The 60,948-nt window shown below is 26.2% G+C and overlaps 2 protein-coding genes across 4 annotated transcripts; one reads left to right on the forward strand and one right to left on the reverse strand.

Annotated features, from left to right (window-relative positions):
- Positions 1 to 11,451: 11,451 nt before the first annotated feature.
- Positions 11,452 to 37,162, reverse strand: LOC129968903 (uncharacterized). Of its 3 annotated transcripts, none has more exons than XM_056083241.1 (7): positions 37,075 to 37,162; positions 30,790 to 32,435; positions 30,409 to 30,475; positions 29,980 to 30,042; positions 29,355 to 29,509; positions 19,516 to 20,617; positions 11,452 to 16,545 (listed from the first exon to the last, which is right to left on the reverse strand). In XM_056083241.1, exons 2-7 carry the CDS (start codon positions 32,407 to 32,409, stop codon positions 14,417 to 14,419), a joined length of 5,136 nt encoding a protein of 1,711 aa, XP_055939216.1. In that variant the 5' UTR covers positions 32,410 to 32,435; positions 37,075 to 37,162; the 3' UTR covers positions 11,452 to 14,416. The 3 variants fall into 3 exon arrangements, with proteins under 3 accessions (XP_055939216.1, XP_055939215.1, XP_055939214.1); XM_056083240.1 differs by lacking the exon at positions 37,075 to 37,162 and adding an exon at positions 36,623 to 36,761 and having other exon boundaries at positions 30,790 to 32,432; XM_056083239.1 differs by lacking the exon at positions 37,075 to 37,162 and adding an exon at positions 36,623 to 36,761.
- On the forward strand, positions 36,993 to 60,059 carry LOC129968904 (integrin beta-PS-like). Its single transcript, XM_056083242.1, has 22 exons — positions 36,993 to 37,386; positions 37,554 to 37,623; positions 38,214 to 38,305; positions 38,969 to 39,076; positions 39,559 to 39,643; positions 39,767 to 39,898; positions 41,559 to 41,655; positions 42,142 to 42,232; positions 42,924 to 43,010; positions 43,204 to 43,287; positions 45,422 to 45,499; positions 46,479 to 46,664; positions 47,528 to 47,604; positions 48,782 to 48,833; positions 48,938 to 49,093; positions 51,752 to 51,891; positions 51,977 to 52,049; positions 52,745 to 53,050; positions 54,089 to 54,221; positions 55,271 to 55,387; positions 56,346 to 56,515; positions 56,671 to 60,059. The coding sequence occupies exons 2-22, from the start codon at positions 37,584 to 37,586 to the stop codon at positions 56,737 to 56,739; spliced, it is 2,373 nt and encodes a 790-aa protein (XP_055939217.1). The 5' UTR covers positions 36,993 to 37,386; positions 37,554 to 37,583; the 3' UTR covers positions 56,740 to 60,059.
- Positions 60,060 to 60,948: the final 889 nt, after the last annotated feature.

A 60,948-nucleotide genomic window follows, 5' to 3' on the forward strand; every position in this document is an offset into this window, starting at 1 on the left:
ATTAATTCTTAACTCTTTTTAACATTTTCTTTAATTCAGAATACCAAGATATTTTAGTAATTTTACATAAAAGACAGAAATGCAATTAAAAAAATGCATTACTGCTAACACAACGCAATGAAAATTGAAACGTTATCCTTAAATTTTTTTAATCAATATTTTCTTAAGGTACCAGCTGTAGAGAGAAATAAATATTAACCCTTATGTTCATTTTGTATAGTATACCATACATACAACTTTATAAAAATATACTACCACTATAAAATAATTTTTAACTTAGTTTTATTAAACGATTTTTATTACACAATTTTTTAATTTATTTTTTGGTGTTTTTTATAGCGTAAAGAAGCTACCTATATACATTTTTTTTTTTTTTGCTTTTCTTTAAAAAAGCAATCTTGCTACGATAAGGGTTAAGATAGCACATATATGATAAATCAATTCCAAATTCCTATTTTGACCATTCATGAATTAACTTTATATTTAAAACCATAATTTTTTTAAATTCATTTAAACAACAGTGTTTTCAAGCACTGATTAATTCTACCAAGACAATAAATAAATCATGAATCTATTGTTCATTCTATACTTTACTGAAGAATTTATATAAATCTGCATGAGTGAAGTAAATTCTAAAAAAAGTTATTTAATCAGGGGGGAAAAAAACACAAAAAAAAAAAACTAAATTTACTACAATTTAAAAAAATTCCTGTAGGCTAGATAAATGGAAAAAGCAAATTTGAACTGTTTGGCAAGACAATAAAAATCTCATGAATGCAGGCATTTCCTCCTATATCAACTACAACTAAAAATTAATATATGTACATGCATTGGTGTGCAACATGCCAAAACATTTTATTTAAAGCTCTCAAATTTAACACATATATAAATTATAGGTTGAGAATATGAGCAATTTCATTCTCTCTCTCTTTTTCTCTTTGAAATTGTAACAAAAAAATTAAAAATTATAATTTCACAATCTGAAAGAATGGTTTTTTTAACAGGACAGCCATCAACATAAATAATGGAACAACTCTATTACTTAGCTATTTATTATTGTATATTCACAAAACTAGTGTCAATGGAAATGATTCAAGAGGACAGGTTTATTTAGATATGTTGATTAACTGGGGTAATTAAAATAGTTAATTAATCAGTATCTTTAAATTTTTATATTATGTCTATCATTCCCCCCCCATTTAAAAAATAGCTATCCGTGAAAATATCTACCAAATTTTTTATCAGCTTCTTAAAAAAATCTTAAGAGTTATGAAGTTTTGAAAACAAAATTATGCATCTAATATTAAATGAATCAAAGAATTTTGGTGATATCTTAGAAACACATTTCTCAACTTTTTTTGAATCATTTAAAAAAATACAATTTTACTTCAGAATTTTATAAACTTTAAAATACAAAAATTAATATTTTTTACATATTTTTGACATGGCTGTGAAAAAAAAATTTAATTGTTAAATAATAAAATGTTTATATGGCTACAAAGGTAGGATATTAAAATGTCAGAATCCGAAAAATTACTAGCATATCTATAACTGTTTCTGAAATATTAAAAAACAAATTTAAAAAAAAAAAACTGCAAAATTTTCAAAGCTGATTAGAAATGCCTTGACACGCTTACTTGTTGAAAGATTGCATATTATATTAAAATGTTTCTGTAAGTCTACTCATCAAGATACATGAATTTTAACTATTGTTTTGAAGTCACTGTTCAATAAATTAAAGATTTTATTTTTATACATAAAGTGGAATTTCCTTTCTTATCAAAAATAAATATATTTAATCAGTTGTTACAAAAGATGTAGAATATTAAGTAGAATTTCCCATTAGAAGAATACTGATGCTACTGGACTGCGATTTTTAATGAATCAATGACTGGATGTGTAAATAATGCATGATTACAAATTTTTAAGTAAAATTTAAGCATTATTTATATAATACAAATACTATGGATTTCGTTGGAAATGAGAGTTTCAAATAACAGCAATAAAAATTGCTCTATTTATAAATGACAAATGAAGTTAAAAATTTCTGTTTTTCAAACTGAAGAGCATTTTTTATGGGATTCTGCATTTAAAGAATGCTATCTTATATTAATTTTTTAAAATATCCCATTGGTTGGAATTATTATTTTATATGTGCTTTAAATATGATTTTATATTTTTCCTGGAATACGTAAATAAAAATGGTGTAGTTCAAAGAAATTAAATTATTGAATCTATGTTAAATAGGCGCCAACAAATTACCACATAGATTGAAGTAAATAACATTTATCTTCATTTTTTTTCTGTCACAGCACTAAGAACCCGAACCTTTGAACTGAATCACATTTGTAGGTAATCTCATTTTAGAAATTTGTATAAAGATATTAGAAATAGAATCCATCAAAGCCAATACTGAATAATTGGTTTTATGGTAATTTCTTATCTTGTGAAGTAAATGTAGATTCTTTTTTTTTTTTTAATGCATTCACTTATATACCTTCCTTGTAGCCAATTCAGCCTCTATTCCAGTTTGATCTCTTTTACATTGCTAAATAGCTATCCTTTATTGTTTTGTGTTAATTTTATATGTATGATTAGCAATAAAAGTGTTAATATCATTCACATTCAAATTAAATAATAAATCACTTGTTCTCATTATATAACCTTATTGCATGAAGATAACTAAACAGAAATTTTAAAAGGTTGAAAGTTACATAATTTTAGCACAAAAGCATATTTACATACATAAACATAAAACAATTCATATTTGATACAATCCTGCAATTACATTCTCATGCTTCTTTGTATGATTTCTAGTGTTTGCAATAGAATTAGAGTGAAAAACTACCATGTTGCATAATTCATATGCAAATTGATGATTGATTCTTCTATTTAATGCTGTTTTTATTGCAACTGCCCTCACGGTTGCATACATATTGTGTTGGTACTGTATATGAATATTATTACTGAAAATATTCAAAGTAACAATTGATGTTTTAGTTACTTAACAGTAATAAAAACATGTCTTTTAGACATTAATTGATTACATCAAATTGTGTTGGTACTGTATATGAATATTATTACTGAAAATATTCAAAGTAACAATTGATGTTTTAGTTACTTAACAGTAATAAAAACATGTCTTTTAGACATTAATTGATTACATCAAATTGTGTTGGTACTGTATATGAATATTATTACTGAAAATATTCAAAGTAACAATTGATGTTTTAGTTACTTAACAGTAATAAAAACATGTCTTTTAGACATTAATTGATTACATCAAATTGTGTTGGTACTGTATATGAATATTATTACTGAAAATATTCAAAGTAACAATTGATGTTTTAGTTACTTAACAGTAATAAAAACATGTCTTTTAGACATTAACTGATTACATCAAAAATTCAACAAACAACAGTTTTAGTGCCTAACTACACACATTTTATATATCTAGCCTGTTGCAACTTTGAAAAATCTTGTTTGATCAGTCAGAAATTGACAGACTGAGAGGAAGGTCTTGTATACTTCACATATCAGAAAATAATATATATACATATATATTCAAGTGTAATAAAGAAAAAGAAACTGTTGATTTGGATGATGAATTATTTAATATTAATAATGAATATTTAATATTAATGATGAATTATTTAATATTTAATTATACTAGCAAGCAGTTATTTTAATCATGACTCCAATTGATTTTTTTTTACTCAGTCACTCTTTATTTCTGTAATTTAAAATCCTAAACTTATTTTTACTCAATTGATCTGATTAAAATATTCTTGAAATCTGGTTTATTATCACAAAAAAAAAAAAAAAGTACTTCTGAAATTAAAGAATTCCTATCTGATTAACAATAACTTTGATGAAAAAGTTTTATTTCCTCCTTTATATAAAGGTTAATTGATTCATCTGCTTAAAATGCCATTTGCCAAAGTTTTTTTTTTTTTTTTTTCCATTGAGATAATATTTAATTTAAAAATATTGGAACCAATGCATTTCATTCACAATAAAAATTTCTGGGTGGTACTGAAATTTTTAAATTCCCAATAAAATATCATATATTAGAATATGAAAATGAATTTTCATGCTAAAGAACAATTGGAGTCATGTTCAGTTAATCTTTTGGAATCTCAGTGAAATAAAATTTTTAAAAAATGCACTTTTACTCTCAGGAATCTGAAATTTACTTAATATATGGCATTTAACATGATGTCTCTTTTCAGAGGGAGTTTTAAGCAAACAAAATTAATTATAATCCGAGAACTATAGTGAATTTCAGAATTAAATTTGATGCACTGATATGAAAAGACATACCTGGTATTGAATTATTGAAAAATATCGTTTTTAAAATGGGAAAGGTCTTAGATATTAATTAATTAACTATATTAATTTACTTGGTTATTCAATATATCTATCGAAACAAAGTTGTCTTCTTGAGCCATTTCCATCAACACCAATTTTGTGAACATGTGATAACAAATAACAGTTATAGAAGCATCCCATTATATTTATCAATGACAATACTTATAATGAGATTTTTTATTTTATAGTCAAGCAAATTTTTCCTGAATTTTGACAATTTTTTTAAAATATGTTTTTACTTAATTTCCAATCAAAGATTATATTGTTGTCCTGAATTTCAAACCACTTTCATTGTTTCAACCAATGTTTAATAGCATGATTTTATTATTGTTGATAGTTAAAGAAAAAGTGTTCTATTTAATATCTACATAGTCCTTAAAATGAATACAAAAGTTAAATTACAATATTGCAAAATTTAAAATATAGTTGAACTACATATTTACGTTTTTAATAGCATTATGATGTCATGGGACTGGTTTCAATTAGAAAGGTACATGTACACAACGAACAGAATATAAAGCAATCTTAAATAACACGGTTTTAATGCTTGATAATTTGATGGAATTCTGGCCTTAAAATTATATCTATATAATTTAACTGAAATTAAATACAATCAATATTTGCAGCAAGCCATTTGCTCACCTAAGAAAATAGATAAATTCATAGAGATTAGAGCTATGATGATGAAAAAGGAATGACAACGAATGTAAAGATTAACTTTTCAATTCAATAAAGGTTTGAGAACTGCTTTGAAACTGTATCTTTTAAAAAAACTTTTTATACAAACGGTAAAAAGTCATCTAATTTGGATTATTCCTATCTTTTTAATAGTAAAGGAATAACGAGAAATAAAACCCAATGAAGTTTCCATCATCCCTACAGCCTATCTCTTGCTGATATAAATAATTATTCTAGTTTCTATGTTCATATATATATATATATATAATATACAGGGTGCGACACAAAAACTCGGACAATGTTATTACATCATAGAATAAAAGTTAATTCATTTCTTTTTTATTTTTGTTCATTTCCTTTTGTCTACCACTTCATTTATATCATATTTTATAATGCATCTTTTAGTTTATGTACTGATTTTTGGCCTTTTTAACAATGCCAGGCAAAAGATATGCCGTTTTAAAGTTGGAAGAAAAACAGCATGAAGTCGTTCGTTTGCTTAATGTGCCTCGGCAAATAGTGTCTGAAGCAATCTATCGTTTAAAAGAGTTTGGCAATGAAGGTCAAAGCATGTATGAAACGTATGATGAACTCTTTCAGTATCCGTAAGGTTATCAAAAGACGAGTTGAATGAAATTCGAAGGTTTTCATGAGAAAGATCGCTGGTGACTGGAAATAAGGGATCGATCAGTGCAAAGAATGGCAAAATCAGACTTCGATTGAAGCCTTCAGAGTTCGATTGAAATTTCAGCTTCTCACTGAAGAAAACAAACTCGTACGGCTCCAAAGACGTCAGAAACTTCTGAAACGGCCGCATGTCAGAATTGAGAGAGATTCCTTTTCACTAATGAGAAGCTCTTTACCGTCCAAAAGCTGGTAACTCCTAGAATTAAGGTTCTGGTCTGTAGACGCACTAAGCACGTCAGCAATTGTTTAACATTGCAAAAATCCAAAGTCGGTCAGTGTCTGAGGCGGAATTTGCGAAACATGTCTGGTTTTTGTGGATGAGGGAGCTAAAATAATTCAAAAAATGTACCAGTGGGAGATTTTAGAAGCTTTTATATTTCCGGGCCAAAACGCACTTCGGCAATGTAAAGTGGGAGTGGGACTCTGCATCAGTTCACAAGGCTAATAAGACAGAAGAGTGATGGAAGAAAAATTTTCTGGATGTGGTATCATCTGGAGAATGGGCACAATACTCGCCGAATCTCAATCCTATGATTAAAGTGCATGGTCCATTTTGGAGTCTAGGGTTTGCACTAAACGGCATAAAAATGTGGACTGTCTAAAGCAATGGCTTCTGCGGGACTGAAATAGATTAAAGGAAGAAGACTTGCGGCCATTGCCGAAACTTTCAATAAGCTTTTGCGCTTCTACATCACTGTAAAAGCCGGCCTCTTTGAAACCAATTAAATTTATTTATCAGTAAATGACTAATCTTATTGTTATATTTTGTTAATTTATTTATCTTTAATCAAGTTATATTAAAATTTATTTGTCCGAGTTTTTCTGCCGCACCCTGTATATAATGATATTTTAAAATTTAATTTAAACTTAATTAACTTTCTAATTTTTTAACTTAATGCAGCCCATATCAAAATCATTCTAAAACATTCTCTTATTTCCTGATCCCATTCCACTTTTTCTACTTAATTAATTGAACGGACGCTTTGTAAAATTGCTGAATCGGCTAAAAGCCAAGTTCCTACACTCCGAGTGAAGGGATAAAATATTGCTGACTTACACAAATTCTTCTAAAAGATCCCTATGATTCCCTTACTTGTGATTGACACGTGTTAAAAATCCCAATTAAAATCTCACAGTATATATTCACAGGGTTAAAATTTTCAACAGTTTTCCCTCATTTCGTTTTGTATTGTGCTTGTCACTTCCACTTGTACATAATCCGTGCCTCCCGGGATGCAATAATACGAACTTAATAATTCAAAGTCTTCGTCTCTGTCTTCGGCTACGACTCTACTTCAAAAATTATGCTTACACATACACACACACATATATCATAAAACAAGAGTTACCTGGGATTTGAGAATAATGATCCCTATTAGTTTTCAGAAAAATTATGTCATGAGAACTATTTAAATAGACATAAGAAATGTATCAAAAAGCATGAAGAAAATTTCTGAAGCATATTTTGGGGAAAATTTATTACAATATAAAATATAATAATTAGTTATTGAAGCAATTTATTTTATAGATATAATTCAGTACTTGTTTCTTTTAACGACATTTATTACAAGGAAAGCATTTAACAGAATAATTACTTTTTACACATGTATTCTAATAAAAATAATTTCTTTAGTATTTTTTTTCTTATTGTTTCTGAAATTTTATTATTATAAAATGCTTCCTTATTTTTATTTAATACTATTCAACTTTGGTGACTAGTTGGTTCACTAGGGGTGCTGGTGGTATTTTATTTCAGTTAAATACTTTAGATATAATTGTATGTTTGCAATTTCCTCAAATTATTAGCTATTAAAGCCGTGTTATTTTAGTTGTCTTTCATATGTTCTGTTCATTCTATACATGGATTTTTCCAAAGGAGGCCAGTCGTATGACATCATAGCAATATTAAAAAAGTAAATGAGTAGTTTATCTATCTACTAAATTTGGCAGCATTCTAACATTATTTTTTTAATTCTTCGTAAATTTTACAGATATTAAACAGAATCCAAAACTTCCAAAAAAGATTGAAAATAGAAAATTGATGAAATAATAGAAATCGCCTTGAATTTCAAAGCAACAATATAATCTATATTAAAAATGAGGCAAAAAAATAATGAATAAAACAAAATAAAATAAAAAATTTAAAATATTCCTGAAACTCAAAATTTTTTGTTATCATTAAAAAGACACTTTTTTTTAAAATTTTGAAACAGTGTGAAATTTATTCTTTGCAATAATGTTTTTGGAAATTATTGCAATAAAATGTCAAAAAATTCGTTTAATTTTTAATTAATTAATTTTTAAAAAAAATCGTTTCAAGGTGCACAATTTCCCATACATACAGAAACAGTAACAAAGAATTTTTAAAGTTGCAATAAAAATTGTTACAATTACATTGGACGAGAAATCACCACAAAATAATTCAATTTTTCCATACATTAATATTTAATCTTGACTAATGATAATTTAGCATGCAATATAAGTTTTAAGACAAATTGCATATAAATCAAAATGGAAACTGAACCTAATAAGACATACATAACTGTTTCTGAGAAGCAGAGGTTATTTACTTACATAATTCATTGGTAGAATGCCATGTTTCACAGCTCCTTTTGTGAGAGAAAAATATTCTTTAATGACAAAGATACCAATAAGGAGATCACTAGTACAACCAAAATATCTTTTACGTTACATCCTGTAATAGATTAATATTAAAAAAACACAATATAACCATTAATAATTAAAGCAATTTAAAGCAGATAGAAAACTACATTAATCAGAAATATATATACATTATTTAATTGGATACTTCACATAGACCAATTTTATTAAATAGCAGTGATTAATAATTACATTACAATTTTTAAATCATTGAATGTCACAATATGGATTCTAAAAGATAGTATGGTAAAGATACAAGTCTGCGTAATTTGAAAAACCCTTTAACCTACACAATTATTCAGAACAACAAGTGGAAAACACATGTAATAACGTAAAACAAACATTATTTTCAATAATGTTACAGTATATCAGTGGGGAAAAAAAAAAAAAAGATACCAATATACTGCTCTCAATTTCCATTTTAAAATTACTGTAACAAATTACACTACATAGGTTGCAATTATATTTTATGTGGAAAAGCAAAATTTTATAATCTCTATAATCAACAGGTTTACTTTCCTTTTTTTCCTCCAAAATCAGTTCTACTAAGAATTTAATTGATACCAATATATTAAACCGAAATAACATATTGATCACATATATATAAAAATATCTGTATACAACATTCATATGCATTAGTATTAAGCAGATAATTAATGTTTATTAGATGGCAGTTAATATAAATTTTCTAACTGCAGTTGGATATAAATTCTATTTTGTATATAAAATTTTATGTAAAGTTTTCAATATAAATTCTTTGTTAAAATATTTAGAGTTTATGTAACACCTAACAATTTTCATATTTGGCATGATCCGATGCTCTTCATAACTGCCTCCTGACTTTCTTCTTCTTTTTATAAACTATGCATCAATCACAGTTAGTCTACCAACATGATATATTTGTCAACTTCTAAACACAAAGTATCCTTCTTTATATAAGCGATTATCTTTTTAACAATTCAATTAAAAATGATAATTTGCAAGTAAGAATAAGTTTTTCTTCTTTAAACATACACACTTTTAACTATATTAAGAATTATATAAAAGTGTTTATTTAAGAAATAAATAAAATGATTTTAAAAGTATGAAACCATTTCAAAATACAAAGTTCATTTCAATTTACAAGAGAACAAAGCAAGAATTTTGATCATTTCTAATAAAATCGTTTAACAATTGACCAATGTATCCTGCAATCAACAGTTTTTATTCTCTCTAAATTGAATTTGATTGAAACTCCTACGTGAATTGTTTGCAGTAGCATGAAACTGATGCATTTACTGAAACATACGTGCTACAACAATGAGCAATTGAAAATCAGGTTTTGTTTTTATTATATCCGAGTATGATTTAGAACTATAGATTTGTGGCTAAAATTATTGTAGAGCTTCAAAACTGGATGTTAATCTAACTAATCACTAGATCATAAAACTTAATACTATACAAGAAATATTTTAAACCTAAAACTTTGACATTCTGAAGGTTTTAGTGTTTTTTAAAACCATTTCTTACAGTCATAGTTTTGGCTTTTGAATTTCCCCAGTGCAATTTTTCAGCAGTTTTCAAATATTTCATATAAATTTCAATTCAGCATTAATCAGATTCTTCTTGACATCCAAGTCTTCAAGTTTTTATTCTCTGTTACATTTCCCTTTTTTTTTAAAGATATACCTGAAAATAATGATGATGAAATTTTATTTCATATTTTTGGCTTATTATATTCTCAATGATCTTGCTCCATAACTATCTTAGGTATGTATATGACCAAAGCATTATTAAAATTACATGACTTTCTAACAATTTTTAATTTGTCCTTCACAAAATAAGTTTTTCACTCTAAACTATATCAACTTGCATAATTTAAGATTATTATTCTTGCATCTTCAATCTCTATCCAATATAAATTTTGGATTATATTCAAGGCTTACAAAGATAAATCATATTAAGATTATTTTTCCTTTACTCATGTAATTTTATAGGTATAATCTTACATCCAACTACTTTAATGAAAAAAGTTTAGTAATTGATTCAAATAGCTAACCAGAAATTTATTTTTTGAAACCTTCTATAATTACTGTAAAAGAAATTATTATGAGATTTGGCTTAATTTTACATTCGCTAACAGATTGTACCACTTTCTAATAAAACTATCAACTCATCAAACTTTATCAACTCATCAAAACTTTATTAAGTTATTACTCATTTTGATGAAGTGAACAAGAAGTATAAGAATAATTTTTCATTCATGAGTCAAAGTACACTGAGCTTTTAAGATGATCCTTTACCAAATACAACACTTTGACAGTGGAAATTCCATTCTTATTGTCCCAAGCTAATTAATTCGGTCAAGTAATTGTTCTTATCTTAGAAATAAATTTCTATTTCAACTTAAAGGAAGTGATGGATAGATTTTAAAAGATTTGCGCTTATTACAGTTGTTTATTCAAATTCTTTAGCTATGAAACAAAGTATTTAATTTAATTTATCAACTGGACTAGATCATTTTCAGAGATTGAACAGGATGCTCCTTGTTTCAGATTCAAAAATGGCTTAACACATGCTATATAACTTCTATGTTCTTCTTCTTCTAACAATTCTACGTAACTTCTTTCAAATTTCTTATTTCTCACTTCCTTTTGTCACATGCTACAAATGCATCATCAATTTTTATGTAATTCACATACAATTTTTTATACAGAAAAATGTAATCATTGATAAATTTTATAAAAAGCAAATGGTTTTGATGATCAACACATTTCCCCCCCCCCTTCTAAAAGAAACTATTTTAATAGGTGGGGAAAAAACTTAATTTCAGGTTAATAAATTTCACAGAACAAAAATGCAAACATAAATTAAAGAATTTATAATTGTTTACAAATTCTAAAAAAAAATAAAAATAAAAAAGCACAATAGAACATTTAAATAATTATATAAAAAGGCTTAATATACTTAACAAAAGAGAAAATAAAAATGTAATAAATATAAAAATAAATTATATAGTTTACAAAATTATACATAATATTAGTAAAAGACACCAAGAGACTTGAGTATGCACAACTTTATTTTACCTATTCAAGCATACAGATACAATACACATTTATTTACAGAAAAATGAAAATAACAATAGAAGAAAGTAATTCAGGTTAAGAAGCTTAACATTAATAATAATCTAACATATAGGCTATATTTCTAGACTTTTGCTATTAACAATAATATGAAACCTAGTTTTTGAATACAACTCTCCATTACAATCAATACATATATATATATTAGAGAGCATAAAATGGCTTTGGTATATATGAAATGAAAGCCTTTTTCTCAATTATTAAAGGTTTAGAGAATAAATAATAAAAAATAACTGGATATATTATTAAAACAAAATCAATGTATACAAATTAGAAATCGCTTCAACTGCTAAAATGTTTATTCATTTTCTCATACATATGTTTTTAAATAATTCTCTTTCATTATAATTGGTCACATTGGAACAATATATGAAACAGTTACAACAAATAGTCCAGCTATCCTATTTCTACAGTTTCTACATAATTTAATTCAATCTTTTTTTTAAATGATCAAAATAAATGAAATTTAAATAAGCATTATTTTTTTAAAAAAAAAGATAGATAAATAAGCAAATATACTAAAACAGATGGATAACAAATAAAATATGAATCACTTAAAAAAATTAATTTTGAGGAATGTATTAATTTGGATACCTTTAATGCATATGACTCTTTAAATGAAGTAGAGTTAGTTAATTAGGTAAATCTATAAAGTAAAATAAATTTTTTAACTGTAAATAAACATTTAATTTTTTTGAAAGTAAGATTAATAAAAATCAGTTTTCATTTATATATCATCTAATTAAAAATCTATTCATCAAATTATAAACCTTGATACCCTAACAAGGACAACATTACAGCTTAGTTGCAGAGATCAAATTTATCTAATTTTATTTTGCCAAAAATTAAGAGGAAAAAAAAGGTTCTAATATTATTTTTTTTTTCCTCCGTTTTCAATCTTAATGAACTGAACAGCTCAGTTGTTCTATTGCGAATGATTACGATTTTGTTGAAGCATGGGAATTAGAACATACTAAAAATAATTTCATTCAAATAATTAATTTCAAACAAATGCCAAAAATACAGGAACAAAATCTTAAAGCTGCATCAATATTGCAAATTTGACTTTATCATTAGTTTCAGAATTAATATTAACTCGTTACAAATGTTTATTCTAGTTAAATCAATTTATTTCAAAAAAATGATCAAATTTAAGTTTGCAAGGTCATTGCAATCTTGCATTCAAATAATAATTGTGGTATGAAATAATCTATTAGCAATTAATGTTAATAAGCTTAAAACTTAGATTTCAAACAGGGATTCAGAGTAAATTGCAGAAATTTGTATCCGAAAATCAGAATATGTGTAACTTGTAAATAATCAAGAAAAATGTGCGCTCAAAGAAGTTAAATTCATTATTATGATAGGGTTTTCATACAATTAAAAAAAAAAAACATTTTAAAACATGAACACCATAGAAATATTCTATATTTGTAATATGAAATAAATTAATTTCATAGAACAAGATATCATGGAATATTTCATAAATAAAATAATTACAACTGCAGAAACATTGCAACAATTTTTTTAAATAAATTCACACTTTATTATTATAGGGCAGTTTTGCACTTCATTGTTCTCTTCTAAGTAAACTGGGAAATAAAAAGCACAAAAACTCATTCAAATAATTATTGAAATATTTAAACACTATTTTTCACCCATCTTCAAATTATGATAAAACATAATATACCTCAATTTTTTTATGAGAAAGTATTTCAAAATAGATAAGATAATACATTATAATGCAATTATTTACCTCATTATACAACATAAGAGAATTAATTTACCTAAGCACTTCTTCAGATTTTTCATTAAATTTACTTCATTAATATTATAAGTAAATTTTGAAAATCTGATTTTCATGTTAAAAGAACAGTTTACATAATATGTTTAAAGAAATCATACATAGCAAATCAACGTATTAAATTCCCCAATCATAATACTAATTAAAGATAATTTGTAGTATTTTATCAAATTATTACAAATTATGGTTGCTATTTTGGATATGAGAGATAGTGAAATAAAAGATTCTTAAAATTAGTACCAAGAATTTTGACATGCACAGAAGAGCAAACTACTTATGATAGCAGCTGAGTACTATTGAAGAGGAAAAACACTTTTAACCCATTAAAGTTGAAAGACATTTAGCATGAAGTTACAAGAAACATAAATTATTAATACTAGCTTTTATAAAGTACTTCTAACAAAGAACTAAACAAATAACAGTGCAAATACAGTTTTTGAACTTGGTGAAAAAGTTTCAAAGAGGAAATGTTTGCATTTACATATACATATATATACATACAAGAAAAAAAAATTATATTTCTCCCCCCACCCCCTCTAAATTTTATAAGTTGTTTTTTTTTCCCAGAATTTTTAAAAAAAACCAGGTCTTAGTATTTTTTAGTACTTGAAGTTAGCATATACAAAAGGATACAATGCTTACTTATAATAATTCCTGCAACAATTCCATACTACCAATAACAGATTCTGTAAATATTTTAAAAACAGGAATATGTTATTTGTAGCTGAGCATTAGCAATTTTGCTTATTGCAGCTCTCTTTACAGGAAAAATCAAAATAAATAATAAAAATCCCAAATTTATTAATCTAGTACTTAAAAGACATATTATAGATGTCAAATTGACCAATATGCAAATGATTCTTCAGTTTAACAATAAATGATGGGTTCTGCCAATAATTTCTCAAAATTCAACTTCAAAACAAACACTTTACATATTAAACAAGATTACTGAAAAAGAATTTGTTAAGTAAACAAACAAAGTCTTCAAGACTGAAATATTTATTTTACTATATATAAAAGAAAAGGTATCTATGATGTGCAGTTCCACAGAATAATCACTACAAAAACTTTGTAGAATACAATTATAATAAAGTCAATATCTATGAAGATATCCCAATCTTCTTAGAATGTCTAATATTCTTTCTTCACTTATATCTTGAGGTGGACATGGGCTAAAAACTCCAATTTTCATCATCATTTCTTGCAAAAGAGCACCTGGAACATCCATCATGCCAACTTTTACCAATACAGATGCAAGTCGTTGAGCTAGAGATACCTTTGCATTATCAGGAGCTCTGGGACTACTAACAACAGGAAACAGATTTTTCTTAATAGGATTACAAGGTGCATCACAAAATGCAACTTTTGCATCTGGAGGAGGTACATGTAACCTATGAAGATTTTGTTCTTCAGGAAAGTAAGGTCCGTGGTGTGGGTTCATATCCTCTCTCGAATGATCTCTAAAATCAGAATCATCCCTATTATCCTTGATTACATTTTTGGGACCATAAGATTCAAACTGATTAAATGAATTTCGAGGATCTTGTCCCCACTGGTTTTGGCTTTGCTCAGCCATTAATTCTTGAGATGGTGGATGTTGAATTTGTTCATTTGAATTGCCTTCATTAGCTCCAAAAAGTTTACTTACAGTATCCTTCAAGTCCTTGAACATACCTTCAGCACGTGGTTTAGGCTGGAAACTTGGAGGCTCATTTTGAGATGGAAAGCTATCATATTGTTGGGAATGAAATGGGGCATGTACCGACTGATTATTATCAAAGGTAGGGGGTTGAGCCTGAGATACAGATGGAGGTACTGAATGATGCACAGGGCCATGATGTTCAACATTTGAAAATACAGGTTGAGAAAATGAACTTGGAGGTAAATCTGGTCTTGGTGGTGAAAAAGGGACACCTGAAGAATAAGCAGGTGCAGCATGTGTTAGCGTATGATTTGGCGGCAAATTCTGATGACTTGAAGTTTCACCAAGATTAGATAATAAGAATTGTTGAAAAGCCAAACCTGAAGTTGGCTGAGTTACAACATCTTGAGTCACTGAAACATGAGGTTTTGACATTTCTGAATTATGTGAATTTACAAACTTCATTAGTTCATTAAATGAAGGATCTTTCGGTGATACTTTTAAAGCTGAAAATTTCTGCAATAGTTGCATAACCATGGTACGAGTAGGTTCAGGAAGTTTCTTAATTTCTTCCAAATGCCGCGGCCCTTCTAATGTGTTAAAATAAGCTGGTTCATCTTCATCACTTATGGGATCTAAATCACGTTCTGATTCATGTTGGAGATGGCGTGGATAATGAGAACGAGAAAAAGTTAGAAATTCTTTATGTGACCCTGATATACTATTAGAATCTCCATATAGTGAATTTCTTGATTCTGATCTATAAGAACCATCCTCCGATTCATATTTCTTCCTTAAAGGACTTGAATACCTACTCATTAGAATACGTGATTCATTGGCATATACTCGGCGAGATGGACTTATTGAAATTTTTCGAGAACCGCGACTACGAATAGGACTTCTAGATTTTCTTCTAATATAAATCCTTGGACTTCTTGAACGCCGCATAATAGGACTCCTTGATCGCCTTCGAATAGGACTTCGTGATCGCCGCCTTATTGGACTTCGTGATCTTCTTCTAAGTGGGCTTCTCGACCACCTTCTGACTGGACTTCGTGACAGTCTTCTAAGCAGGCTTCTTGATCGTCTCCTAATAGGACTTCTAGAACGTCTCCTAACAGGACTTCTAGAACGTCTTCTGATAGGACTCCTTGAACTGCGTCTTGCAGGACTTCGTGACCGTCTCTTAAGAGATCTAGAACGTCTTCTAAAAGGGCTTCTTGAATGTCGTCTAGGGCTTCTAGAATATCTTCTAGCAGGACTACGAGAACCTCTCTTAAGAGGACTTCGATACCTTCTGACAGGTGAACGAGACCTTCTCCTTGGAGGACTTCTTGATCGTCTTCTTACAGACATTCGAGAAAGGTCACTACTGAATACTGGACTGTAGCGAGTTCTTAATGGACTTGTTATTTTTCTAGAATTACCAGAAGCTTTGGAATCAGCTGGACTTAAATCTTTAAATTCTCTCTCCAGTTCAAAATCATTCGACTCATTATCCAATTGAACACTACCCAAACCACTTAACTCCTTTTTAACGGCAGGTTCTTTAGCTGATTTGGAGTTTCTACCTAAAATTCCTATAAAAAAAAGTAAAAAGTAGCTTGATTATTAGAGATTATAAAAAATAATTGAAAGTTTTCTAAAAGCATGAACATATTTAAAAATATTAATTGGTTTTATTTCACTTTAATAACAATATAAAAATGATGCATTGGTGTGGTTTCTTAATTTAGTTTTAATTAATATTCTGATATTCAAAAAATTATACAGCATAAAGCATGCTTCAAAATAAATCAAAGATAATGATTCCCTCCATTTATTAATTCAATGGTAAGCATATCAAATTTTGTAACATCACACACTGAGCATAACGACACCAGATTACATGATACAGTCATGAATTTTCTAAACATACAATCTTTCTAACAACTAACTATTTTCGGAAGTCATTACCCTTTCAATGTCATAAGGAAATATCCAAGGCCTTTCATTTAAGATTAAGAAATATATTACTACTAAATATAAATTTCTTGCAATTTTTATATGTTTCTTAAAGAACAGGAAGAAAATACAATAACATTTTGTCATTTATCCGTGAACTGCAGCCAAAAATATTGAAGGAGTAAACATCCAACTCAATAAAAGCAATCAAACATTGAGTCAAGTGATCTTCAGGTTAATTTTTTTTTCTTGGTTCCAAACAAATTATATATATATAAAATTATAAATGATGCTATCAAATATTTATTATCCACATTCCTTTTTCCTAATCTCAGGAATGAGACAATATTATCTTGAATTCAGGTGAATATTTTAATATCATATAAGAATCTTTCAAAAATAGTTGAGTAGTGATTATATCATCAATGATTTCTAAAAATATAGTCGAAATATCTCATTTTCATCAAAATATAGTCAATTTAATCAGATTTCATAAAAGTGTTAGAAATACTGGATTATATACTTCAAAATCAAATATCTCAGATCAAAGTTACCAAAAATCTGATAAAACTGGAATGATTACTTAAAACAAGAAAAATGCACATCTTCACTGTAGCTACATTTCTTATTTAAGATTTGCTATTTTTATATGTATTTATCAATGGCCCATCATTACCATACAAAGGTTAAATGAATTCTATACTATATATTTTTCACCAGAAATATCAGCTGATTATTTCCATTTTTCAAAAAGACTACAATTAGATTAGAGTTATGTAATATGATGTTAGTTACATGATCAAGACATTATAAGACATTTACTATTAAGTATATGAAACTTCATTGTATGATTTATCCACTTTTTTTCTCCACAGATGGTTACTAACACATGTCTTTAAAATATTAAACCCTTACAGGTAGTAAATATTACTTTATATAATATAATCTAAACATTTCTACAAATTGATTTTTTTTCAATGCATTGATTTTATTTCTTTTTTCTTTTTTTTTTTAATATTCATCCTTATTGTTTAACAACTTATTGTTTACAATAAATAATACTGAAAATTATCAATGTAGAAACAAATGATTTTCATACGAAGTGATAATACATATATATATATTAAGAATGAGCTTTTTCAAAATCCACTAGATCTGGCAATATTCTTTGAATATGAAAGCTTAAATTCAATTACAAATAAAACACCAATTTTGAACATATTCCGTCAAATTTCAGAATGAAAAGTATATAATAAGATAATCTTCATGACTTCTTTTTTCCTGTCTTCATAGTTATAATGTATTTTTTATGTTAACTGTAGCCTGAAGTTCCCATAAATAAAACTTTCATATAACTATTGTTATATATATTTATCATATTCTTGAGAATCTCAAAGAGCTTTTTAGATTATTTTGATACATGCATAATGAAGCACAAATAATATAATTTATATCTCTTATTTGGAAATGTGATTTTCCATTAGCATTTTATATAATTCAAAAACAATATTTTGAATTTATATGTTACTAAAAATAAAAAAAATAAAAAATGTTTTTACAAATTTTAGGAAATGAAATATTCATGTACTCCATCTCTCCTCATTTTATTTCTCTCCAATATTAGTTTTATTCATCATATATCTGCAACTTTACATGTAGAAAGATAAAAATTTTCCATGTAAATGAATCTTTCATCTAATGTGATATTAGTTTGATTATTCTTCATCACATAACAGCAATTTTATTAGTAGCAGATAAACATTTTCATAGTAAATGAATCTTCTTCTTCTGCAAATTTCATAATATTTATTATAATTGTTAAGTTTCTTTCATGACTTATTTTAAATAAGTGAATTTTTTGACAATGTTCACAGAAAATATTTCTTAACATAATATAATGCTAAAATCGAACAGCAAATCAATTTCAATTTTTATCTGCAATCAATATTTCTAATTTTTCCAATAAAATTAATAGAAATACTTTACTAAGTTATTATTCCCAGTCTAATAACTTTTTTTAAATATAAACAAAAGTATTATCAAGTTTCATAAATACCATTAGACACAATCCATAATATTTATAAAACAGAGTTCTTCACTAAATTAAAAAATACTTTATATCATGCTAATGTTACCATTGGAAAAAATTTAAATTAATGATATCCTATTCTGTTTATAGATGTATAGTGGAAGAAAATCTGTAAAAAAAATCAGCGACAATGCATAAAAAAAAATACAAAAAGTATATTACATAAACAAGGGAGTTTATTTTTAGAGAAAGACTAATTTAGTGTAAAATCTTCAAATGTTTTTTTTCTTTGTTCTAATAAAATAGTACATTAAATTGCGACCTAAGAAATCCAACTTTACAAATCATAATAATAAAAAAATCAGCTAGCAGCAAAATTAAAAAATATATGTCAAGCAGTAAAAGTTTTGTATTATATAACACAGGCAGCTTTTTTTTCTTTCTTTTTTTTTATCTTTATGGTAGCAACAAAGTGCAATGGTTCTTTACAAACAAATTTAATTTAATGTGTATTAAAATAATATTATATATATATAATGAGCAAAAAAAAAAAATAATAATAAGAATAAGTTCTTACTTTTAAGGCAATGCTTTGAATGCATTGTTGTCCTCTGATGACTACGATGCCTGGCTCTGCATTTGTTTTTAGAAACTTCAATTGTTCCACTATCATCATCCTGAGGAGAAATAACATTAGAAACACCTAAACTATCGGAAAAGTTGCTTTCGACAGTCGAATCTTCTAGCAATTGTATACTACTGTCATCACTTAAAGCAACAGCAACATCGGTAGTTAAGTCATTTTCATCTTCATCTTCTTCATAAGCACTCATATCAGCACTTTCATCAGCATTGTTTGATTCCAAGCAAACAGTGATCTCACTAGTATTTTTTGTTATTTTTCTCAGAACACGCATACTTGAAGTTTCTTTGTTTTCAGTTCCCTTTGGTCCTAGATCAGTTTTATCACTAACTTGCTTAGCTCTATATTTTCTGTAACTAGCAGCTTTTTTATTAATAGATTTAAAATTTAATACATCTCTTCTAATGGGACTGGATACAGCTTCTTCAGACACATCTTTGATGCTCTGATTAGATAACTCTAATGTTTGATTAAGCACTGTATTTGAATTGTTAATTGAAGAATCAGTTTGTTCATGTGTAATTACTTGCAACAAATTTGGCCTACTAAGATCATTAGAACATTTTGGAATAGGTCCATGTTGAGGTGTCAAAACTATCAGATTACGTCCACCTGTAACTGAATTATCCACTGATGGAGAATCATTTAAAAGTTGAATATCCAAAATAGAGTTTCTAGATTTTTTCCTGCGCAATTCTTGGGCATTTTCCTTTCGTGAACTTATAAATGTAGCGATTTCTTCACCAGGTGCTATTTTATTAATAATATCTTTCATAAGTTCAGAAACATCTTTATCAATACCTGAGTCAATATCATTTACATAAATATCAATATTTATATCAGTTTCATTCCAATGCGGTAGATTATTATTAAGTTCATTTATTTCTTTTTCGTTTTTCTGAAAATAATCATCTGTCGTAACGCACAAAAAATAATAGGAAAGTTTGTGGTTAATTTCTTTGCAACACCTTTGAAGCACATTAGAACTGCTTTCATCCTTCGAGAATTTATAACCACAAGAAGGAAAATGTTTTGCCTAAAAAAATAAGAATCTAGATTAATGAAATATCTTAGAGATGAATGGAAAAGCTGAAGTACATACCTACCTTTTCATTGCGTTGAAGGGGAAATAAATAAAAAAAATATTAGGAGGAAAACTTCTTGCAAATATTCATGTCACTCCAGTTTACTGTTATTTTTCATATTTGATGTGTTCTTTTTTTTTTTTCTTTTTTCTTTTTTTTAAGCAATAGTATTGAATATGGTAAGAATTTGAAGTTCATCTTATGTCATGAAAAATTTATTAAAGCTTTTGTTTTGATACAAATTAGAGACAAGCTTAGAAATTTTGAACAAATTTGACAACTCATCCTCACCAACTTTTTCTGTTTTCTTAGATGTGAAGTCTTGTAAGATTACTTTGATGTAAGTTAGACATGAATATTACATATCCCTGCATTAAGTAGTCATAATATTTTTTTTTTTTTTACATATACATGAATAAATAATTTGAGTAGAAGTATACATATGGGATCAAAATAAAACAAATACCTGTGAAAAACAAAGTCTTTATTAACATGTTAAGTGGTTCATATTCTTTCATGGTATATGATATAGAATGGAAGCACAGAAATCAAAAACAATATTTAAAAAATATAAATACATTCATCCTGTATGGCAATCCCTAATTTTAAATGTAACTAAAAGTAAAATTTGATCACTATGTTTCTAATTCATATATCCTCATAAACGTTAAACAATATTCACTCCTCAAGATTGGAAGAACTAATGAAGGCCTACTTCATGATCATAAAGAAAATATTTAGAAGTATGGTTAAAAGTATTATCTTGAAAAAACAACTGTTCTTCCAGAGATAAAAACCAAAGCTAATAACATTTTGCTTTAAATTCAGAGTAAATAAATAGACAAAGATTATACCAATACAATGCATCTTACATTAAGAGAGACAAACATCTCCATTCATCAGAGTCCTCTATAGACATTCAAGAATAAATGTTTCTATGGACATTTTTCAGATCTAGTTGAATCTGAAAGTTTAAAATGATGGAAATTCTAAGAGTAAAATAAATTGTTGTCACTGATGTGGAGTTTAGCTCTGCAAGTTCAGCAATGTTGGTGTCTTGACAACATTATGAGATGCTACTAGTATTTTGTGAATTGCCATTTTATCAAGATGCTATAACAAATTCACCACTGATAATCTTCATTGAAAGAGGGCTTCAGATGCAATCTTTATTTCTGTAACAATTTAAGCAGCATTTGCTTCACCTCTTTTTGTAAAATACAATTTATAAAATTTAATCTCAATATCTATTTATCCTCATCCGCCAGTTTTCTTTTATGTGCCCTGTTTTGCTTTGAACAAGCAATATTATTGTTTTTCATGTACAGGGTACATTATAGACAAAGTTATGATATTAAAATTCAATAATTTATAAAACTGCTGGTCAAAATGACTTGATATTTTAGCAGAACAATCTTGAGGCAATGGAATTTTGTTTGGCAAGGGAGGGGGGGGGGAGAAAAATAGTCCCAAAATGTGCCGATAGATGGTGCTGTCAGGGGAAAGACCAAAAATGGATTCGTTAAATAAAGGAATATTATTAGCCAAAAAAAACAATGTTCACAGGTTTACTAAAAATTTATTAGCGATAAAACAACAATACATGTTTATAGCAACAACAGTAATAATGATAAAAAGATTCATGGAACCCTTACTGATGGGTGGTTAAGACATAAGTTGTTCGATATACTCTCTGCCTTGTTCTGTCACTAAATGGAAGCGCAAAACTGCATGCTCCACAATAGATCGGATGGTATCTGTACTGATACAATGGATGTGGTGTGTGATGGTTGCCTTCAAGGCTGCTAGATTTTCAATCTGCTCGCTGCAAATAACATTCTTCAGGTATCCCCAAAGCCAGAAATCATAGGGGAACGTGGCGGCTTATGATCCTATCATTTCCAAAATGAGCACTCAGTAGCTCCTTCACAGGAGTAGCAATATGCAGAGGAGAGCTTGAATATTGTGCAATCCAAATCTGAATGCTGCATAAGTGCCAGAAGGACATGGTTACGCAAAAGTGCTTCATACCGCTTGCCAGTAACGGGACCTGCTGATGCGATTTCTCCGAAGAGAAACGGACCGACGATAAACACTGCCGTTTATTTCGCACCACACAGTCACCTTTTCAGATAGAATAGATAATGGCTGTAGCTGGAACAGATTCTCAGTTGGTCATATCCTGCAATTTTCCGTGTGGTCTGACGAAGTGGGCACTTCGTCAGACCACAGAATGTTCCATGGCCGTCCGTTATCCACTCCCATCCCGGCAAGAAATCGTTGTGTAAAAGATTAATGTTCTTCCAGGCCTGCAAATAGCAACTGCTACACATGAGTTATCTTGTAAGATAACAGCGCAAGATGTTCCATAGGACTTTACATACCATGCTGATCTGCATATACAGCCTTTGACCAACTGATGCTGATTCCAGCATCACTGTTAGTCTGTTCTGTAATGCTGTAGCAACATTGTCCACTGCTGCAGCCCAAACTGGTTTCCCTCCACCATTTCATGTCCAATGAACTGGTCTCTTCGAATTTAGCAATCATTTTTTGCAGACCATCCGTGGTTATTGGACCCAATTTTATGGATTTTAATATCTGAAACTTCCTGATAGTTGTAAGTGCACAGTCACTGCTCTTATAAAAAAGCTGAAGAGCAGAGCACGATCCTTCATAGTCAGAGTCATGATGAAGCATCCAGGTAAAGAGCTGGTGCTCTGCATTTTTATAGCATCTATGTGTGCGGTGGGCATGTCACGTATGAGTAATTCACATATCTACAAAGTGAACCCTGACAATGCCATTTATCAATTTATTAGAACATTTTGGAACTTTTTTTCTTTCACTAAACAAAATTCCATTGCCTCATGATTGTTCTGCTAAAATATCAAGTCATTCTGGCCAGTAATTTTATAATTATCGATTTTTAAAATCATAGCTTTAATTATAATCACCCTGTATAATGCCATGGAAAATGATACCATGTTCCCTGCATAGTTCCAAAGATATTTGTTCCCAGCAAAGACTACAGAGAAATGTTCAATAACTAGCATGTAAATTTGGATGTATCTAAGATATGCTATAGTAGTAACTCTGAAAGATATATAGGGTAAAAGATATATATAAAAGATGAGCATATATAATCCCTATAATAATTGTTAAAAAATTAATATCTTCTTTTTCTCCTCTTCCAAGTCTTAGACTACTGTGTCAAATGACTCAGCTGTAGTGTAACTTTGAAATACGCCAAATTTTATTACCAGTGATAGTTTTGATGTAACGAATGTATGGTTTTTCCCTTTAATATACAGTTTGTACTAATTTCCCATATTATATATATATAAAGTTATATTGACATGAATTATAAAATTTTTAGAATCACCTCAAATATTATTAGAAGCTAGAAAATCTTCAGGATAAAATTAAAAAAGTGGGAAATCATTTACAAAGGTAAAATTACTCTAAAAATTTAAAGGGGCAATAAAAAGCATTATAAACAATAGGAAAAAATGCAAGATAGTAAACAATGTAAGACAATTAAAGACTGAAATGTAAATGTGCAATAAAATTGAAAATATTATTAATAATTACCTATAATAATAAATATAAAGGAAATAAACTTAAGGGGGGAAAAGCAAATTATATATATATATATATATATATACATACAAGTATTAAATCAATATCAATATTACATCTAAAAAAACAATCAAATTTAGTGATATTTCAACAGATGATGTAAACTGTATCTTTCTATTTATATGAAGTCACTTAAAATATTCTATAAGAAATTTAGAGCAGAACAATTGTAAACTTGAAGGGAAAATGAAAAATAAAACTGTATTTGGAAAATACAAATTTAAAAAAAAATTCAAATAAAATAAAATTATATTAAGAATTTGAAAGTTTTTTAAAAATGTAAACAAGTAAATTCATTCAAGAGCTTAGTGAAATGATTCACACTTTGTTTTATTTATCTTCCTTTGCAAATTATTTTATACATTTTAAGGAATTCATACACATAGAAAATTTATGAATATACAAAATAACAAATTCACTCATTTTTGTAACAATTTACATTTTTAATGCAGCCACTTCCTGCATAATGACCATTTTGAATTATTTATTAACAAATGAGGAAGTAATTAATTATATGTTTATAAATAAGTAAAATTAATTTGAATAAAATATAACCTTATTGAAAGGTAATATTTTTAGTAGTTTTGCTTGTTTACTTTAAAAAAATTTAGCTAATTTAACAAGAGCTATAATAAGAGACATTCAGCAGCAAGACAGTTCGGAAAAAGAGGGAGAGAGTGTATGATTTTTTTTTTTTTTTTTTTTTTTGTTAGAACTGCACTAAAAATAATTTTAATCTTGAATCTGAATATTTTTAGAGAAGTTGTGAATACTAATATTCAATGTCCATTACTAATTTTACCACTCTATTTATGAAAACTGCATGAAATGCAAATGCCCCATTCTTTATTCTTTTAAAAATTCCATTAATAGCTTATTAAACTTCTACAGGTAATCAAGCAATTTGTTTCAATATTATATATATATTCTCCTTCAAGAAGATGAAACAACAGTCGTAACATTCAATTTGAACAAAGTTCCAATTTCTTCTATATAAGATGTAGTTTAAATTTTAATTTATCTTTCTAATTTCAGTTTAAAAAAAATTCAAAGTAGCAAAACATTTTAATAAAATATACCATTTCATCAACACAATATCTTATATTTAATAAAATAAAAACTCTACTTGAAATATTTTTGGCTATAAAGATGAAATACATATGTCTAAAAAAATCAATTATTACTGATAGCTTAAATATAATTTTCAAAATCCTCACAAGGGTAGAAAATGATTAGATAACAGCTAGCACAGTTTGTAAAAGTTTGAAGAATTCAAAACTTGATTTTCAAAAACTTATAAACTGGTATTTTGTTTCCTAATAAAAGTATACCCTTGTATGGTGAAGATAGTCAATGCAGCTAACTTTAAATAATTTTAATCAATGATTTTAATTACTTAATAGCAAAACAAAATGCAATATTTTTAAAAAAAAAAAAAAAAAAAAAAAAAACTACTTGAACTTTTGTTTCTACATGCATTTCTCTAAGATATAATTTCTTCAACAAAATTTTATCTACATACTTTAAAACAGAGTAATGCCAAGAATTTATTTTTAATATATATCATATGATTAATATGATTCATATCAAACAAAATTTTCAAATGATTCAGATTTTTTTTTCCTTCTCTACCCCACCTCCTTTATTATTATTATTATTTTTTTTAACTACAACTGGGCCCACCTCCTTTCACTTTTTATGATATTCTTAAATAAATGATCAACAGGAAGCAAAAATAAGGTCTGTATATTAAGACACAGAATCTGCAAACTTAATAGATCCAAGAAAAAGATCTATGCCAATTGTGAATCATAATTTTAAGTACTAACATATTCTTCCTTATTTACATGTTTTATTATCTTGTGATAAAATTATTATTTGCATTATTTTATATGATATATATTTTTTACATGTGAAATTTTTTTATAATGCGGCTTATTAGAATATTTAAGATGATGATATTTTAAGAATTTTATGGACCATTTTAATCATAATTTTTATTATTTTCATAACTCCATATTGCTTTTTTTATATATATTTAAGAACAGATAATAGTAATAATATAAAGAATCTCATTATATAGTTATTGCACTTTCCTTGTCTTTTTTCAAATTCAATTCAAACTGTATTTACAAATGTTCTAATAAGCACAAATGAAATTTTTTAAAGATATTTTCAATAGCATTAGAGTTCTTATTTTTAAAAGCATTTTGTTACAACGATAAAAATTTCATAGAACAGTACAGAAATAAAATTTTCCCATTATCTATAATTAAATAGTATATTTAACATTTTAGAATTACACAATTTTTTTTTTAATTTGTTAGGAAGTAATTCAATGCATAGGGACACAAGAAAATGCTATCAATCAAATCTGATCAAAATGAGAAATTCAAATAACTTTTGATCACCAATAATAATAATATTGTTTTTTTATTACAATGCATCTATAAAAATTCTAGAGATATACTAAGATTTAAAAGCTATTTTAGTAATACCAAAATAAAAAAAGAAGTTTGTTAAATTATTCACCTTGCAAGTTTTTAATTTGATGTTCATATGAAAAACTAGATGTTAAATGCTATTATTAAGCCAGTTTTCCTGATTCAATAAGATTAAATTTACATATTTTAATAATTTCTATAGTAAAATTATTTGCTTTAAATTATTCAAGATAATTTCTCAAGCCGGAAATGAAAATTAATTTCTTTTCATTAAGAACTCATAAACCTATCAATGTATACTGAAATAAATATCCTTGCAAGCATTTTCAATCTAATCCTTGTAAACCTGTTTCTTCTAATGATTCAGGTTCACATAAAGATAGCATATTATTATTCATAATATGTATTCTTTAAATATATATTCTTTAAATCTAATTATAATTTCAGAGATTGAGATGTTACAGAATAAATAATTAAAATGAAAATGCTGAGGAAATTCATTACACTTCATTTTTTAAGAGTCCATATTTTTTGGCAAGTTATACTGCCATGGGAACTTAAGTATTTAGTAATTTTTGAGTTACAATATATTAATTTTTTAACAGTATTCCTGATTTATAACTTTTTTTTCTTCATTTTTCTCCTGTTATAAAAATTAAGATAGAATAAGATAGATTTAAATTATTCATTTTTTTTTTGCCAACTGAAACTAACAATAAATTGAAAATAAGCAAGATTAAATTTACACATTTTAATAATTTTAGAATTTTGAAAAATACACATAAATAAAATGTGCTATTGTTGTGCTAAGAAAAACTGATTAACCCCTTCAACACCAGTACATGAAGAACAAAAAGGATTATTATTATGGGATTGGGTTAAACTTTCTGAAATTTTGTGTTAGCATTGACCTACACATTTTCAGCACTTAAGACTAATTTTACAAAAATAAAATCCATGTAAAATCAGCATTTTAATATAATGAATCAAACTTTATATGTTGCATATATAATATACTACACTTCTTTATGAATATTAATATAACATTAATAGAAATGAATGAAATATGCAAAATACTAATATTATAACTAAGCACACAAAAATAAATATTATATACAAGAAAACAAAGTTTCAAATGTTATCTCTGCAAAATTTAATAGAAGCAGACTAAGCAAAATTAATTGTAAATAATGAAATTCCAATTAAAAAATCCCAAGTTTCACCAGTTCCCTGGAAAAGTTCAGCTTTGTAGTGATTTATTTCAAAACATAACTAGCTGCAAATTCAAAGCAAACATCAAATAGCTATTCTTCATAAGTGTGCCCCTCTGTATCCAAGAAAAATTAACCTATTGATTCACAGTTGCTATTATGACTATAATTATTTTTACTAATCTCAGAAATTATCTTGTTCTCTTAGCCATGGCTAACAAAATGAAAATCAATACAATCCTACCACAAATTCCAGATTTCTACAAAACACACATAGAAATATTTCACATTTATCCCCTGCAATAGTCAGCTGAATGTATTTCCCCATAATTTCACATAAAAAAAAAATTTGAAGTATCTTTAAATAACACATGCATTTTTATATTCAGTAATATTCCTATTTTTATATAAAATCTTAAAATTTTACATTTTTATAAGACCCCTATAATATGTTCTATGAAACACCAATTTTAAAATGTCCAATTTAAAAAAGTAAAATTTTAGTATAAGAAACTTAACTTTAAAAAGAAGTTAATCAAATCTTATAGAAAATGTAATATTATTAATTATTTTGTTGAAAGAAACAAAATAAAAATGCTTACTCATCTCTACTAATAATAAAGATTAATGTATGCTTTAATACTCTACAGAACAGAACCTTAACATTTAGAATAACCAAATTTGGTAAAAAAATAATATAAAACTGTTTTTATGACATTTTAAAATTATGTTTGTAATGTTATTTGTGCGACAGTTAATGCAAATTAAATGTTGTACATTTTCTGAATTCTGTCAATTTTTTTAAATATGCTTTATTATATCATTTTCAACAATAGATTTCATTGTTGATCTGAAATTCTACCCAATTTCACTCTTTCAAATATTTAATCCTAAGAAAAAAGAATTTTGTTTACGATCTGTTAGTTTACATGAAAAATAAAAGAGTGTAGTTACAGAGCTGTGAAAGTTAGAAGATAGAAAGTCAAGTTTTAAAAAGCTATAAGTTGTGATGAGAGTTGACACCATTAATAGGATTCACATATACAATATATAAAAACCTGCGAGATTTATAAAAAAAAAAAAAAAAAAAAAAATGTCTGTGACAGTTTGATATTGAAAAAAATTTATTGCGAGAGTCATGAACATCAAGCTATACATTACAAATTTAGGAAATAGTGAACTCAACCAGTACTCCTAATGAAACCAATTGATCACCACAGATGACTTGCACTGAATAAAATTTGGGAGTTTTATTATAATTTAAAATTAATCTATAAATAAATATGAAATAGAATAAAAAGAAATAAAGAAAACAATAAAAATTCAACCATGTATTCTGAATAAATTATTTATAGCTAAAATTATATTTGGGAAAAACTTAATCAACTTACCATGTATGCAGAAGCATGTTTATAACTAGAGATATGATTAGTTACTGTTTGCCCATCCATGTTTCCATCATTAAGTTGTTCTACACATAAACCACAATGATATTTCATTGCTTGAGTTCTGTCCGTATTTCTTACTTCCACAATATATTCCAAGCCTGGGAAGAAACCATTGTAATAGTTCAAATAAAATGAATATGTATTCCTTAATTTTGCTTTTCATTTATAAAAATATGATATATTATACAATCACAAAATATTAACTTTTGATTAAAATTATTCCACAAAAGATAAATATTTGCTTTGAATATTGCTTAAACAATTTTATAAGTATATAAAAATTCTCTGGATCATATAAGATATGTTAATATATGAAAAATAAAGAAATATTTAGAACTGGGGGAAGAATCACATAAGATTAACTATTAAAAAGACAGTTTTCTTTTGTATATCCATAAGGATCATCGAGTAAAACATATTTTTAAAAATTATTATCATATTTAAAAATAATATTAAGTATAAAAAATATTATAAATAGATTTTCTCAAAAATTGAGTAAAAATGATAAAGTATAGAAATGGGTATATACAGATTATCTAATTTGTGTATTATTTTTTTATATACTTACCTATAAGATGAGATTCCCATTCATCAAAGTGTTTCTGACTTAGGGAATGGCCTTGGTAAAAATCTGAAAGCACAATAATAACAATAATTAAGAACATAATTAAATAACTTTCATTAAAAAAAAAGACAATGGTTACTATAAAAACTAAATGCAAAAGCAAAAGCGAATTAATAAATTAAATAGAAATTTTTTTTAAAATCCACTTTTTTCTTTCTTTAAATTTAAGCTACATAATTTGATACCTGGAAATTTTTGAGATAAATAAAGAAGCATATAAAGCAATCAAAATACATTATAAAACATTATAGAAATAAATTTAATTAATTTAATAAAATTAAGAAATAGATTTAATATTACAATGATTTTTCATGGCACAAAATGCAAAGAATAGTATTACCGAACCAACTTCTAAGTACAAAAGTTACTTACCAGGAGAATCTGATTCTGGTATGCATGTATAATAAAGTTTAGAATTGGAAACAACCTCTTGTTTCTTCTGAAAATAAAAGAAATCTTACAACAGCTTTAAAAATGATTGAATAAGCAATTCATGCTTCATAATTCATATATAAAAAATTAAACAAAAAACTATAAAATAATATTGATAAAACAATTTTTTATGGAATAAATGTTTATAATAAAGTGACTGCATTTTTAAAAATTGGTTCTCTGCTTAAAATATAATAAGTAAAAAATTAATAATGGGCAAGACAAAGTAACTATATATACAGGCAGAAAATCAATAAAAGAAAAAAATATTATTTGAAAATTTCGTTAACAATTTTTTTTAAAAAAAAGAAGTTATATTACCTTTATAGATGGCATACTAATTGTAGTATCACTAGTATCCATTTTAGTTGAATTATTGAGATCATCAGCCAAAACTAACATGCTTTCATTTGAATCCAATGCAGACGCACTTGCTTCACATTTTGCAAGTTCATTATTAGTAACTTTTAGAACATCAGTAGAATTTTCTATCCCCACAGATTCACTCGCAGTTTCAAAAATTTCATTTTGAGCACTTTTGGAAGTGGCATCTATTTTACCATTGTTAGCTTTTAATCTATCATCTTGTGTAATCTTAGAATCCTTTTCTACAGCTATATGGTCTGTTTCATACTCTGCCTCTGAAACAACATCCACAGATTCTTCCTTATTTGTGAATCTAAAATGTTTGCGGTTAGATATATGATATCTTTTGGGCTTAAAAAAACCAAGGCATTTAGATGTTAAATATTTTATTTTATACTTGCGAAAGCCAATATACATGCTAGGATCTTCCAAGGAAGCAGTTTCAACTTCTTCAAAATCTTCTTCTAAAGGAACATCAGAAACATCTTCAAGTGCTTCAAACTCTTCACGGAAAGATTTTCTAGCTTCACGAGATTCCCGAGAAAAATAATATGGATAACTTTCTTTATAGTGCCGTTCTCTCTCATAATCCCTAGATCTTCTAGAAAGCCCATACCTTTTCTCATAATACCATTCCTCTTCCTGCCTAGATGAAGAATGTCTTGAAGAACTAGAATATCTATGGATAACTGATCTCTCATTTTTTGAATCTCTACACATTTTTAAATGAAGTTCTTTTACTCTTTTATTTTTCTCCTTTGAGTTACTCTTATTAAATACAGCCCTGTTCTGGTTCCTTTCAATATTTCTTGAAGGTGCATCATTTTTAATAGGTATTTTATTCTTTTCATAATTTTTAAAATATCTTGTTGTATTAGCTTGTCTCATATGGACAGGAACCCATGCAGAGCCTGATTCATCTTTTTGAACAATTATGTCTTTCTTTTCTTTGTGTGGAGTAGGTTGTGTGGTATTAGTATTTTTTGCTTTCAATGACATGTTCACATCATACAAAGCTGAACTATTATGTGGCTGTTGAGAAATACTTATAGATTTATTCTTATTAGATTTTAAATTATTTGATGAATTAGAAGTCACACTGCCATTTGGTGAGTTGGATGCATTATTATTATTATGTGATGTGCTAGGCAATGAACTATTATTTATTAAATTAGAAGATGGATTATTATTTGATAAACTTGATTTTGAACAATCATCTGTTAAGTTTGCTTTTGTGTTAATGGCTTTTTTTAATGGGGATTCTTTATTATGCTGCTGTAAAAAGTTTTTTGCTGCATTAATTTTTTTCTTTGTAAATGACATCGCTGCACCTTTCTGAAGAGCAAAGACTCTTGTTGCAATTGGTGTTTTATGTACAACAATATTTTTTACTTCCAATGGTTCAGGATTTTGAATATTCTTTTTGTGAGTTATGGTAACAGTTCTAATATATTCGGGAGGATTATTTATGGCAGCTGGTAAATTTGTATTTATTACATGAAGATTACCAACATTTCTTGATCTGCCTCTTCCTTTTGCAATTCGGCTTGAACTGCAAGTTATTCTTTGATCCATTTCTGGTGGGAAAGACTCCTATTCTACTAAAATAATAATAAAATAATTATTTGAATAAAAACAGGATCAAAACATAAGAAGATTAATAAATTTAGCTTAATACAATTTATCAATTCAGATTTCCATAATAATAATAATGTATTATAATATGGAAGCAACTATTAAGGCTTAGTACGTGGATAAATCAATATAGAGCTAACACTCTTTGTTATTTATGACTGAAGGTATCAGTCGAGATAGTTTTACAATTAAGTTATTAAGAAATAAGACAAATTTTTCCAAATGGTGCTGAAAGGACACACATTTATTTTAACAGCTGAGAATCAATGTTGCATAGCAAAAATTCTCAGACAATGGCAACTGGTTTAGTGGGAAAATCTAATGAACATCACAAAAATCCCTATGCTTAATAAGCAGGTTCAAATAATGGCATTAAAACTATAATTCCCTGAAATATAAATAATAAAATATAATTTTTGTATTTAATTTATAAATAATGTAATTATACAACAAGATGGTGATATTAGCAAGTCTCTCAGTGTGATGTAATTAATAATTTATAACCATGACAAATCAAAATTTCACATTCCATTTTATATGGCAATATCAGGATTCTAGAATCACTTTATCAAGAATGATATTAAAAACAGGAGTATCATATTGTATAATTACATACTTGAGATGTTAAGCTATATCTTGGATATTTAGAATGTCAACTTACTATGATATAGTTCTTAATTTGAAGGGTAATTAAGATAACCAAAATTTATGATTAATAAAAATCTAAATGTGTGTACATATATATATATACATAAAGCGGCTCCCAAAATTGAGTATACACTTTACTCTTTGTTCTTTAATTTTATTCTTTTTGATCTTACCATTCCTATTTATGGCTAATATTTATAAGAATGACAAAATATACATTAACAAAATATTAGGCTAAAAAACAAAATGGAGGAATCAATATTTTTATTACAGTCATTTTTATGTCAAAGTTACAAATTCCAAAGTCACAAAATTGAGTATACATCTAACAAAATCTGTCAACAAAAAGAGAAAAAGATAAATTAATATTTTGTTGCATTTAGAACAGCTTGTAAATGGCATGGCATTGAGTTGACAAGAATTTAAGTTGTTTCGCTGGATATTTTCGACCATTCTTCTTGTAATACTCTTTTTAAATGTTCCTTGCCTCTAATATTGTGTTTTTGAACTGATTTTCCTAATTGTGCCCAAAAATTTTCAATCACATTGAGATCTGGAGATTGAGGAGGGGTGTGTAATTGCAATTTACAATTATACAACAATCATAACTTAACTATTTTAGCTGTATGCTTCAGGTCATTATCTTGTTGAAACAGAAAACTTGACCCTAAACCCAAATTCTGGGCACTGTTTTAAATGGTTCTTAAATATATCCAAATATTTGATTTTGTCCATGATTCCATCAATGAAAAATATATTTCCCACTCCTTTTGCAGACACACAGCCCCATACAAGAAGTGAACCACCTCCGTGCTTGACAGTAGCATTGATGTTTTTAGGAAGAAGTTCAGAATTGGGCTTTCTCCAAACATAACATCGACCATCACTACCAAAAAATTTGAACTTACTTCGTCACTGAATATTACTTGATTCCAGAAGTCTGGAGGTTTGGAAATATGACTTTTAGCAAATGAAATTCTTTTCTCTCCATTTACTTTGGAAATGAATAGTTTTGTTCTGGCTACACAACCGTTATAATTGGCTTTTCAGATTACTCTTCGAATTGTTTCTGCAAAAACACTTTTTCCAATTGTTCTTGAAGTAAATGTAGCATTCCCCTTAGTATTGTTTGCTACCTCTCGAATAACTCTTCTCTTGGTCGTGACACTGAGGATTTCTTTTCATCCTCTTCCAGGTTTATTATAAATTTGGCTATACATTTTATACTTCTGGATAATTTTTTGAACGCATCTGTGACTGCATTGAATTTCCTCTGCAATTTTTCGTAGAGATTTAGCATCTTCAGACAATCGAATAACAAGTTTCCAAATTTCAACATTTGTTTCATTTCTGGGGCTTATTATGATAACCAAAACGTTTGTTTTCGCTTGGAAATCAATGATTTCCATTTAAAGTAACAAAACTATTTTACTAATTCATTTGAAAATAAATAATAGTAGTCAAATCGCATATTTTATAAGGTGTATACTCAATTTTGTGACTTTGGAATTTGTAACTTTGACATAAAAATTATTGTAATACAAATATTATTGATTCCTCCGTTTTGTTTTTTAGCCTAATACTTTTGTTAATGTATATTCTGTCGTTCTTATAAATATTAGCCATAAATAGGAATGTTAAGATCAAAAAGAATAAAATTAAAGAAGAAAGAGTATAGTGTATACTCAATTTTGGGAGCCACTGTATATTGTAAAAAAATAATTATACTAAGTAGATTGTTCTTCATAAAGAAAATATCAATAAATAACATATGATCATTTCCTTAAAAATTTAGGAAATTTTATAATAACAAATCGATATAATTATCCATAAATTCGAATCCTTTAACTAGTTAGTAAGACATTATAACATCCTATAATGCTTTGTCAAATATAATCAGTTTTGTTTTCAGCTTAATAGTTTCAAATATCTTGCTCAATATGTTTAATATGAAAATTTGATGAATATTATGAAAATTTTAGAATTAAATTTCATCTATGATTAGAACCTACAGAACAGAGAGCATTTTTGATGCTGCTAGATGCAACAAAATATATTTTCAAGTTATTCTAATTTATCAAATGTGGGATTCATATTTTGTATACAAATATTTAACAAAAAAAAATTGACCATTTACAAATTCCTTCTCATAATACACCTTCTAAGCCACTAATTGCAATAAAATTTTTGCAAACTTTAATATCCTTTTTAAACTTTTACATTCTTTTAATTATCCTAAAAATGGTTTGTTTTTAATCAGAGTAGAAAAATTAGAAAAACCATCACAAATATTTACTGAAATCATTCTTAAAATGATTTTGAACAGCATACAAAATAAAAAGTATGATCATTAAAATATGATTATTTTTGCATTTGATTAATTCACTCTTAATCAATCTACAGCAAAAATAGCTTCACTGATTGATTAATTCATGCTTATCATAAAACGAACTCCATTTTGAATAAAAATTAATTTAGTAGATTTCACATTACTATCACTCACAAGTCCTTCTACAAAGTTATTTTTACTCAACTGATTCATACATATTTTTTCTTTCTTGCACTAAAATGACAGGTAACAATAATTTAAATTTGATTTATTTGAGCACTAAAAAATTTATATATCATGTTACAATGATAAAAGCCAATAGATATATAGTAATAAAAGATTATTGTAAGACTATTAAGCATGCTTTTATAAAATAACAATGAAGAATCATATAATCAGATGAGAGAAACAAACAAAAAGCATTGTCTTAGGTTTTGCATTTCATAAAAGTGAAGACTATTCCCCTCCCCACATTTCATTTATATACTAATCAGAAATACAAAAAATATAATTTCAGGAAAGAAAAAAATGAGGAATTCATATAAAATATCACTTAGTAGTACTATTTTCTTCAATAGTACTTTTTTTTTTTTTTTGAAAACTTCAATTAGCAACTTACATAGATAATTCTAAATTCCTAGTTTGACAGATTTAGAAAATAAAGTAACTATATATTAATATAAGAATATTCAGTACACTATTAAATAGCAAAATATTCTGAAGGAAGCGAAATTTGATGAGGAAAGTTTCTTCTAAAGAATCAAGTGGGTGTAATACTGCATGATAAAATTAATACGTTTAACCACTGCATGTTGCAAGTAAAACTTAGTTGAACAACTTGACTTTCTTCAGTTTACACAGATAGAATGCATAAACAGTAAATATTTTTCAAGATGTTTCAAATTTTAAAGGAAAACTGTTTTTCAAATACTCGAATCGGCAAAAATGTCTCAATTTATGCAATACGCTGATAAATAACATATGTGCATTTTCAAATCATCAATAAATAATCCGTGTTCAAATTTAATTTAAAAAGATATTTAAGAATTCAAGGACTGCTTTAAACTACTGAGTTTCACTTAATTTTACAATACACATTTTATGACAATATGTATACGATTATAAACGAACAAGAAACTATAAAATTTAATTTTTAGCATTATATCAAATACAAACCTCATTCAACAATATATCCCGAAGCATGTAATTATAATTCCCACTATATTTATGAAATACAAACAAAATATGTTGTTCATTTATCTTTTATTTCATCTTCAACATGAAAATTACACAGTTTTTTTATCACTGTATACGATTCACGAATGCACTTACGATTATTAATTTTATTTCAATGAGAAAATGAAAAAATATACTTAATCTGAATGTAATTTTATTGCTATGCCAGAATAAATGTATTTTTAATTTCTCTTGAATAAAGTGAAAATTCTCTACTCCCTAAAAATCATATTATAAATCTTAAATTGTCCTTAAATTATCGAATCAAAATGGAGTTTGAACTGAAGTGAAAATATATAAGAATTTTAAGGAAAGCAATGAAAAGGAAAACAATAACAAATGATCAGCACCAATTTATATATTTCAAATTATTTTGATGCATTGAAATTTACCAATTTATTCAAGACCATCTCATATCCTTTATTTTTGTAGCATTACTGCGCAAAACATCATATATCCTTGGTTGTAATCTAAATCTTACTCATTGAGTCTGTGGTTATCTGAGTAGTGACCGCTTAAGGAAAAATGATAAGCGAGGAAGTGCAACCACAGAAGAATACTGAAGTTATTGTCTAAATTGTACGCGATTGCTGAAGTGTTTTCAAGTATTTTCGTTGTTTCTTTTACAAGTAGCTCATATTTTGATTTAAATAGATCTTTGTGTTAATTTCCATTCCATTTTGACGTATTCAAGCCAAAGACCGGTAAGTACTTCGCTAATGTATTCGGATTAAAAGAACCATCTAGTAATGATAGCAAGTAAACATTGTGTATCAATGATATATATGTGCTTCTGCAGGCGTAATACATTTTTTTTTTTTTTTAGATTTAGATAATGTGTTGATTTCAGATATGAATGTCTTATTTTCAGGTGCAACCAGAGAGATTTTCAAGTGACACAATGCTGTTCTGTTGGATAATTTTTGCTTGTTTAATATCGGGTATGCCCCATATTTTTTAAATCTCCATTTATTTATTCTAAAATCAAATTTTACTATTATTTCGCTAGTTTGATATTTTTAAATGTTTTCTGTTACAATGCTGAATTTTGTAGAACTACAAAAATATGTTCATATAATTTGTATAATTATTCCCGTGTTGATATCTATAATTGCATTATTAAATCGATCCTTGTTCTTTATTTAACTAAAATCAGCACTTCCTTAAATACATTTTAACAATTCAAAGTAAAGTAGATTTTAAATTCAAGAATAACATATTGATGAATATGTTTTTATTTTACAGTTTAAAATAATAGATACAAAATTAAATTATATTCTATTCATTTACCTTAACTATTTTACTTTAATATTGTTTTACAAAATATGTTATAGTAGAATTAAAAAAAATTATATAGGATATAAGCACTATCCTAAATATATCCTATCCTATTATATTAAACATTACAATGACTGTTTTATAACATTTAAATGAAAATTAATATGTATTTGTATATTATAAAAATTACTGATTTAGCTACTTTTTATGACCGACTTATATGTATTTTTATAAATTTTTCAAATAATTCTAGCTACAATATGTGAAGATGTGACTCCATGTTCTTCACGAGCTACATGTGGAGCATGTTTGGCTTCTCACAATTGTGCTTGGTGTTCAGCTAAAGTAAGTATTAAATATTTTTATATTTTTAATTAATTTTTTCATCATTTATTCCAATATTTGAAATTCCACAATTTTTGTGTATTATTTCTTTAAGATTTTTTTTTAAAGATTGCTAATAGATTGAAAATTTGTTAATTTCAATAACAGAAAACTCTCAATAAAAATTTTTGCTCGTTATGTTTGAGTCCAATTTAATTACTTTTTAAAAAAATTGTAATCATTATTGTATACTGAATTATTGCAATAATTATTGTGTACCAATATATACTTGTGGTATATTTTTGTTATAGTTTGTTAATTTGTTTAAAGTTATGGATTAACTTGAAATGTATCATTGATCTGTAAGCAGATTTTAGATATTTTGAAAACATGTTTAGGTTTTAATTCGCATTTTGAAGGCAAGTGTTATGAAAAAATTGTTGGGTGCAGAAAAAATTGAAATTGCCATTCTCTCTTGTTATATCACATGTTATATCACATTAATCTGATTTTTTAAAATACATCTGTTACTCAAATCAAAAAGAATCACAGGAACTGTCAGTCGTGTGAATGACAGAGCTGATTACATATTTTTTTATAAAAATATTTAACTCTTATTTCAACATTTTTACTTTTCTCATTTCATGAATTCATTATTAATTCGATTGCCTTTTATTTTAATAGGTCTATAAAAGAGGTGCTCCTAGATGTGATAAAATTGGTAACTTAAATGAAAGAGGATGTCCAAAGGAAAATATTGTAACTCCTGCCACTACCTCAGAAATTTTGGAGGTAAAACTTTGTTTTATTGATAATATTTTATTTTGTTATTTCAAACATGCTGTCCAAAATTCCTGCAAATTGAATTATAAATAATTATTCAAAATTCCTTAAATGAATTGAATTCTGTATCCTTAAATTCAATTATTCCTTTGAATTGAATAATTGAATTATTATTAAATTTGAATACTTATTCACATTTAACTTAATTAAAAGTATTTAAATGATATACTTATAATTGATTCGAATAATACTTATAATTAAAATATTGAATTAATTTACAATTTAGTTAATGGTATTGAATTGATATACTTATAATTGAATTGCATAGTACTTATAATTGAAATATTGAATTGATATGCAATTTAGTTAATTGTATTGAATTGATATACTTATGATTGAATGTATTTTTGTTTATGGAAGAATATATATTATTTTTATCGTACTAAATATGTATATGTGAGGATGATAATAAAAATTGGACAATTTTTCAGAATGAACCTTTAAGTGATGCTGGTGCTGTAGCTGGTTCTGCCATTCAATTGAAACCACAAAAATTGAAGCTTTCTTTGAGAGCAGGTTAATATATTCAGCTCATTAACAACATTATCTTTTTATTTACTCTTTAATTTTTATATATAAATATGAAACACTTGTTTTTTTTTTTTTTTTTTTTTTTTTTTTTTTTCCTAAATAATTTAGGAGATCCAGCTAAATTTAAAGTTACTTTTAGACAAGCTGAAGATTACCCAGTAGACCTTTATTATCTTATGGATCTTACTTTCACTATGAAGAAACATAAAGAAACGCTGGCTGAATTAGCAGATACTATAGGTAAATTTGCCATTTATTGCAGGATATATGGAATATTTCTTATTTTAGATAAATTCTCCCCCTTTTTTTCTTGGTTTTTAAAGATAATAATTAATTTATACATTAAATTATATAAACCCAAATATTTATGGCAAAGAAAAAGAAAAAAAGATTTTTCATATAGATACATATACCCTTACGATTTAGTAGAAAGCTTGAAATTCCAAGAGAGTTTTTTTTTTTTTTTAAGCCATTTGAAAAAGTTACTTTTTATTTTATTAATAAAATCACTACAATCATTATTTCAAACTGAATGAAATTCTTACAGACAATCTATTTTTGATAGATTGCTTAGTTAGTAAATAATTTTTTGGGTCTTTTTGATAATTAATGCTTTTGAAGGGAAGATTTATTTTGAAGAATATATTTTGAATGCAATATATTTATTTTGAATATATATATTTATTTGCAATATATTTATTTTGAATGCAGTATATGCATATATGCAATATTAAGTTGTCTCCTCTTTATGTAAAAGAAACAATTTGATGAATTCATTGAATAAAGTAATTTTTTGTTTCTATTAACCATCAGAAGTTTTCAGTTGATACCATAAATTACTTCATGTTATACTGAAGTAACTTTTAATGATTCTTGGAATTATCATTCAAATACCACTTACGATGTTTGCAATCATTGATTTCCCCCCCCCCCTTCATTTTGTATGGTAATTTCTTTAATTCGACAATCAGTAAATAAAATAAAAAAAGTGAATTATTCTGAATTTTGAATGAATTTTTAAAGCAAATTAATTATTTATTCGATGAAAAAAATTATCCTATTTTATAAATTAAGCATTTTTTTTATTATTATTGTGTTGACTGTTTATGAATCTTTTTAAAATATAAAGATTTGTCATATAACAACTAAATCCAACATTTTGTAAAATAAAATGGATTTTCTTCATCTAGATAAAAAGTATGAAGAATTTTTAAGAAAATTGAATCTGTGGAATCATTAGTTGAAATCATAAATAAAACCTATTAATGTATTTTTTTACTTTTGTAAAAATAAGAGTTGTAAGCTATGAAAACCTTCCAATCCTCTGAGCTGTAAAAGCCTCCATCAATCTATCTTTTTTTTTTTTTTTTTTTTTTTTTTTTCTATGAAGAAATTGTGCAGTTTCCAGTTGTGGTAAGATCAACTTACATCTTTTAATCATCATTCATCATTTTTGACAAGTTTCATATCAATCATGGAAAAAAGAAAATAACTCTGAAAGTTGACCCCAGAGAATTTTGCCTCCCTTGCTTATTTATTTATTTATTTCCTTTTCCTCAAATATAATAATGCTAGCATAACATGATGATCACTCTTTTTTTGTTTTATATATTATTTCACTCAGTTTTCATTAAAAAATATATAGTCATTAAAATATAATTTTTAGTGATTTAAATTTGATATTTGAAATAATTTTTTATTTATTTTCACTAAATGTATATTTTAAATTGTATTGAACAAATGCTACAAATTATTTTAATTTTTCAAACAATTTAATGTAGATATTAATGAATGCTTAAATATATATAAAGTATTTTGCTTTCAATATTTAGAACTTTCAACTGGTTGTTTAAATTTTTTTGTCTGTGACTTTAATATTAACATAGTGTCTTTGTTACAGCTGAAAGTATGAATAATGTTACAAAAAATTTCCGACTTGGTTTTGGATCCTTTATTGATAAAGTTGTAATGCCTTATGTTGATATGGTTCCTGATAGGTATGGTTTGTTTATGAACATTAAATATTAGATCATATAATATAATTAAGTTTATCAATATTCTTGGTGATATTATTTTTTTTATAGTTTTTGATTTCTTTTTGTATGTGTGCGTAGATGTTTGTATATGCCATTCTGCAAGAAACAGCTTATTTGAGTATTTTAATACAAAAAAGGGCAATTGTTATTTTGCTCTTATTGGTTTAAAGTTTGTTAGGTTAATTTTAATTTTTTGCAAAACAGTTTCATCAATTAAGAAATAAAAAATTTAAATTGTATCAAAAATCAGTCTATTGAGGATATGTCTCTTATTTATTACTGTCACTTTATTGATGTAACAGATGTCAAAAGAACAATATTAATAGATTTTGTCATTTGATTTGCAAAATATAAAGGCCTTTTTATTATAATAGTTTTGAAACAATGCATAACACCTTTAATAAATTTTAATAGCTCTCTTTTTTTTATTTTATACTTCTTTTCTAGATTACGTAACCCTTGTCGAGATGTGTATTGCAATTCTCCATATGGTTTTAGAAATCATCTGTCTTTGAATGATGATGTTACACTATTTACCGTAAGTTTTTCTGTCTGTACTTTGCAAATAATTTCATTAAATTACTTTTTAATTTGGATTCTTTTTATGTATATGCTTGTTTATCTGAAAAATTTTAATTTCACAAATTATTTTTCATTGTGATACGTATTTTCTAAATAACTTTTTACAAAAAGTTGATGACAAAAGGCTATGGAATGTTAAAAGTAATCTTGTTTGAAAATAATAATAATACAATACCTTATTGTTTTGTTTAATTTAATTTCTGATATATATTATAAATTCAATTTATGTACAACTTTAAAATAAATTCTTTTTAATGCTGCTTAATTTATGAAAATAAACCAATTTCTATTTTTTATTTGCTTGAACTTGTAATTTTTTCTGTATTTCTATAAATCTGACTGCTGTGATTTTCATTTTCTGAAGTAGAAACTGTTTTGCATTTTAATTTCTTTAGCCCCATAAAGTAGTTGAATTAGCAATTTAATGTGACTTCACTTTTTAAATGAATTCCTTTTACTTTTATACTCAAGATATGGGCACATTTCTCAAAGTCCTTTTTCTCTCCATATCTGACCTCTCAACAGGAAATATAGGTTTTTAATAAATCTTCTTGAATAGATAAAATGCTGTAAAACTAATCTCTGAAGTGGGAAATTCTACTTTTTGTCTTCTGCTTTTATATATATATGTCCTTGTATTTTCACAGAAAGAAGTTTCTAGGGCAAATTTATCTGGTAACTTAGACAATGCTGAAGGAGGATTTGATGCTATAATGCAAGTCATTGTCTGCAAAGTGAGTTTATTAGATTTACTTCCCTTCAAATATTTTTGCTGACTATTTTTGATTTTGTTGCATTTGATTGACTATTATATTTTTAAGAAATTATTATTTGACTCTTGTTGTGTGATTTTAATAAATTTTTAAAGACAATAGAGGATGTATAAGATAGTAATTTCTTATTTTAAAAATTCTATACTTTTTCCAGGAAAAAATTAAATGGAATGATCGCTCAAGAAAAATTATTCTATTTGCGACAGATGGTATTTTTCACTATGCAGGAGATGGAAAGGTTTGTAATTTATTGAATGTTGCAGATTTTGAGATGGTCTAGCCACTTTGGCAGCTGAATTTTATTATTTTAAATAATTATTTGCATTTTGTAATATATTCTTTCATATAAGCTTTAAAATGCATTGCCTTTTCATTTGCTTATATACTTGATGCATGTTGCTTTCATTTTTCTTCAACTTTGCTGCATTCTAGTTTTCTATCTATGTGAAATGAAATCTTCTAGCTTTTGTACATTGTGTGATTTTATATTGAGCTCAATTCTCCTATTTATAAGTGTCTGTTTCTTTAGCTATTTCAGTGTACTTTTTCTCACTGGCTATCTTTCTCCCATTCTTTACTTGATGGGTAAGTTCAGGTTCTTCTGTTTTTAGTTCCAAATATTTAATATGTAATTAATAAGATCAAAGTGCTTATTATTATTTTTATGTTGCTATTTTCAAAAGCATTTTGCAGTGTTCTTTAATTCTTTTTATTTATCAATATGCATTTTAAATTATAGTTCCCACTGAAGTAAAATTTTATATAATTTATTTAAACCTTTATATATATATATATATATATATATATATATATATATATATATATATAAAACCTTTATATGTATATAATAAACATATATGAAAGAAATTCTTAAAATATTGTACTATTTGGAATAAAATTACTTTAAGGGTATCAATATAGAATCTATAATAGTACATTCCATAACTATTATAGAATGTCATTCTGTAACAGTTCTCATAATAAAATGTCATTATAATAATCTGCTCTATCAAGTTTACAAATTGGATTTATTTCATTAATTCCTTAGGAAAAAGAAGAAAAAAAAAATCTAAATTTGTATTTTTTTTTTTTTTTTTTGGATATGGTATAATGTTATCTTTAGATTTTTTTTTATAAAAATAATATTAATATCTTTAGAAATTTTAGTTTTTCTTACTCTGTTGAGCATTTAATAGTTTTTAAATGTTTAATATTGTACTTTTCTTCTTGGTTTTTAAAATAACTGATGACATTTAAAAAAACAAAATTATGAATTGGAATTTTTTAATTTCTAAAAGTATATTCAACATGCTACAGATTTAAAACTGTTAAGTTTTATTTATATGCTGTGCAGTAGTTTTAATATATAATGTGTAAAATTTATGTCATTCCAGCAGATAAATATAAACTCAGATAGATTCAGATTTTTTTTCCACACTTAATGTTTTGTATAAGAACAAAATGATAAATAATTCAAAAATATTAAGACAGTAGGTCTTATAATATTTTGGAACATTAAAAATATAGTATTAACGAGCAGTTTGAATTGAATTAATTTTTAAATTATATTATAGTCAAATTCTTTTGAACTTCCTTTGGTCCAGAATTGGTGTTCATGGCTGTTTAATTTAAATGGTTATGTAATGTTGGAAGTGGTTTGAATTTTTAATATTAAGTTTCCAAATAATTAAAAAAAAATTATATATTGTATATAAAAAAAAATTATTTCTCTCACTCTCACTTTTTTTTTTTTTTGTACTTTTATCAAAAGATAATGAAAATTGTGTATCAAAATATCTTATGATAGAGTTGAATCTATTTATTAACATGTACTTTTTAAATAATTATAACTTCAAGACTTTCTTTGGACTTGTAGCGATCATTCTAATTCTCTCGGAGAAAACGCTCCAAAGTTGACATGGATTTCATCTCAATTAATCATAAAATGCCTTAAGGCACAGCATGACTCAGTATTCCCACCTCTCAGAGAGTGCAGAAGAATACATGCTGAGAAGCTACTAACAACAAGGTGTGCGATGTTGTTAGTTGTGGAATAAAGATATATTTTTGATATAAAATGGAGAGTGATTGCTTCCAAACCCTTACATGGAGTCAGATCATGACAAATAATATTAAGGATTAATCTATACACTTCAAGCCTATTTATTAATCAGTAAAAATATTTTTAAATTATAAAAATTATTTTAAATATTTAGGGAAAAAAATGCTTATACATGATTAAAGGATAATTTTGGATTTTTGGACAGTTTCTTGGCTAAATTCTGAATATTTACTTACCCACCATAGGATTTTTAAATTTCATTTTGACAAAAATTATGTTTCTATTATTTTTAACTTATTTATTTTTACAGTTAGGTGGAATTGTAAAACCCAATGATGGCAGCTGTCATTTAGATGATGAGGGTTATTATACTGAAAGTATATACCAGGTAAGTTTTATTAATTATTCATATGAAAAAGAAAAAAAAAAAGATTGTTCTATTCATTTTTAGTAAATAAGCTAAACACAAGGGAAACAATAACTGTTATGTAAAATGCATTAATAATTAGTTTCAAAAGGGCTTATTGCTATAACTTTTTGAAAACAAATTTAAAATGTTTAAAATATGTTCAGGTTTTAGCCAATAATATTGAGATGTAAGCAATTAAATAAATTTAAACCATTCAGAGAATGTCACTATTCAGTGTCTGTAAAATAACTTGGCCAATGACTTGACTTAAAAATCTTGGCCAATAAATGTCATAAAAAGTTCATTTTTCCCTCCTGAGATGCAATATTTTGTCTTGAGCAAAATTAAAAGTCTTTTATATTTCATTAAACTGCCAAATTGTTTATTTATTTTTTTATTTGATTATTTATAATTTAAGACCACTGCTTACAGAAATTTAAATTTCCATTAAGAGAAAATATTTTAGAAATCAATACAAATAAAGTTTAGAAATTTTTGTAAATGCTAGTAATCTTATTTAATAAATCTTTAAAAAATATTTTGAATGGTTGCTATTTTTGTACAAATATATTAAATTTTATTAACACTGTACAGTATTGAAATAATAGATTTAAATTAAATTATAAATAATACATATTCTCTTGAAATTAATATTTTTCTGTATTTTAAGGTTATTTTATGTTTGTTGAAAGTTATAATAAAATAATAATGTCATTTATGTGTTTAATTTGAGAAAAAAAAAATATCAGATCTTAAAAAGTATGCATTCAGTCAGTAGATTCATACAGTTTAAATTGATAATCAATATTTTCCATGTATCTTGCCTGCTTATTCTGTAGTTATGAACAAATATTTTCTATCTTGTTTATGTGATTGTAGGGCCATTTCTCCACTTTTGTCACTACAGTTTATTTATCTAGCGAACTATCTTAATAATTTTCTATACTTTCTTACATAGGATTATCCATCTTTGAGCCAAATAAATAACAAGATTATTGAAAATAAAATTCTGATCATATTTGCTGTCCCTGATTCTGAGTTGCCTCTGTACCAGCGACTGACTACGCATGTGGAAGGAACTTATGCTGAGAGATTAGAAAGTGATGCTTCCAACATTGTAGATTTAATTCAGCAGCAATACAATGTAAGTTTTAAAAAAAAGGGAGGAAAGTGGTTATATATATATATAGATATGCCACATTTATTTACATTGCCTGGTTTAAAGCTGTTAAGCTTTGAACTCAGATTCTCTGATGTTTCATGGAAAATGGAAACTGAATGTTATTGAGGGCATTGTATATAGATGAGATATATAAAATAATAATGTAATATATAAATAAATGGATTAATATTCCATAATTTACAAGTGAATAAATTAATGAATTCTTATTTTTATGCCGAATATAAAAATATTCAGAGCTGCAAAGCAGTGTATAAAAATAATCATTATATAAATGTAATTTTTCTACTATCCTCCAAAATTGTAAAATAAATTTCTTTTCTGGAAAATATTAAATTTTGATTTGTGCTGTTAAGAATTTTAAATTAAAATTAAATTGAAGAAAATCTGAAATACTTAACATCTAGTGGTATATTTAAGCATTCAGTTATTATTTTGTTTAACATACTCTGCATTTTTTTGAAGGTTAATGTAATTTTATTTCTTCAAAAGAAAAAAAATTGATATTTTTCAAAGCGATGAAGGAAACCTATATACTGAATCTAATTACTGCATTCTTTTTAGTATAAAAGTAGTAATTTACAGCTGATTTTGCAGTGACCAAATTTATAAGTATTAATTTATTTATTATATATACTGAATTATTATTTTTATTTTAATAGGAAATCATTTATGTAGAATACAGAATAAAAATTTCCTTTTAAATTTAACAGTAAAGCAAAATTAATCTGTCTTTAATTGTAATGAATTCTTTTATGGATATTTTAATAGAAAAACTATTAAACATTTCTTTGCTTTTTTTTTTTTTTTTTTTTTTTTTTTTATAGAAAATCCAATCTAAAGTGGAACTTAAGGACACTGCTCCAGATTTTCTAAAGATATCTTATTCATCAAGTTGCTTAGGGTAAATGTGCATTATTTATATCTACTTCTTTCTAAATTTAAATATAAATTATTCTTAATACTGATTTCCCTTATAAATGATTAGCTCTGCACATAGGTTTATTGACATTAATTATTAATTTTTGTATAATTATTCATGGAATATTATCAAGATTATCTTTAATAAATATTAAAAAATACTTTTTATTAAATTAAAAAGTGCATTTTCCTATGTGTTTTCCTATTAAAAGTGCATTTTTAACATATATATTAAACAATAACAGCTTTGAGGAATTAAAAAATATTATAATAAATAATATAATCATTATGTGAACACTTTTCGGAGGAACAGATTGCATGATTGCCTTATCTTGTGTTTTTTGCCAAACTTTAGTAAATGGCAAAAAGCAAATAAAAAAGTTTTTTGGAAAAACCAAAGTTAAAAAAAAAACCAATGAAAGAAGATAAATCCAGATTAATTGAAAATTCAACTAGGATTAAAAAATTAAAATGGAAAAAACATAAATTTAAGTAGTATACATTCTCAGCTATATAACCTTTTCTTTTTTTCTATATTTCATCTTCTTGGTCTCTCTCCTCCAGATTTTTTTTTTTTTTTTTTTTTTTTCAAAAATGTGTAAATAACTTATTGCCACTGCATTTTCAGATAAATAATTGGATCAAAAATTTATTTAATTATTGCTGTTTTTATATATATATTAACATCTTTGATAATGGTTTAGTATGTGATTGATTCAGTTTTATTTGTAAATTTCTTTTAAGTAAAAAATTAAAAGACAGATTTCTATAAATCTGAAAAATATGGATGCATTTCTTTTCTGATGAATGAAAGTATGAAAAATATTTCTGACCTTACATAGCTGAAAAAATTATTTAATTTATTGCATTATGATAAATATAACTTTTTCTCTCCATGAAAACAACATTAAAAGGGTTATTTCATATATTATATTATTCGATTTTGAATAGCTCTGGCACAGTTATGATTTTTCTGAAAATGCACAGATTTTGCTATCCTGAATTTGACAAACTAATGAATATATATTTTACTATAAAAATTAAGACATCAATTTATGATGAATAAGAAATTAAAATTCTACTATTATATTAGATAAAATATAATTATTTACTCTAAGATATATGTATAATACAATTTGCCATGTTATTGATATTTGTAGTGAAGAAGTTAAAGATGTCAACTTTTGCGAAGGCTTAAAAGTGGGCACTACGGTAAGTGTTTTAAGAACTGGATCTAAAAATTGAATTAAAGATATCTAAATCTTTTTGATTTTTAATGAATAATTTTTCTATTTTATTTATTGATATTATTGTAGGTGGATTTTGATGTAAAAGTTGAACTCTTGGACTGTCCTAAAAATATGAGCCTCTGGTCGCATAAGATACAAATATCACCTGTAGGTATTAATGAAGATATATCTTTGGATGTGGATTTACTTTGTGAATGTGATTGTGAGAAACCTGAATATGAGGTAATTTTTCTTTCTGTGCAAGTTGTTATTATTTTTATTCAGTTACTTATAATTTTCAGTTAATTAAGAATAAAAAGGGAAAAGTATGATATTATGCATTTTTATGATATGTATATGATGAGTATGATATTATGCATATGAAAAGTATGCATTTTTAAAGTATGATATTTTATTAGAGTAATTTTGACTTTGATTTTATTACAGTAAGACATTTTATGACTTTTTAAAATATTTATCAATGGATTTTATTACACTTTGATGGCAAAACTGGTTATCAAATAAAAAAAGGAATTTAATGTAATTTTCAAAATTTTATGAAAATTTGGGAATCAGTTTCATAGAGGAGAAGTGAAAATTTTGGAATAACAAAAGACATTGTAGTTTGGATGAGCATACTTAAAGATATGAAAATTGCTTTAAAAAATAGTCTGTAAGTATGTGAACATTTACAAGTAAACTGAGTATATTAACATATTGTAGATCCATATTTGAATTGCAAAAAGAGATGAGAGTGGGAAAAAACAACTGTTTTTAAAAAGAATAATTAGCAAGTTGACAGAACTGCATAAAAAATAAAATAAATGTCCTTGGACTGATGAAATCTTGGTTCAATAACTGTTTTGGATGAATTTAGAATTTCTGGATGTATATAAATGCTGTTGTTTTCTGTTCTGTAAACTTATGGTTCCCTTCACTCAATTACATGAAAGAGAAAATAAATCATTACAGTTTACACAGTAACTAACTTAACTGATTCAGTTTTCACTTTGTAGTAAATGAATGGTGTACGAATGAAATATTGTCCAATTATCATGCCATATATTGGAGTTATCCAGCAGTTGATAATTTCAGAAAATATCATTTGCTAGGGAAATAAAAAAAAATTCATACACATACGCACAGTACGCATATACACACACAAACACAAATTATGAAATGAAAAATATTTTTCATTTCATGTTGATTGCCTAAAAAAATTCATACACACATAAACACACATTATGAAATGAAAATTTTTTCTCATTTCATGTTGATTACCTATAATTGTTGTTATGAAAGTGATTTTTCTAATCCTTAGTTTTTGTGTTATTTAAACATTTTGGATTTCTTTATATTGTGTCTCAAAAATTTCACATTTATTGTTTTTAGACTGTAAAGAAATATATATGCATTATTAGCATAAAGCAATGAAAAGAGATAATAAGTAATGAGATTCCTTGTATAAAAATTGGTTTTTATTGTATGTAAAAATATACATAACTTCATTATAGTATACTTTTAATTCATAAATGATATCAGTATTAATTTAGGAAGTGATATATACTACGTCATTTATTGATCATTGTGAAACAATCTCTGAATTACTTTGATCATTTTGCTTTGTAGTATAAGATTCAAAAAATGCCCTCAAGTTTGCTTTATTATTTTTTTTAAATAATTTTTTGCATATTTCAAAAAAGCTGCATGCATGCTCAATGGGTTAATGTTGCATAATCAAGAATAATTATCCCAGGATTGATTAACTTTGAAAAATACAATATAGTGGAACCTTGTTGAATGAACATAATTTGTTCCCGAATCTTAATGGGGAAATATGAAACACTCATTAAGAGAAATAATTTTTTTTTTTCTGCCAGGATCCATGTAAAATCAGACAATGCATTTAATTCTGAATATATATATATAATTTGTTTTTTTTTTATTTGTAAGAAAGTTGTCTAACGTCTTTTTGTTTTTTGACACAACATTATCATTAAATAAATTTGTAGCTCACACACTTACTTCAAGTGATGTTTCTCATTGTGCAATGCAGAAATTTGCTTTGCTTTCAGTAGCTCCATAATTTCTTTGGTAATTCTGGATATGTCTTACAAAACCCCATCAATTCCCCATATCTACCTCTAGTCCTAAAATTTTGGCCAAAGGCATAGTCTCATTGATTCAGGCTCCACAGACATTTGCACAAACCTTTCTGTGTTGCATTCAGCAATGCTATCCAGCCAAAACTTCTTCTATGTCAGTATAAGATTTCTCTTCAAACAAGTGCTCAGTTCAGACTGATACAGGCAAATCTGGCATTGATGTCACAGTGTCTCCTTCTCACTCGTTCTGCGAAACATTAAGCATGTTACTTTTTTCACATATTGTTTTGCTCATTATATGAATCACAAAAATACTGCGTTATCATAGGTGCTCATTAAATGAGGTTTGACTGTAGTGTAAAATTGTGCTTGTATTATTGGCTCTTTTTTTTAAAAAAAAAATTGGAAATTGATGTTATATCTCATGATAATTACATCCATTTTCATTTGAAAAACTGTTATGCTATTTTTTTATGCTAAAATCACAAATATTTATTGATATTAAAGTTGAAACATATCATATTTTTACATTTTAAAGTAATTATGAAAGTTATTGAAATTGCTCTTTTTGATATCATTTATATTGTTTTGCTAATGTATGATATATGAAGAATTTTTAGAGTATAATTTAAGTTAGATGAAATAAATTCCATTCTTATTTGTGTGTAATATAAAAATTTATTTGCAAGCAGTTTCCCTAGAATTTTTGTTTTAACCATTTTCAATAGCAATTAATTCAATATTCTTTCTTGTTAATTTTTAAAGATGAGTTTTTTTTATATATATATATATATAGGAACTCCTTAGTCCTGAATGCAGCAATGCTGGTACATATGCCTGTGGCATTTGTAGTTGTGAAGCTAACTTTTTTGGTAGAAAATGTGAATGTCAAGGTGATGATGTCGTGAAAGAAGATAAATTGTCATTGTGTAGAAAGTAAGTTTTAAGTTAAATGAATTATTTTTGAAAATTTTTTGATTTTATTCTTAATTGCAGTTAATTATATATTTCCTTAAAATAGAGATGAAAACAGTACACTTTGTTCTGGCCGAGGTGACTGTGTGTGTGGAATTTGTGATTGTTATGCAGGACCGGTATGTATTGCATGCCTATTTCTATTTTATTTAACTGTTTAATTGTTTGTATAGATATATTGCTGAAAACTTTATTGTAGCTCATTAGTATATTAACATGTTGCCGCAAATGATGGCCATAGCTGCTCGATTTTTGACAATATGTAAGCAAATGACATCTATGGCTTTCCTGCATACTACTGATATTCAATTTCATATGGCAGTATGAAAAAAAAAAAAAGAAAGAAAAAAAGTTGTTTCTGAGATTGATCGTCAAATTAAAAGTATGTGACAACATAATAAAAAAAATTCATGATCTGGTTGCCCTGCCTGTTGGGAATCATAATGACTGAACTAATAATAATAATAATAAGGATATCAAAGATATGTAAATTAAACCTTTTGTATGAGGAAAAGAATACCTCAATTCCTTTCCTCTAGTGGGTAACAAACTGTTTTTAGTTTATGAATTTTGGACTTTCCCCACTGTTTTCTTAGTATGAATTCTATGATTGAGTAGCGGACATGAACATTCATATGCATGAAATTAAAAATTGAGAGTAGTGATGAATTGATGTAAATAGCCAATCTAAGAAGATGATTTTTTTATATAAGAAATTGTATATATTTGAAAACTACTTTAAGAAGTCATTATTTTCTATTAATTTCTTATTTAAAAAATGAAATGTAACATTATTCATTGATAATCTTTCCAGAGCAGTGATTTGAAGATCTATGGTGAATACTGTGAGTGTGATACTTTCTCTTGTGAACGAGACTCCAGTGGGCTAGTATGTGGTGGAGAGGAACGAGGAAGGTGTTGTGGTGAATGTGTTTGTAATCCAGGATGGACAGGATCTGCCTGCGAATGTAGAGCTACTAATGACACTTGCATTGCTCCTGCAGATATTGAAACTGGAAGATTTTGCAGTGGACGAGGAGAATGTGTTTGTGGTGAATGTCAGTGTTACAGAGATGATGAGAGGGGATATTTTGGTGGTCCATATTGTGGTGATTGTAGTGTGAGTTTATATTTTGCTTATAATTAATTTTTTTTACTATCTAATAAAGAAAAAAAATGCATTTTTGTTTGTAATAACTTTTCATATTCATAAAGAGCTGTTTTAATGTAACAGTAATTTCTATGACAGATATAATTTTATAATTCACTCAACACTATAGAAATATGCATTATGTTGTAAAATAGACCTATTTGCTTATATTTTAAATTATTGTTGTATTTAAAATTATAATTTTGAGTTTTATTTTTTTTAATTAAAATAGCATTATTTGATGATCCTTACTTATATATATATATATATATAAATCCTTTGGATATCTAATTGCTTATATCATTGTTTTTTTTCTGTTTTCTTCTCTGTGCATAAATTTAACTCAAATATTATGGCTATGCACATAGGAGAAGCTTTTTGCACTATCTTATTTATGATTGTTGTATTCAACATAATTATAACAATTTTCGTACTTTCAGAAATTTTTTTTAAAGAGAAACAAATTAAGTAATAGATTAGAAGTAAATGAAATCTAATAGGATCATACGAAATGAAAAGATCCCCCCCCCCACTAAAAATATGTTAAAATTGTTGGAAGAAGTTTATATTTTAATGAAATTTAATCTCATTTTAACAACCAACATGTTCAGATTTTGGATTCAGTTGAATCACTTTTTATTTATGCCCAGATCATATAGAAAATTAAAATGAAATAATTTTGCTTTAACTAGAATTTATAAATTATTGCAAAAGAATATAAAAATAAGCTTCCATTAAATTAGAAGTTATGTTTCTCTATAATTTTAGTAAAGAATTGATGCAAAATGAGGATGTAAGTTTCAAATAGTTTTGTAGTGTTTTTGTAACTGATCTTGAATGGGACATTTCAATTATTTCTTACTTTTGATATTTAGCCATATTAGGCTTCAGAGATCAGACATCTTTAATATTTTACATTATTCATATATATTGCAGTTATAAATGTAGGGCATTTTTATAATGTATTCTTATTTTCTTTCTAATACTTATTGCTTAATTATTTTTCAGTTCCAAACATGTGAGGGAAGGTGTACAGAATTTCGGGATTGTGTGCAATGTAAAGCATTTGATGTAAGCCCCTTAAGTGAGGAGGAATGCAATAATTGCACTATAGTACCTGAACTGGTTGATAATGTGGATGGTAAGTTTGTTTTCTTTTAGCTTAACTATTACATAAGTAAATAGTCATTGATATTTGTAAATGTATTGCTAGACAGCAAAACCAAATTGATATATCTCAGAGTCCATAATAATTAAAAATATATATATAAATAGTTCTTTCTGGTTGGAACCTTCTCTAACTCATGACTCTGCCTGTAGCAAATTATTGTTTGTAATTTATTTTCTCCTTTGAGTATATTAGCCAATTTTGTTATAGCCTGTAAATTCATCATAGTCAAATTTCTTTCCATCTAATAAAAGGACTTCAATTCATTTGTCATAAAAACTTTTCTATTTTTAAAAATATTCTAAATATATTAGTTGTAATAAGTAGAGTAACCACTTCTTAGATATTTTAAATTGCATCTTTTCAAAAGATAAAATGAGTTTGATACCAGCAAGGAAGTTCATATGTCATTAATCCAAACCAAATCATTTGCTCCTCCCCCCCTGATTTTTTTAATAGCTTAACATGTTATTATTAGCTTAGGAATAGGCATAAGAACAGAAAAGGAAGATAACCCACTTCCCATTCAAGAATATATATATTTTTTATATTATTCAAGAAATTAAGTTAGAGACTTGGTGGTTATTTTAATCCATATATTGTATTATTTAAACTCAATACATGCTATGTGAAAAGAAGGCCCTCACCTTGTTAAATTTTGAAAAACTTTTTCCATCTTAAAAATATTAAAATTATCAATTACCAAAAATGTCACTTTATTTTTGTATTTGCGTAACATGATAGAAGAATTAGACTTTGCTGCAAATTATATATGGCTAACTTATCTTACATTTATTATAATTATCATTTTCAATCAATAAAAATAAATATTGTTGATTTAATATATTTATAAACATTTGTTTGAATTTTGCATTTCCTGTTTTCATTAATTGATAATTTTTGCATTTATGTGTGCTACAATTTTTTTTATGACCGTATGTATAAAGTATACTGATTATATACATCAATACTTTTTGAGTATTATTCTGACAAAAATTCATCTCTACCTTTTCTGTTTATAGATATATCACAAAATGAAAGAAAATGCATTTTCAAAGATGAAGAAGATTGTTCTTTTACTTTTGTTTATGGCTATGATGATAATAATAAACCTGTCATTAGAGTTCTTCAAACAAGAGGTGAGTTTGATATAGTTTTTATTTTTTCTTCTTATTCACTTGAAATTAGACTTCCTTCCCACCGTCTGGAATTAAACTTAATTATTAAAATTAGAATAAATATTTTTAAAAAAAGTAGTTTTTGAATCAAGAATTAATTATTTTATTTTTGTTTTGTTGTAACAGTAAAATTCACCATACAGTATTTATTAACTTAACACTTCTGAAAATATTTTGATTAAAGACAATTAAAAAGAAAGGAGTTATAAAATTAATTAATTACATCTGAAATATACAAAAAACAAAGTAAAAGGTTAAAGTTTTTTTTTTAATGTTTTATTCTGTGGAAAGAATAATTTAATTGGAGTTGCTATCTAAATTAAGTCAGCATTTTGTAGTAAATTAAAATATATCATATATAATTTATGTAAAGTGTATTTAAATATATAGTTTCCTATTATTTCTTTTGTTTTGTTGATTTTACAAGAACATTGCTGTGTCATATTTTTTTCAATGCAATTATTACAGTTCAGCAGCATAGTTTTTAAATAATTTGTATTAAATAAAGCATATTTTGTTAGGTTTGTTTCATATATCCAGAAAAATTGTATTTGTTCGTTCTAAAGAAAAAGCAAATTGAATTGTACTAATATTTAAATAAGATTGTAGTAAATTATTAATTGTTAAATTAATTTTGGTGTAATTTATATACTTTTCCTATGTGATTATTCATTTTTCATATTAAATGATTATATGTATTTGATTCTAATTCTTATGAACATTCTGAAAATATTTATTTTGCAAGAAGCATAAATGTTTCTTAAAATTAGGATTAAAAGACTTGAAAGGAAATATTTTTTGATTTTAGAATAAGATTTCTAATTATGTATTGTATATTGTGTATATCACATTACTTTCAATCTCATAATCATATGTTACTATTTTACATTTTTCGAAGCAATTTGTTTAATTTCCTTAGAATGTCCAAGCAAAGAACCAGTTTTATGGATAGCATTAGGAGTTACAGCAGGAGTTTTCTTAATTGGACTCATTGCTTTATTAATTGGAAGATTTGTCATTTATTTAAAAGATAAAAGAGACTGTGAAAGATTTTTAGAAGAAGTGAACAAAAATACTCAATGGGGCAATGTGAGTTTTTATTTATAACAAGGCTTTTTATTACATTCAATTAAAAGATAGAATTTTATTATTTTATTGACTGTATATGAAAGTTTTTATATATGTTGTATTGAAATTCTCTAAAATGGAGATTATTATTGATTATTATTTTTTTTTTCTTTCAGGAAACAAATCCTATTTACAAAGAAGCCATTTCAGAATATCCCAACCCTATTTATGAGCAAACTCAGTAAACTTATATTGAAGTTTGTTTTTTAATTACCGTTTTTCTAGTCCTTGAAAATGGATGAATATTTTCATATGTCATTATGTAATTATTTATTTTCTCTTTATTTTTTGGTGGATTGTTTCAATACCCTTCAAGAGATTTTACCACTCCTTTTAATATGTTCTCTTTTATGTTTTGATTCTATTATGTTGTAGATGTTATTTTGCATTATATTATGTTTTAAAATAATGAAATATATTGTTATCAATAATAATTAAAAAAAAACCCAATCAATTTTTAGGTTTAGTTTTTTTTTTTTTTTTTCCCTTACAGATTTTTTTGAATTTTAATAAAAATAGAATAAAATTTACTTATATATATATAGATATAGATATATAGATAAAGTTCTTCTGATTGTTTTATATAATTTGTGGAACTAAATTTATGTTTTTTCCTAACACAGGGTAATTCAATTATAAACATGTGCATATGATATTTTACATTCATTTAAACTGATATACATTTTTTGTAAGCCATCATTTTTTAGTATCTTTCTTTTTTAATTATTTATAAAAGTGCATAATATAGGAAAGTTTTAGTTCCTAGAAATATAATAAATTAGTTAACCTTTTGTATACTTGAATATATAATATTATAGTTACCTATTTGAAAATGCTGGACATTTTCTGCATCATATCAGGCATGAAAAAACTTCTGCTGAAAAACTTCCTGCAATATGTGTTGGTGAAAATGTCTTATTTATATTATTCAAATATTAGCTATAATTTTCTGAATCCAGGCTTATTACTTGGTCTTGACCTTTGTGCTGAAAAACAATTAATAATAGGATCAAAAATAGAGAGAAATATGAATACGAGCTTTTGATTTTATAAATAATTCAATTTTATTGTTACTATTCCAGTTAGTACATATTTAAATTAAACTAATTAAAAATGAAGTTCTTTTTTAAAGAATAACTATCAAGTTGCCAATCAAAATAAATACATGTTGTGAGCATAATTTTCTTTCAGTAAATGCTTGTACATATATACTACTTCTACCAAAAATATATAGTGATAATATTTGGCATTACATGTTGGCAATCATAGTTTTGATATATGCTATTGTAGAAAGTAGTATTACTGTGTAGTGGGAGATTCTATTTTAGTTTTAGTTTTGATAGTAGCTTTTCTGTCTTGTTAAGTGTCTTTATAATATCTATTGCATTATAAATATTTTAAATATGTTAGTCTAGTATGTAATGCATGTCAAGTTAAAGTTCTTTGATTTATTATATATATATTTGTTTTTATATTTCACTTTTTTAATTTAATATTTTAAAGTGTACACTTTTTTGAATATATGTTAGTGTGTATTAGCATTAATTTTTTCGTGTCAATTTCCTAGTAAAATTTTGCTGTGAATTGTCCAGGTGTTTAATAATATGTATGCATTTTTTGCATTCCATTGTTATGTTATATTGTTTTGTTGTCAAGTATTTTTAGCATTTTATTCATGTTTTCACCATTTTTTTGAGGAAGGTTTATTTGTTTGCATTTTTTTTCAATGCCACATTCTTTACTTAAATTTGTCAGTAATTTAATTGTGATTCTCATTATTTTGTTTTGGTCACAACTAAGCAGGTACTGAAATTTGATATTAACTGGTAACTCAAATACATATCAAGCTTTTGATTGTACTGTTGTTCAGTATAATTATTACAAGTTTTTACCGTGCTGTTAGAAAATACTTCAAATATGGATTATTATAGACTGCCCTCAAAATTACCAGATTTGTAAGTTTTAACAATGCAAATACCTTTTCAACTCTTTGTAAAATTTGAAGCTTCATAATTATGCCAAAGAACCTTTCAGATTTAAATATCATATCAAATATCATTTATTCCTATACTGTATAAATACTTTGCCAGTAGTATAGCAAAAATAAGTGGGGCCTAGGACATAATATGATTGTGTCACTCTAATTGCCGTCAATATCTTAATGAATGTAAATGATGAGTAGGTTGTTTTTATTTTTCTTAGTTCCTTTATCAGAATTGACCTCAAAAAGTGATAGAAACTTACTAAAATTGTGTCTATAATTGCAGCCTCCAAAACTGTCATCTACGATATCCATACCCACTTTGCCCCTTTATTTTTTTGCTATGCCACTGTGCATCATTTGTGGGCATTAGAGTTTGATATATTTTTTTTTATTTCTGTTTGAGAGCTTTATTATACTTTTAACTAATCATAAACATATATGAAAAAAGAACATAATTCTAAATTGTACTTATTAATTCTTTTGTTGAATTTTTGTTGATAAAATATTGACCTGTTCTGTCTTTTTACAAGAATTATAAAACATTTTGCATTTTTAACTTTTAAGAATCAGTGTTATTCCATAAATTAAATGCTGATTCCCAGTTCAATATACTATGCTGCTCTGTCAATTAATGAAATAATTTTTATTATAAATGAAATTTGTAATGCTTATAAATTATTTCAAATCACATATTTATAGATTTCTTCTGAATTCAGGCAGATCTGTTGAGTTGATTTTATTTAAAGAAATAATTTCATAAGAAATAAATTTGTTAATTAAAATATAATCGTTTTGTGCTTTTTAAAAATGCAGTTTGATAGATCAAACTGCATTTTTCTCAATTCTCAAAAAATTCTCAGAAGTTTTGAAATACTTTGCAGAAATTAAAAGTAAAATCTTTTTTAATGTTTTGCATTTTATTTATTTTACTCTGTTTTTCTAGTTAATTATGAAATATAGCATTTTTTTCATACTTGAAATTAGAAATGGCAATAATAATTCTTTGATAGATTGTCTAACATATAGTTTCTGTTATTGGATCTACTTGTTTAGTACAAACATGTTTTCATTTAAGAATATAATGCGAGTATTTGGCCATTGCTGTCAGCTGTTTTTATTTCTATTGTTTTTATTATTATTATTATTATGTTTTTTATTATAAAAGTTAAATACTCAGCTTTTTGATTATTAGTTTGTTTTATCTTTGCATGAAACTTTTGATTCTGTAGCCTTTTTTTTTATGTTAATTGCAGCTGATATGTTCCTAAACTAATAATTTATTATACTGATAACTTGATTTGTGATAATTCTGTAATGCCATCCACAGTGTAAACCATCCAGAATCCTTTGTGTTCATAGTTTTTACTGTTAAATGTTTATTATAAATGTTAATTTGTTTTATTGTATTCCAGTAGATTATGTTTAATTAGTGTTGTTTTGTTGCATTTTGTGTAAGAAATATTTGAGGTAAGCATAAATGTAATGCAAAATGAAAGAAATAAATATTTTATTTGCTTTTAATCTGTTTTTATATTGTTATTTTGAATCGAATATGCAGTCAAATCTGCAAGAATCTGACACCAGTGTTTTAGTAGCACAAATTTAGAGCGTTAAGAAAAAAAAATTCATTTTGTGTGACCTTGAAGTGACTGGGATGCTAGGCCACACTTAAATTCTGAATTATATTTTATAATATTTATTACATGTGAGTTTCTGTTTAATTTTATATATTTTGTGCTAACAAAGTGCTATGCATTAACACAGGCTTTACTGTTAAAATGCATATTTTAGAAATGAATGGCAATATGTCTGTTTTTTATTTAATAAGGCGTTAGTTTCGAGTTATTAAAGACATTTTGAGCTCAATAATGCTCAAAATTGGAAAACGTACAAAATCCGCATTTGTTTAGTCATGATTTCAATCAATCTTGCACTGGAAAAACGTTATAAATAAATGGAATGCAGATACTTTTATTTTCCTTGTTCGAAATGCTGTATGCCATTGGTTGACTTTTATTGCCTAAGGATGATAATTTCTCCTGTTGCCGCGAATTGTTATGGCACAAGTTTCGAAAATCGTTGGCAAACAAATGCGCAATTTATATGCTTTGCTTTTAGCACCATTGAGTCCATCCTATCATTTCGTTGGAAATGGAAGAAGCTATGCAATTTTGCAGCTGAATTCCCCCCCCCCTGTTCTCGGGGTAGGAAAATTAGAAAAGAATGTGGCTAACTCTGCTATGTGACACCACATGGTGCTTATTTAAATTTTACCTGCTCATAGTGTGTGGTTACTTAACCTAGACTCCAAATCTGTGGCAACAGTTGTCGGCGTTCTCAAGTTAATGTGGAGTAGAACTTTAATGGACATCCTGTACATGGAGAGAAGGCAGATGTTTTAGAAAAATTA

The sequence above is a fragment of the Argiope bruennichi genome, chromosome 5 (genome assembly GCF_947563725.1).
Source record: "Argiope bruennichi chromosome 5, qqArgBrue1.1, whole genome shotgun sequence".
NCBI classification, from domain to species: Eukaryota; Metazoa; Arthropoda; class Arachnida; order Araneae; family Araneidae; genus Argiope; species Argiope bruennichi.

Excerpts from the sequence above, each read along its gene's own strand:
- LOC129968903 (XM_056083241.1), bottom strand. The coding sequence starts at position 32,409 with ATGGATCAAAGAATAACTTGCAGTTCAAGCCGAATTGCAAAAGGAAGA. Across the intron at positions 30,476-30,789 it reads TTAGTATGCCATCTATAAAG|AAGAAACAAGAGGTTGTTTC; the intron begins GTAATATAACTT and ends TTTTATTTTCAG. Across the intron at positions 29,510-29,979 it reads ATGGGAATCTCATCTTATAG|GCTTGGAATATATTGTGGAA; the intron begins GTAAGTATATAA and ends GTTTCTTCCCAG.
- LOC129968904 (XM_056083242.1), top strand. The coding sequence starts at position 37,584 with ATGCTGTTCTGTTGGATAATTTTTGCTTGTTTAATATCGG. Across the intron at positions 38,306-38,968 it reads GTGCTTGGTGTTCAGCTAAA|GTCTATAAAAGAGGTGCTCC; the intron begins GTAAGTATTAAA and ends TTATTTTAATAG. Across the intron at positions 39,077-39,558 it reads CTACCTCAGAAATTTTGGAG|AATGAACCTTTAAGTGATGC; the intron begins GTAAAACTTTGT and ends ACAATTTTTCAG.